Below are 72089 nucleotides of genomic sequence, written 5' to 3' on the forward strand. Positions count from 1 at the left end.
TGTACCGGAACTACAAGGCTAATATATCTAATACATCAGAGAAGCTTATAGCTACCAGTTTACCATCGTGCAAACTGCATGCCTAAAATGTCACACGCATGCTTGAAAGGCCATTGTTTGTTTCAGCAATAACATTTACATATAAACAAAAAAGGCTGTAGAAATCCATTTGTTACTCAAGCTATGTATCATCAAGCTATGTTCCGATGAAGAAAGTGATTCTAGCCTCAAGATTGCTGCTACTTCTTTTTTGCTATGCAACATGATTTCTCTCATTTTGACAGAAAACATTTTACAGTAAACCATATAAGCATTATAGCATCATGCAAACTGCATATCTAAAATAACAAGTAATGAAAAATCCCTTAATTGCTAACATCATTAGCCACAAAGCTTCAGTACAAAGCCAAAGACACAAGCTTTGGTCTCTGTTTATGGTAGGCTGATTAAAAATATTGTCACCCTTGGTAAATATGATCAAAGAAGGCTGTAAAAAAGTGTCTTTAGGAACAGGCAATTGCTCAACAATGACTTCCTGTTTCACAGGGGTATAAATATTAGGTAACACATAGGCCAACTTCCCTTAGTCATTCAAAACAATGGGTAAGACCAAGGAATACAGCTGTGATGTGCTGCAAAAGGTTTTTGTGCTTCAAAATGGGAAGTGTCTATAAGAAAATAGCAAAAGCATTGAAAATGTCCATTTCCACCATCAGGGCAATAATTAAGAAGTTCCAGTCAACTGGAAAGTTATGAATCAACCTGGAATTGGACGTGTGTCTATATTGTCTCGATGCACTGTGAAGAGGATTGTTCGAGTGGCCAAAAAGTCTCCAAGGATCACAGCTGGAGTATTGCAGAAGTTAGTTGCATCTTGGGGTCAGAAAGTCTCCAGAACTACGATCTGAAATCACCTACATCATCACAAGTTGTTTGGAAGGGTTTCAAGAAAAAAGCCTCTACTCTAATCTAAAAACAAACTCAAGTGTCTTCAGTTTGCTAGACAATACTGGAACTTCAAGTGGGATGATCAGATGAAACCAAAATAGAGTTTGTTTTTTTTTTGCAATAAACACCAGAGGTGGTTTTTGGAGCCATATGGAAAAGTACCTCATGCCCACGGTTAAATATGGTGGTGGGTCTTTAATGTTTTGGGGCTGTTTTTCTGCCTGAGGACCTGGACATTTTGTTAGGATAGAAGGCATCATGGACGCTATCAAATATCAACAGATATTAACTAACCTGACTGCCTCTGACAGAAAGCTTCAAATGGGCCGTGGTTGGATCTTCCAGCAGGACAATGATCCAAAACATACAGCAAAATCAACACATAAATGATTTACTGGCCACAAATTCAAGGTCCTGCCATGGCCATCCCAGTCCACTGACTTGAAACCCATAGAAAACCTGTAGGGAGAACTGAAGACCAGTTCCCCCCAGTGTGGACCTCGAAATTTTAAGGATCTGGAGAGATTCTTTATGGAGGAATGGTCTCACAAAGTATTGACCAAAAGGGTGCCAATAATTGTTGCACACCTATATTTAACAAAGATTTATTTTGATAAACCAGTGTTTTGTTTGTAATTGTTTGATATCCTTGAGAGCAGAGTATTTTTGTGAATATTTCTAACAACAGATCAAAAGGTTAAACAATAAAGACATTTTTCACAGCCTTCTTTGCTCATATTTAACAAGGGTGCTAATATTAGTGGAAGGTACTGTACATTAAACTACAATAAAATGCCAAGCAGGAACTACATAAATCTTATGAATTCAAGGAAGTATCTATGCACTGTCCAGGTATGTAGAAGTTCTGATAACTTTCTCAACTTACATTTAAACTGATCCCATTTTTATCTAAATAACTAAATCCACTTTATTCTCATGTCAGTTTGACCCTGCCATCACCTCTCTTTTAATAAAAACATCTGCTATTAATTACTTGATTAATTTGTCTGTTGCTGCATGTCTCTAATACATTTATACTTAGCAAAGCTAAATTGATACCCTTAACAGACAATAACATACTCATCTAACTCATCTAAATTCACTAATTTAGCATGGAAGACCAAAGCCACTTATCCATCTCCAATTTTAAACATTAATTCAGACCCTTTTCAAACACGGCAGCGTCTTTAGTTTTGAGCTTATAAATCTGCATGCATTAACATCATTCATTCATTTATTCATACTTCATCCTCAGTAACTGCTTTATCCTGGTCAGGGTCGATCTGAAGCCTATCCTGGAAACATTGGACAGGAATACATTACCATTATTTACAAATTATTTCTAGTCAATCAAAATAGGTAGAAATAAAGCTGCATGTGCCGAGAAAAGGGTGTAATCTCTATGTTATGGACTGTGGTGATGAGGAATTAAGAAGTTATGACCTGATCCTTTTCATTTGGATCAGTGATGAAACATGATTCATGGGATGGATATTTTCATTCTGTTAAGCAGATGTTTTCATGAATATTTTAGTTCCCCCTTTGATTATAGCACTGCCTAGTGATGGAATGATACAACAGTTACTGGTGATGTTTAGGGAGTGGTTTTATTAACAGCACATGACATGCAGAAACATGTTTAAGAACTACAGACAAAAGCCAGGAGAGTCACAGATAAGCAAGGCATAAAACCGGTGGCTGTTCCATCCTGCTTATAGCCTCTGAAATAAAATCTCCTAATTACTGTCTGAAATTATATATCCTATCTAGAATTCTTGACATCTAGCAGAGATAGCTGTATTCTGTCTTGCTTTGTATACAATATTGTCAGTGTCTTACTTTGTATACAGTATATTTCTGCCTGTATTACCTGTATTATTCGACAATTAAAACACATGCTTACAGCTCAACTGCTGACTCTTAATGTGGAATTTCATTTTAGGATAATACACATGTTGCAATAATTAAACCCAAAGGATAACCTGGCGGACGACAGAAATATACTTATTCCTACAGTGACCTGATATTATTATATGGTTTATTAGCAATGCTGTTTCCTCTGTCAGATGTTCTGACAGCAATATACATAATAATTCTTATTTACATTAGAAACACCAGTACTCTACACAGACCTGTGTTAAGCAGAGTATAACCATATTTTCCCTATAAACAGTAAGCCTTGCTTTTTCTAAACAGATGCACTGGGTTGATGTTTACCTCTCCTCTCAGTTCAAATGACACTAATGCCATCAGCATGTTTCAGACAACAAGAGCAGCATGAAACATTCATTAAAATGTGCTAAAAGATTTGCATAATGTACTTAGTAGCGATAATCCATTAGAGAGTTTAAAATAAATTACAACAATTTTTTTCTCTGGGTGTTCTAGCTTCAGAAAAAGCACTCTCTTTTGTAATCTTTGGAGAAAAGCACTGAAATGTTTAGAGCAGCTTTTACACACTTTTTCAGTATAATTTATTAGGAAAAAAAAAACTGAAACCAGACCTTGTTGTATTTATAATCACTGAAAACAACAGTTAATGTTGTGACAGAGAATCAGCTTAAATCCACTGTGCATGGTTTTATTGTCAGCAATGTAAATTTGGCATAAGATTTATACAGTTTTGCAAACACAGATTAAGACTAGGATTTATACACATACTCCATATTGCAGTTGTTGTGGTTTTCTAAAATTCACCTGTTGGATTAACCTTTACCTGGGACCCCACAGATAAAGTAGGATATGGATTGGATCTCTGTAAAACGTAATTCAAGTATACTCCAAATGTGACCTGTGAATTAGAAAAACATTTTTTTTAAATTTCAAATTTTACAAGGACAATTAAAGTCATTGTTAGTTTTGACAGTTCTCTTCTGGTAAATATACATTATACAGAAAAGGCTTTAAAGTAAAGCAAAGTAAATACATTTTCCTTTCATAATCAAATGTATATACACAGCAGTTAACAACCGCATGACTGAAGAAATACACTTGATGGTTTTAAATTAAAAAAAGCATTTTTATATACCAGAGTGAAACTGTATTATATCACCTCTATACCATGCTACAGTGTACATTAAATTCATGTACTGGAGCTCCACCCCATTCGCTGCTCGCATAAACACTCCCACTCCCTTAACAAATTGTACTGACCTTTCCACTCCGCCAATCAGACAGAGATCTGAGAGGTTCCTGGAATTTAGTGCCAGAGGTCTGATCTATTCCAATCATCTGGCAACGACTACACTTGCCTGCCATCTTCAACAAACCAGTGAGAAATGATTAATGGGGTATATTCAAATGTATAGTTGATGCAAGGTACTTTTTATCACAGCTTCCACTGCACTCTTTCAAAACTGGCCTAAATGCACTCATAAGACATCTGGTTATTTTAAACGTATTGCGAACCTGAAAGTGTGTGCCTTCTATTTTTACACCTGTCCAGTCCTCTTCTTCAAAAGGCTCTGAGCCTGAGATAACGAGGTTCGCCCGAAAACGATTGATGAGTTGCAGCATGTCGAAAGAGGTGCAATTATTTGAGCTGTCCTGCCTGTGACAAGCCAAATTGTAAGAGAACTAACATAAGATCCAGGCTTTAACCAACTCACTATAAAATCAGAACAAATCATGGAATGGAAAAATCGACATATAAATTAATGCCCAAATCATACTGCATCACTTACTCATTATGAGTGTATTTATGCTGACGTAACAGCTAGCAATCATTACCTATTGATGATGCGACTGAGCAGAAACGCCACACTAGCTCTATTAATTAGCAAAAACTGAGCCTCATTCACCAGAGAGAGGGCAGGAGGGCAGGAACCTGCAGAACACACATCATACATATAGGCATACAGTCAGTCAGATTTACACTGTGTTCACATCACTGCTTAAATACACACAAGTGAACAGGTTAAAAATATACATGAAAACATTTAGACTAATAGTCCATAACACAAACAAATTGAGACATGTATCAATTCGATACTGAAATAAATACTTTTAGTGACATTGAGCTTTAAGCGCACTCATCAGGCTGACATTATAGACCGACAGAAAATTATTAGTACTTTACTTACGTAATATTATGACTTTAGTGTTATATGGTATATTTTCACATTTGTTCATTTTGGTCATTAGTTTTCTATGTGACTACTGGAAGAACCAATGTGCCCTTTATGTACTGTCTTAATGTTAACAGAAACTGATTCCACACATGACCTGCATGACATTTCTACTAAAGACACACAGAATATCTGCAACTGTCATAATGTAATGGTTAATAGGGTGTGGTATACAGAGTGCTGTACCTTTTCCTTTGCCCATTTTCATATCCCGGGCAAAACTGGGACTCTGTCTAATGAGACAGCAAGGTTTTCCCAGGAACTCAGACAACCAAACTGACACTTCCTCCCCACAGTCAACAGTCTGTACCCTGAAACAAAGGAAATAAGTATTAGTTAGAGTCCACTCTGAAACTATTGGAACGGCAAGACCAGTCATTTGTATGTGCTAAACACCAAAACCATTTGGGTTTGAGATCACAAGATGGATATGAGATGAGAGTCTAGGATTTCAGCTTTTATTTCAGGTTTTATTTGCACATTTAGCTGGGTTAAACAACATAAAACATAGGACCTTTTCTATCAAACCACCACATTTTTAGGTGAGCTAAAGTACAGGCACAGATGAAGTAAATTAAAGTAAATAACACTTAATATTTGGTTGCATATCCCTTGCTTGCAATAACTGCATCAAACCTGAGACTCATTGACATCACCAAATCATTGGTTTCTTCTTTTGGGATGCTATTCCTTTTCCTTAAATGGACAGTATGCTCAACTGGGTTAATGTCTGGTGATTGACTTGGCCAGTGTAAAACCTTCCACTTTTTCCCCCTGAGTTGTCAGTGTGTTTGGATCGTTTTTAAGCTCTCTTCTCATATTCATCTTTTGATTTCAAGCCCAAATGTCTTCAGTCTACAGCAAAAAAAAAATCAATTGGCCTTGCAGTTTTGGAGGGGACTGTATTTCATTACTGGCCTTCAGAAACAGCAAAGTTTCATTTTACACAAAAGAATTGCTGTAAAGGGTGCAAGGGCCTCCCAGGTTTGATTCAGGTTGACCAGGTTTGATGAGCTATCATAGAAAACCTCCATCATTGCAAACCACGAAGCGTGTCAGTATTGGATATGAAGCACTTAATATGTAGTAGTCTAAAATTATCATGTGATAAACATAATGGAAAAGACCATATAACAAATCAGATTAAACAAAATTAATATGTAAGCATTCTACTTACCTGTCACCACAGACTTTGCTTTGACATGTCCTTGGGCCATGCCTTTCTTTACTGATCTCCAGGGGAAGAGTAATAGGATCCATACCTATTTTTCCAATAGCAAAATGCACTCTTTATTTCCTCCCACCTCCCAAAGCATGCCTCTAGGTGAATTTTTAGGTATTATAACTGTAAGATGTGCCTGTCAAATGAGATTAACACAGCAAAATTGCTCCCACCTGAGGCTTCCACGCACAGTGTCTTGGAGGTTAGGCAGATGCGTGGATGGACGAGACACAGTTTGGGTTCTTGCTTCTGACTCAGACATACTCCATTCTCATTCACCACCATCCACATGCGGTCATACAAGAGCCCCTGAGTGCCCAAAGGCCATTCTGTCACCTGTGGAGTTCCACACAACAGCATGATGTTTCTTGAGAATTGACAAAGACAGGTATTGACTTTCATTTTAAAGTACAGAGACGTATAGACAAAATAATAAATCATAAATACTACTGCTGTCTGTAATACTATATAGAATATAGTGCACTAAATAATTATATTGCATGCTAAATGGATTCATGGATGTAATAAAAATAGCTTGCTGTTTAAAACCTCAAATGCAGCACATGACTTAATGGGATATATGAAGATATTGGTCAATGTATAAGCCTCTTCACTGTTCCTATCTTCCATTGGAATAGTATCCTGTGACGAGGTCTTGCTGACAAAAGCAGGAGAGATATTTAAACCATTCATCTCAGGCACAGGTCTCTCGGTTAGCAATGAGGTCAGCTCATTTGAATCTGAGGTCTCTGCCGTTCCTGCTGACTTTAACCTTGCCAGTCTCTTTAGGTCCAGTCTTAGCGGTTTTTCCACAAAGCAGTCAACAATAAACTTTAATAAACACTGACAGTCTTCAAAAGTTGACATATATCCGAAGGATATGCGGACAGACCCAGTTGGATGTCCATCTATCAGGTCAATGTTATCTCCACAGACATGACCAGCCTTAAAGTAAAATCAGTAGAACAAAGCTTTCAGATACAACAATGCTTCTTCATCACAATTAATAAGTCTTTATTGTTTAAACTTTTGATATTTTGTTAAAGAAAAAAATTCACAAAAATACTCTGATATCAAGGATATCAAACAATTGCAAACACAACACAGGTTTAAAATTTTTTTTGCTAAATATATGTGTGTCACAATTATTGCCACCCCTATGAATTCATATGAGATATTTTATATTTGAAGTGTTTTCCCATTGATATTTTACATTTTTTAGTACACCTGGATGACTAGGAACAGGAAATTGTTCAACCATGACTTCCTGTTTCACAGGGCTATAAATATGAGATAACACATAGACCAAATTCCCTTAGTCATTCATAACAATGGGTAAGACCAAGGAATATAGCTGTGATGTGCGGCAAAAAGTTGTTGAGCTTCACAAAATGGGAAGTGGCTATAAGAAAATAGCACAAGCATTGAAAATGCCCGTTTCCACCATCAGGGCAATAAGTAAGAAGTTCCAGTCAACTGGAAACGTTATGAATCAAACTGAAATTGGACCTGTGTCTATATTGTCTCAACGCACTGTGAAGAGGATGGTTCGAGTGGCCAAAAAATCTCCAAGGATCACAGCTGGAGAATTGCAGAAGTTAGTTGTGTCTTGGGGTCAGAAAGTCTCCAAAACTACAATCCGAAGTCACCTACATCACCACAAGTTGTTTGGAAGGGTTTTTTAAAAAAGCCTCTACTCTCATCCAAAAACAAACTCAAGCGTCTTCAGTTTGCCAGACACAGATGAAACCAAAATAGAGCTTTTTATCAATAAACACCAGAGGTGGTTTTGGCACACACAGAGAGGGAGCCATATGGAAAAGTTCCTCATGCCCATGGTTAAATATGGTGGTGGATCTTTAATGTTTTGGGGCTGTTTTTCTGCCTGAGGACCTGGACATTTTGTTAGGATACATGGCATCATGGATGATCAAATATCAACAGATATTAAATGAAAACCTGACTGCCTCTGACAGAAAGCTTCAAATGGGCCGTGGTTGGATCTTCCACTAGGACAATGATCCAAAACATACATCAAAATCAACACAAAAATGGTTTACTGACCACAATATCAAGGTCCTGCCATCTCAGTCCCCTGACATGAAACCCAAAGAAAACCTGTGGGGTGAACTGAAGAGGAGAGTCCACCAGCGTGAACCTCGAAATTTTAAGGATCTGGAGAGATTCTTCATGGAGGAATGGTCTCACAAAGTATTGACCAAAAGGGTGCCAGTAATTGTTGCACACTATGTTTGATATCCATGAGAGTATTTTGGGGATTTTTTTAAACAAAAGATAAGCTTTTTTAACATAACAAAAGCTCATATTTACCAAGGGTGCCAATATTAGTTGTATACGTAAATTGCGATTGAAGGAACATTTCATTTTTCTTACAGCATGCAAGAGAAGCATGACTCTCACTGACCTGTAAGTTACTCTTTACCACTTGGTTGCTGATGCCCAGATATGCCTGACAGGCCCCTGTATTACAGAAACAGCCTGTGCGCAAATGAATATTGAACAGACAGGCCATTTTGTCCACCTGAGGGGAAAAACAAGAGTGGCTTTTTAATCACAGGGCTGAAATAAACTGATTAATCTGCCCATTGCAAGAAAAGTCATTGTAAATTCCGAATCCTGGGAAAAATTTTTATATAAAATTCCTAGACGTTAGAGCTCTTTGAGATACTTTTGTGTTACTTTTCATAGATGTTTGACCTGGTAATATCCGATCACTTGGCCATAAAAGTCCAGCAAGTTGAAGTTGAGGATTGCACCCTGATCTGTTGCATTCTCAAACTCACTGTCACAATAGATCTGAGCCACAGGTTGTGCATTGCTATGGCACAGGCAAGACAGTATGATGTAGGTGTAACGAGCTAGGCCAAATGTGTGAAGCTGTATGTTCATCATGCTTCCTGGGGACAATAAAAACACCAATAATGTTGTTTGTTTTAATTTAAATAACATTGTTGTTTTAAAAGAATTAAGAAGTAACATTCATACCAGTCAGTCTGTGCAGAGCATCAAACCCATGGTGGAGGGAAATAATATCAAGGAATGAAATGGTTCCATCTTCAAATCTAAACACACCCAAACACAAATAAAGGAATATTGAGCTACCAATTACTAACAAGTCAATTCAATGTTTTCTGGAATAGAAAAGTGAGCTTTGTAGAGCAGAGTACCGGCTAACTATGTCAGACTTTGGTACAAAGTAGTCCTCTCCCACCAGATAAGCTGCTGCTGTCCCTCCACCAAAATACTTCTTTTTCAACAGCTCAGCTACTTCATTCCTCACCAGCAGGGCTCCAAGTCCAGTGGGGAATCCAAACATTTTATAGAAAGAGATGGGCACAAAGTCAGCTGGGTGTTGCTTCAGGTCCAGTGGTGAGCAGCCAACGAAACCAGAAGCATCCAGCAGAACAAACCATCGACCTTTGTGCTCACACGCTGGGTAGAGCTGCTGACATTGAATCCCTCTCACATAGCTCAGTGGATATTTCCGCCCAGAAAAATTGCTCTGGGCAGGAAAACAGAAAAGATGTGCCACCAAGCATTCATCCTGTGTATTCACTGTGACTTGGCTAGTTTTGGCTCTTTCTTCTATTTCCTGAGGAAAGACAGGCACTGTTCCCACTCCTTGAGGTCCAGTTACCCCCCGAATGCCCACTACTGATGTGTGATTGTCAGTGAGGTAGCAGAATTGACTTCCTGAATGTTCATCAGAAGCAGACATCCAAGGAAAAGAGTCAGCCACTAATTTAAGAGCTGCTGTGCAGCCAGGAGTGAAAATGACGGAGTATTCCTCAGGGCTTGTGTTAAAGTGCTCCAGTATCCTAAAGGGAACAAATGAACACAATACGCATTAATGTCTTAGAAGTAATCACTTAACAGAACAGATCAGGCTGTTATTAATAGATGCACAAAAACGGAAAAAAACTACAATGCAGTGATGTGGGTTACCATGTTTGAAGCCTTCTCATTTTTCATTGTACATATTTATTTATACATACAGTTGAATTCAAAATTAATTTTGATTCCAACTGTACATATGGCTTACATACTTGCATTATGAGGCCCACCAACCCATCCAAATATATATATATATATATATATATATATATATATATATATGTATGTATGTGTGTGTGTGTGTGTGTGTGTGTGTTCTGAAATGAAACTAGCTGAAGAAGATGAGAGATTTTTGGAGGAGCATTCCCCAGGGGCTTGAGCAAAAAAGCAGCTGTTGTTGTTGTTAAGATATACATACTAGAAAAAATTTAATGCACAATTTATTATTAATTACTCTACATAACATATTTTTTTTTTACTAAGAATAGAATGTTCATTTTTGCAAAGGTTTGTTAAAATAATTGATTTTCATATAAATAGTGTATAAGATACAAAACAACAACAAAAATCTCAATCTTATACTATAATTAGATAAAACAGACTATCAGTCACATTATCCATTACATGACTACTTACTCGACTCAACTGTTAATCTTACATGCTGTTTTAATCAATCAGGTTTAGACTTGCCTAATCTAGTCTGTCATGTTGAATGCCTGAACCATTGCCTGAAGCATGATTTTGAGTCATATTTGCCCTTTGTATTTGTCTACTTTGCTGTTTCTTTATAAAAACCCTGCACTTGCATCCAAAACCTTGTCCATGCCTGACAAACTGGCATGTAAAAAGGAAGCGGAAAAATCCTCTGGCAGGTGGGAAAAAGAGTACCTGTATCTGACCCTCTCCACTGTGTCATGTGTCATCTTACTGCTGGGATTGAGACTGTGAGGGTTACCTGAGATAAATACTTAGCTTTAGTAACATACTCATATTTAGGCCCATCATATTTAATAATGTTGAACAACAGTTACTATTGCATGTATATTAAATCTAAAGATTTAGGAAGATATCTGAATGTCCAGGCCTGTTGATTTAATAGAGTATTGCTTATGAAATTACTAACCGTACACATTCCTGGATATATCCTCATAAAACGTCTTGACCTGGGATTCAGCAAAGAGTGTTGTCCCCGCATGATCAAGGTAGGTAATATCTGTGTGAGGAATAGCTAATTAATAGTAGTAGTAATAGCCCTAATTATTATATGAAATTACTATATAAAATAATTATATTTTACTCCGGGAACCGGAGTACCCGGAGGAAACCCCCGCAGCACAGGGAAAACGTGCAAACTCCGCACACACAGGGCCGTATCGGAAATCGAAGCCCCAACCCTGGAGGCTTGAAGCGAATGTGCTAACCACTAAGCCACCGTGCACCATTAAAATGGTTTAAAAGGTTATTAAAAATATGTTGAGCTTAATCTGACAGTGAAATATAAGAAAATCTAACCTTTAAGTGAATTCATGTTAAGAATTAAAAAAAAAAAAAAACATCAAAAAATATATTATTGTTATCATATCCACGTCACATTTATTGGCACCCCTGCCTTTAGTGCAACCTCCCTTTGCCAAAATGAAAGCACAGAGTCTTCCTCCTGTAATGCTTGATGAGATTGGAGAATACAGAGCAAGGAATGACTGTGTATTCATGGCTAATCTGAAGGGACTGGTGAATGCACGTACAATCTCAAATAAAATAATATTTTAAAGTTGATGGATGTAAGATTTTGGGTTTTTTTTTTTGAACAATAATGCTACTGTAGCTGCGGAAGAACATTTTGTCACGTGGGTTGTGCTGCGTCCTTGTCCGCTGCGCGATAAACATTCAGAGAGTGTGTAGTGTGCTTAAATGGTGTCGTGACACTGTTTAGTACAATAGTATAAAGTTTTGGGCTGCGGCACAGTTATTTGCGAATCTGTGGATACCATTACCTGCTCTTTCATCAGTGTTACCGAAGCATAATGAGGTTTTATTTTAAATCGTTCATGCCTAGAGCAGGGTGTGATGGGCTGTGTGTTTGACATGAGTACAAATTTCCGACCCAACACCCTGACAGAGCTGACTGTGAATTACTATTACAGGATTATCAGGGCGACTCACGGCATCTCAGGACCAGATTTTTGTCCCTAAGTTGTTTTTATTTATTTCTTTTTCAAAACAAAAACTTTTAGCGTTTAAGATATAACGAGATTTCCGGTTTGTATCTCTTACATGCTGAGCAGCAGAGGGCGCGTGGCACCACACAAACAGACCATAAACAACACAGAAAGTATCTTAGTTATGAAATGCAGCTCAAACTTAACAATAGCGTGCGTTTGCTGTATTTTCACTTTTCGTATTGTCAATTCACTTCCGTCAATAAAGAAGAAGCGTTTAGAATGAAGGGAAACTTGTGTGCCTGCGGGTGAAGCCATGAATGTTAACGTTACCTTTAAGCCTGGAAAATTGACGGCGGATGAGCTCCTGCTGCTCAGAACCAAAACTGAAATACGGCCAGATTTCCTTAAAGCTCTCAAACGTGCACAAACGGCTAAATTCACTCGAAGGCGCCTCCATGGTGTCAAACCGTTTCTGACAGCCAGTCTGTCGCTGACATTTTGTCCGAGGTAAATGAACTTTTCTGACAGACTACAGCCGAGTCCTAAGTCCACATTTGAGCTGAAAGAATAAAGGCGAAGACACGACACTGCTGTTGATGTAACTCTGCTCCAGTGGGACTGGCTGACTTCAGATTTTAATTGCAAGGATTGTTATAAAATAATTAAATGGAAACGCTGCTGCAGTGTGTGATACAGTGCTCTGAATCTGGGGTTCTCAAGTCTTTTGCAGCCAGGGACCCCTTTAACTTCAAAATAAAGTCCACAGACCCCCTCAGTAAAGATTTATGAACATAATGATCCAAGAATGTGTAGAATAAAAATTCTGATATTAGAACTACAGTGCTTTCTTTTTCTGAACTTTCCAGTGACAGAACACATTAGTTCCACGTTGACATTATTTATAGGCATTTGAGTTGTTGAGGTTTGGATTAAACCCATTCAAGTCAAGGAACCAGTCAAACAGGCTAATAACTATAAGAACTCAATAAATATAATAACTTTAATAATAGTGGATTGTGATCCACCATTGTTACAAAAAACAACAACAACCCAAAACACAGATTGAGAAATACTGCTCAATATACCCCATTAAAACAGTAACAAAACAACAGCAAAGAAAGAGTGAAATATGTAGGCTATTTGTAGTCTTCTTCTTTAAAAAATGAAAGTAAAAATGTGATGGCAGAACAGAGAATTATGATACAGTGGATATAAAAAGTCTACACACCCCTGTTAAAATGTCATATTTTTGTGATGAAAATAAATAAACCAATAACCCAAATACATCATGTAAGAACTTTCCCCACTTTTTTATACAGCTGTCATCAATTCATTTTTTCTGATTAACCCCAAATAAAGATCATCTGTTTCTGTTTATTTTCTTGACATCTTCTTGATTTCATCTGACTGCTGAAGCCACGGTCCGCAAAGAGCTTACAAAGTCTGTACAGTGTTTCGCTGTCAAAAGGAATCAGTCAGGAGAGGGGTAAAAAAAAAAATCCTGCACATTAGGCCTAGATGTACCATGGAACACCATGAAGGCCATCATCAACAAGAGGAGAAAACCGAGCACCACAGTGACATTACCAAGAACAGGATGTCCCTCCAAAATTTACAAAAGGACATGACAAAACTTACCAGGGAGGCTGCCAAGAGACCAACAGCAACATTAAAGGAGTTGTAGGAATATCTTACTAGTACTAATTACTCTCTGCATGTGACAACACTCTCTTATTCTTCATGTCTGGGCTATGGGGTAGGGTGGTGAGATGGAAGCCCTTTCTCATTAAAAAAAAATCCAAGTTGAACTAAATCACCCCAAATTATTTTTCAAAATATGTTATAGTCTGATGAGACCAATTCCAAAAGGTATTATAATTCCAAATGGTATGGTTGGCAGGAAAAAAAAGCACATCAACAAAAGAACACCATACACACGGTGCAGCATGGTGGTGGCAGTATCATGCTTTAGGGCTGTTTTTCTTCAGCCAGAACTGCAGGATTTATCAAGGAGGAGGGAAATATAAATAACTACAAATATCAGCTGATTTTAGTGCAAAACATTCAGTTGTCTGCTAGTAAGATGAAAATGAAAAGGAATTTCACCTTTCAGTACACCAGTGACCCAAGGCATATGTCCAAACCAATAAATTAATGACAACTAAAAGCATATCAATGTTTTTGAATGACCTAGCCAGAGCCCAGACCTGAATCCAACTATGAATCTGTGGAATGACCTGAAGCACAGGATGTGCACAGGATATGTTCTCACAATTTGGCGGATCTAGAATGTTTTTGCAAGAAAGCTTGAGAAAATAATGCCAAGTCAAGATGTGGCAACCTGATAGACTCTTACCAAAAAAGACTGAGTGGTGTAATAAACTTAAGAGGTGCTTCAACAAAGTATTAGTTTAGGGGTATGCACACTTATGCAACTAGGATATTGTAAGTTTTTTCTTTTTTCTTTTTTTCCCAGTAAAAGTTTCTGATTGTTTTTCACTTTATTTGTATATTTCGAAATGGCACATTAAAGGTGATAAAAGATCTGACATGCTTTATCTTAGTGTCATTCATTTACTTCACAAAAACCTGCCATTTTAACATGGGTGTGCACAATTTCTTATATCCATTGTATAATTATATCCAATAAGCACAGTGCCCCGTACTCAATGATACTGAGGTGTAAATAGGCCGAACACAAGTTGGATACAGAGTAAAAGTGTATTGATAGATTTGTCCATGGAGTTTTTATGTCTCATATCCTGCAACACCGAGCAAAGAAGAAAGTCTTAAACCTTGGCACAGACCAATCAAGGGACAACCATTACACACTTCTACAATTCTAACACTCTATTACTGTTATGGGTAAATGTCTGGAGTGAGGAACAGGAGGTTTTTCCCAGAAATACTTTATGAGCTGTAAATTTTTAACACATGTAATTTCGTGCAATGGATTTGAAGTTTAAAGAACGATGAATCTAGGAAATGGCTATGTACCATTATTACTTTTCATCCTAAACAGGGGGCAATGATTAAATGTCACTTCTGCTCCACTGAGTCCCTCACTTCATAATTTGGCCATCAAACCAAATGCGTCTCTTTTTGTTGAAGGACCACATTGTTTTCATGGAGCTGGTCTCATTAGCAGAAGAAGATGGCTGGGTTGGGGGAAGGGATGACAGACTCTTCTCTGTGTCTCTCCATCCATAATGATGTGACACAATCAGTTTAGAGATGGTTTTGTTGAAAAAATTTTTTTTGTTATAATTATTTTGCCGAATATCTTGTTAACCTGTCCAGAACAGATTTCATATGATTTCGTATGCCTAAATGTACTAGTCATGTGTTTCTGTCAGTTTTGTTTACAAGTTAGATTGTTGATAGGTTTCAGGAGCATTCAAGTGTAGCTGAATGCACTTTCATATAAAGTCAATGTATAATTTCTAACTTTACTGCTTTCACTACTCCCTGTATTAAGTGAGGAACTCCAAGCTGGCCTACCCTGCTGTATGGGCTTATCTGAGACTAATACAGTGGGGGGAAACAGTAAAGCTAGTCTCAGTCAGGCAGAGCTACGGGCACATGGCCATCTGTCTATTCTCTGAATACAGCTGACAACAAAGGAGGGCAATTCTTCATTACTGGACCATACAGCTACTGGACACTCACACACTCACTAACATTGTTGGGGGAACAAGGCAAACAAGAGAGGAAAAGCAACTGACTGACACCAACCTACTGCTTCAACCTCAATCAGCCCAGCAGGTTAGTTTGCTAACTTGCTGCTTGTCACATTTACAGAGTGCCAAAAAGGCTTATTCATGTATTTAACCTACCAGGATTGTGCGCTTACGGGTAGCTTCTAGACAGAAAGTAATTGGTTTGAAGATAAATTGTTTCATGATCTAAAAAAAAAGCCTTTCTATTAGCATACTGCTGGAGTTGATTTATGTATGAACTGTTAAGTGTTTTGGCTATGCATATTACACCGTTTTTATAGATGTCACACACTTTGTCTATTGCCATGTGCTTAAATATCCAGTGATTACATGTACTGACCAAATCTATTGTCCTATTTATAACAAACTTATTAATAATCTATATTTAAAGTAATGTAAAGTCAATACATGTAGCCAGTGACTTTTTTAAATGAATTCATAGATAATTAAATGGAAAAGTAATTAAAAGTAGAAGACTTATTTAAAAATTCTTTGAAATGTGTTAAATGTCACTTAACAAACACTACAGTGTAAATTCTGATTTGTTAATAGGGTTTGCTTGCCTGGTATTTAAGTTAACAGCGAAGTTTAAAAAATGACTAAGTAGAGTTTACTTTAAAGTTGTTGAACAAAAATGTATGCTAATATCACTGTTCCTTAGAGTTTGCTGAGAGCCACATGATTTGTGAGAAATATAAACAATGCATATATGAACAGTGCATGTGGCCTTGTTATTGCTGTGTGTAATAGAGTGGTTTCTGTGGTCTGGGGGACTGCTGACAAGCTTCAGGAGACAGAAATGGGTCAAAAGGGATTTAGCATTAGCCAAATAAATCCTGGCCTATAGGATTAAGCAAGGCTGTTGCTGCTTGTTTGATGTGTTTACCTGATGGACCAGCAGTGGACTGAAGCCTAGTAAAAATTCCACCCTTTTGTCTTTCGATCCAAGCCTCTCATTATCAATTAACTTTATAGTTCTTCAAGTTATAATTAAGAAATACTTGTCTTTCTGCTTTGTCATTTTACTAAATCTGTAAACTTTCTTTCCAGTTCATCAAGAGTAAAATGGCAACAGAGAGAGAGAGGTCTACTTAACTCATATCTCATGTACGTATCTGAAAAGTAAAGGACAGGTGGTGGAGTATTACTATTCTGCACCACCTAAAATTCAAATGAAACACGTTCTGTGACCTGCATGGACTTATGAGGCAAATGGCATGTGTTGTATCACTTTCAGTGCAAAATTGCACAATAAATATTGCTACATAAGATATTCACAAAAGACCTTCAAAGGCCTTTCAGACATGTCTGGAAATACAAGTCCTTTTTCATTGCACCTGTATGTAAGGCATGACCTCTCAGATATTTAAAAAATGATCAATATTTCCTGAACATACACAGAGGAATGTAGGAACAAATCAGGACTTCCGACTATAATAATATACTATAATAAAAATAAATTAATGACACCCTGTTTAGACATCATTAACATCACTAGATCTAAAGGCTCAACAGTAAACAAAGAGCCCCTGTTGAAGCTTATAAAACACGCCACAACAGTTTTATTAAAATGGAGCCAGTAGAATGATCCTACGTGTAAATATCACTGAAACTGCTGCATTTAAGTCTCACACTATATGTTCCCAACAGTGAAGACAAGTCTGGAATTGAATATTGTTTTGAGTGGTATTGAGGATTCTTTTTTTTTTTTTTTTGTAGCTGAAGGGTTTATGAAATAATAAAATATGTAGAGATTGGAATTGGGTGTTGCTGAGACTGCTTATTGAACTGCAGAAGTTTCACTGTCTGCTAGACTGACTGAATTGCTAACATTCTTATCTGTTTGTCTGCACAGAGCCTGTCTGTCTGAAAGTGTGAAGTGTCCAGATCATCAAGAAGAATGAATATGAATGAGAAAGAGGTTGCTTTGTGGTCTGAGGGAGGGCTAAATGTCACTCTCACCATCCGCCTACTAATGCATGGAAAAGTGAGACTTGCAAACTCTTGCATTCTAAATGTTTATGAGCTATTTTAGCTCATAATAAATTCTCTGCTGAAGGTAGAAATCACCCTGGATTACATTATAATAATTCATTACCAGCCTGGGTGTCATGTGGAAATCTTCAGTATCATTACCATATACCAGTTCTATTGTTGATCTATGCATGATATGCTTCAATATTTCAATACTACACATACTCTAGTAAGACCTAGTAAATAAACTAACATGTACCACTTGTATCATTCATGTTAGTCTCATTGTACTTTATATGCATATGATATGGTGTCAAATGCACTTGTTGTACAGTATAAAAATGTACTTGAATACATTAATAATATAGTAGATCAGCAATGAAAAGACACTCTACATCTCAAGCTACTGTGATGTACCCTATCAATAATATTCATTCATTTTGGATAGTTATATTTATATATTATTTGTGGAATTATTTTGCAGGAAGTGGGCAGTATCATTGGGAAGGTATAGATATTTTAATTCATCAACTTAATCAACTATAAATTTGATTACAATTGTATTGTACTTATTTGCATTTTGAGCATGTTTTACTTATTTTCAATTAACCTCAATTAAATTCAATTAACTCCACCTTCTCTTTCTCAGAAAGGGGAAACTGTCAAGAAAATGAGAGAAGAGGTAAGTACTACAATTAACTTAAATAAAACTAAAATAAAAACATTGTACATTGCAGAATTACAAAATACATGACCAAGACATGTTAAAATGAATATGAGTATGCTCGTGTATGCTTTTTTTTTCAATAGAGTGGAGCACGCATTAATATCTCTGATGGCTCCAGCACAGAACGAATCGTCACCATCACTGGTGCCTCTGAGGTCATCTTCAAAGCTTTTGCCATGATTGCGGAGAAGTTTGATGAGGTGTGGCATATCATATTGAACAAAAAAAAATCATTATATGCAATTAATATCATTCTGCTGTAATGCACTGGCAATCATTACACAAAGGATTCGAACTTTATTTGAAAGTAACACTTATTAAGACTTTAATAAAGAAATGGTGTGGTGTATTTGGAGACTGTTGATATAGTATGAAATACATGCCATGTTGGGCTAAATGGGTTTAGGCTGTAATTAAAATGTCTTTTATCTTTTACTTCATGTAGCTCCCCAGACATTATAGAATTGTACAGTTTTAATTAGCTGCTGTCTGTAGCGCATAGAAGCCATCACATTCTGCAAGGTTGAAGGAATGACTTTTAATGAAGCAGATGTGACATTATTGGGTTTCAGGATATACTGGCCTGCATGGTGAACAGTACAGTGTCAAGCAGACCTCCTGTCACGCTACGCCTTGTGTTCCCTGCCAGTCAGTGTGGCTCTCTCATCGGCAAAGGAGGCTCCAAAATCAAAGAGATCAGAGAGGTAGATACCATCTTTAATCTGATACTAAACAAATGAAAGAGTATTAAAGTTATGAAGGAGTCCCAAATGTTCATGGCATGGTCATTTTACTGAACACTTAATATTCTTTGTTCGCATGCCCAGCAGGAATGCTTTGGCTCAATGTGATTAATTGTTCTAATCAAAACGGAGCTTTTGTTTTTGTGAGCTAAGGGCTACTCCATTAAGTTTACAGACATACACAGTGTCCTTTTTGGCTTCAATTTCAAACACCATATATATCTTTGGGTTTTTTTTTTCAATTATCAGTTCACTTTTTGACTAGGAAGAAAGCAATTCAGAAGTGATGCTAACCCCTGAAACAGCATTACTTTTCTTTATGTATTAGCCTTTGACAGGAGAACAGTGCACTTTATTGCAAGAATTGTGCTTCTGTGTGTGGATTTCACAGGACAAATTTAGCTGTCCTCTCTATTCAGGGCTGAGGCGGGTGAACTGGTTGGTTGAATTCCCAGTAGCTTTGAATGTCTAGGACATGATGAGACCCCGAAGCAAAAATAGATTCATATTTATATGAAGTATCTAAATAGGTTGGCCTAAATAACAACACACTTCGTAACAATGCCCAATCAAGTCTTGTACTGAGCTGCTGTTTGGAATGTACCTATGTGGTGTGCTCACAAAGCAAAGCAGATAAAGAATATAATCCCATGATATACCATGGTATGAGTTGTAATTGTTGTTAGTAACAAAAATTTGATTTTTATTAGCCATATCACAGCTTTAGCTCCTGTTTGACACATTTGCATTAGCAGTTGTGTGTGTTAGACCACAGGTGCACAGGTGCAGGTAGCTGGAGACTTATTACCGGAGTCTACTGAGAGAGCAGTGACCATCTCTGGCACTCCCAATGCCATCACACAATGTGTGAGACACATCTGCATGATCATGCTGGAGGTGCGTGTGTGTGTGTGTGTGTGTGTGTGTGTGTATGTGTGTGTGTGTATATATGTGTGTGAATGTTTTAACATTGTGGTGGGGAACATATTTTCCCACAAAGACTGGAATATCTGACAGCTTTGACCTTGTGGGGACATTTCCATGTTATGTCCATAGAAGGTCCCCACATGGATAGTAAGACAAATGTGTTTGTGTGTGTGTGTGTGTGTGTGTGTGTGTGTGTGTGTGTGTGTGTGTGTGTAAAATTTTATTACTACTGTTTAGAGATGGATGATTTCCCTCATGCTTCCGCATTATCAAACTAAAGAAAATATCTAACATAATATTCACCTACATGCTTCATTTTAATTTGATTTCATTATGTTCAGTGCATGTTTTGCATGTTTCTGTCCTGCCTTATTTGTCTACTGGCACCCTGCAGAGGAAAGCATACTGTGCACGAAGAAAATGTTTTCTCCTTGAATTTGTTGAATGAACTTTCTTTTCTTCTATGTGTAGTCACCGCCTAAAGGAGCAACAATTCCTTATCGGCCCAAGCCATCCTCTGGTGGCAATCCCACAGTTTTATCCCAACCACATACAGCTCCTGTGAGTACTTGAATCCATTTCACAGATACTCTGAGCAGCAGCTATTAGTTTATGAACTCAGCATCGTTATGGATTCAGTGGCTTCAGTTAAACATTAATGGATGAATAGCTGCATTCTTAGTGAGGAGCTGTGAGCGTGGATATTTAGGTTAATGATTTCTCTGAGATCAGTGTGGCCGAATAAATCTTTCCCTCAGTTTTCATCAGTAATATAGTCAGCACAGTGTTTAGTAGTCTGCTTCGGTGCTCTAAGACATGTAGATTAGGCTTGCTTTGGGTGGCTTCACTGAATTGCTGATCCAGGACTGTCTGTTTTGATCAATGCAATAGGAGCAGGCCTTTTTTCATCATAGTTTCTAAGCCAATATGCAGCATTCTATTCTATTGTACTCCAGTCTATGCAGAAAATGCGAATAGTGGTCAGTATGTGTACATCATACGTATATGATGCATATAGGGCTGTGTGTTGTTTAAGAGGCTGCATGAAATGTATGGCAATCGTGACCCTAATTATGGGAGGTGTTAAAGATTAACATGGCAAGCTGATTGAGCATGTTAGGACCCTGTAGACTTTGTAGACTTTTAGTCATTTTTAGATCTGCAACACATTCCTCCTGAAGCATTAAAATGCGGAAGGCATCAGAATTTCATAAACATTGAATGAGCCAGCCCAGGTGGTTGTTGGACATATTCATACAGTGACCCCTTGTGGTTAATACTCTGAGAAGATTGTTATTCACAATTCTCTTGCATTCACCTGTGTCAGAGACAAAGAACTGTACTTATGTAGAATGTGGTTGTTCATTAATCCCAACCAGCCTGACGTTGTTTTCTTTTGTGCAGACTTTTGCTGTTCCAGCACAGTACACTATTCCTCCCCAAGACGTGAGTGCCAATACTGCTGTCTTATCAGAGATGTTGATCAGAGATCTCTTCCTTACAGTCATCACTACACTTTCCCCAACCACCTTCTGCCCTTTCTACCACTACACCTTACCAGTGTATTCCTTAAACATCTCAATGCCTTTCTCCTTAAAATACTGACAGATGGACCTGTACTAATATAGAAGCTTTTCTGAATGCAAAAAAGTGTTAAAACTCTAGTTTCTCATGCAGGACCATGCGTTCATATGACTAATGCCTGGTGTTACTAACACCTTTTCCTCCATTGTTTTTTGTTCATACCCTTGAGTGTTGTCACAAAAATGTGTTAATAGAATCAGATGTGATTACAGTCATGATGCCAGGTTATTTTGGGCTATGTTCTAACAAGCCCTAGTAACAGTTCTAATTATGAGCATGAATATTGTCTGTGTATTGTCTGTAGATGTTTTCCTCTGAAATAATTCCATTTGATTGGCTAGTTCTAACCTCCCTTCCTGCCCTGCAGTTGACCAAGCTTCACCAGTTGGCTATGCAGCATATCCCCTTTACCTCCCTTGGGCAGAGCAACCCTACTTTCCCTGGTATGTACCCAAAGATCCCTGGGGACGTTTTTCTCTCCCTTTGTCTCCATTTTTCTACATGTTTGTCTTGGTTGGTTTTTCTGTATTTTCTTTTTTTATTTCTGTTTCCCCACCCTGTTCTTTCTTGCCCCCCCTCTCTCTGTGTTGCGTTATAATATTATTTCCACTCTGAGGAAAGGGAAAGCAAATTCATGTCATCTTAAGGCCATCAATGTCATAAGACTGGATGTGTTTCATATGTATCTTTCACTAGCTGAAAGCATTTCTCATGACTCAGGTGACTTTTTGCTCATTGGCATGTCATGAGCTCTTATAGCATTGTGGAGGCTTTGTGATGTGTCTGTGTGATCTGGCCTTCTCCTGTGCAACTCTATGTGTACCTCCACAACACCCCTGGCCCGATCAGTCCACCAGAGTGCCTGTCATCTCGATCCATTTCACACCACCTCACATATTCTACAGCAGCCACACACACTGCAACAGGCCAACCATTATTACTGCTAGAATAAAAAGGCACTACTCTACAAGAGATTGCCTCTGGGTAGATGTTTAATTGAAAAGTTAGTTAGTTCAGTGCTGTCCAAATATAATTAGAATTTTTTTCATGCCTGGTACTGTGTTTTTGAAAAGCCCTACTGCATTTTACATGATGTAAATTAGTGTTATTGATTTAAATAGCTTGACTTGATTTTTTGTATTGCTTTATTTTTACATAGCTTTCTTAGTCTTACGAGTGTAGTAGTGATGTAGACCATATTGTACTGTATATTTATCCATTTGATATGGCCTCGTTGAATATTTTGTGAGTTTTTGCTGTCTATTTCCTAAATAGGTCTGGATATGTCGGTTTCTCCAAGTTCTTATGAGCTGAGCATACCTAATGAGGTAAGTCTTTCTGATAGCACAATTATATAGTGCATGAAATTCATGCATTAGCCTTTAAACCTTTAAAAAGGCATAATGTGACTGATTGTCAGCATTCATGGCAGGTCACATTTCAGTAATGATCTCAGTGACACATAGGCCCCTGCTCTGAGACCAGTAGAGGTACAGAAGATGTTTAAGCTTCTGCCTTTGTACCTTTTCACTGCTGCTGTCACCAGTGTGTCTTTAATCTTTCACTTTGGCACAGTGGCATTAGTGGGACCATAACAATGGGTCAGTGATTAATAAAGCATTAGTACTTAATTAAACTGACCAAGATGGCTAATACTTCTCACTTTTTCCAATACCTATATCTTAACAACAATTACAAGGAAATAGTTCTGTGTGATTATTGTGTGTTAATTCAATCCTTTGCTGTGAAAGATTAGTAAAACTACTATTATTACTTATTAAGAGGTTCCCAAAAACTCATGCCATGTGCCACTTACCCTTATCTCCTCTCAGCTCATAGGCTGCATTATTGGCAGACAAGGCACTAAGATCAATGAAATTCGCCAGATGTCTGGAGCCCAAATCAAGATAGCCAGTGCCACAGATGGCTCAGCAGTACGTCATGTCACCATTACTGGCTCCCCAGCAAGCATCTGCCTGGCCCAATACCTCATCAGTGCCAGGTAAGAGGACCCCTGACAGCCAAAACACAAGCACTCTGACTTTTACAGATGTAACTAGTATTACAGCATTTTCAGCTTAAAAGAATTTGGCACTTTTAGTATATCACTATAATTAAATATTTCATGCTCCATTCCTTTGTTTAATCCCACCTATGTTGGCACCCCTCAGCTTTATTAATACTTATCAAGGCATGTGAAATCCTAGATATTGTTTCTCTTTGTAACACATAACATTCCCATTATTGATCTTTTATTTTTAATCTCCCATTTCTCTTGCTTTCCTGTTTAACGTCCACCCTCTTTTGTTCCTACTCTAACTAATTAACATTGTCCTGCTTCCCTCCTTCCCTCCCTACCCCGTGGTGGTGGAATGTGTGTGGGTACGTGTTTGTGTTTGCAGTTTAGAGGTGGCTAAACTCAGCATCCAGGCTGCCTCCTCTTCCTCCAGTACTACTGTTGACCTCGGCCTGAGTTTCTCCCAGTCTGCCTCTCCTGCCTCTGCCTCTGCGGCCATGCTGGCTGCTCCCTCGGCCATTAACGTCCACTCACCCCCGGCCATGCACTCGATCCCTACTACCCACTATGCTCTTCCAGTCTCCAGCCTGCTTGGCATGAAAACTGTGCCTCTGCTGACTGTGCACACCGCTGCCTCGCCGGGCCTCGCTCCCTACACCACAAAAATCCCTGCCTCAGCCTCCATAAAAAAATCAGAGCATCAGAGGTTCACCCCCTACTGAGCAACACTGGCAATCTTTCATTTACTTACTATGTTTTCTGGTTTTGGGGCATCTTTGACAACTTTGAAGATGTTGTCCTTTTTTGTATATTTCTGTACAATATTATGCAAATGAAATGAAATGCATCTCATGTCATCCTGCATTTCCTTTGGCATTTCATTTAGAAATGTTTCAGATAGTGATATCAAGCCATATTTTTCTGACACTCCATTCACCCCTTTTTTATAACCATAACTACTGTGATTGCACTTACAGAATGTTGATTTTGAAACCTTGCTCAAACTTATTAAGGTAGTCAATTACATGCAATTATTGTACATGCATATACATGATCTTGAAAATATCTTTTTTTTTATTAAGTACAAATCCTTTGTTTTTACTTAGTCTCAAATAGTCACATTGAGTCTCTGTTACTGAATATATCACCTGTGCTAGCTGCTTAAAAGCAGGAAATTGACATGTTATTTAATTTAGGACAAAAATACAAATATTAATCCCATATAGCATACAACTATGCAAAATATTTAAGGTTATAGTGACATGAGGAAATGAGCTACATGTATGTAAATGACAATGTATTATGGTTATTTGTGATTTTATTGTTTATTTTATTGATGTTTCTATTGTTTCCGGTTAACTGTAACCATGTACAAGTTTAATTTTTCACTAAGCTTGAAATGGAGCAGAGGTGGTATGCATCCCTGGCAGAAAATGGGTTATATTTGTGTCATAGGTATTATGAACCGTAGTAATTGCTATAGTCCTTTGGCCCTGATGGTGTACTCCTTTCCAAGGCTTTATGTAGTCGAAGCTGGCCTGGGGTCTCTTTAGTCATGCTGACATGCTGCAGTCTCTCATTTTCCCCCTGGATTATTGCCATATGGTATTCTTGAGTTCTCGGTATTATTCATTAGTCACAGGTTTGATTATATGCAAATTGACAACATGTAATGTTTACTAAAGAAAAAATATAAACTTTACTAAACTTTACTGGAAAAAGAACTATGACTAATCTATTTATTTGTTTATGTATTTTCATATTCACTCTTTGATGGTTATATATGTGTACTATTCTCATAAATGTAGAACTTAATACTTTTCAATTTACACTTAACATTTAAGTGAAAAGTGTTAACACAAATTACCAGTGATGTACCTTAGGGGTCCATGCTGGGCCCTATGTTGTTTTCTTTGTACATGCTTCCCCTTGGGTGCATTTTTCATAAATACATTTCCTACCATATTTATGCACAATTGTATCTCTAATTGAAATCTCTCATTGAAAATGAAAGATACTGGCTATCTAAAACCTTTCTCCAGTTAAATAATGACAAGACAAAAGTCATTATATTTGGTCAACCAGACTCTACAAGAACAGTAGCTGACAAATTGGGGCCCTGGTCAAGTAATATACAAAGCTATGCAAAAATACTTGGTAATCTTCGACTATAAGCTAAAATTTGACAAGCAGGTAAAGTCATTTGTGAGAGGAAGAGTTTTTCAGTTGAGAACTATTGCCAAATTTAAATGTAGCTTGTCATTTAATGATCTGGAAACTGTTATTCATGCTTTTATTTCTCCTCAAATTGATTATTGCTATTCCTTCTACATGGGGCTCATGTAGTCAGTCAACCCCGTCTCCAACTGGTCCACAATTGCACCTGCTCATCTCCTGAGCGGCACCAAGAAGAGGGAACACATCTCTCCTGTCTTTTCCTCATTTCTCTGGTTGCCAGTCAAGTACAGAACATGTTTCAAGGTTTTGGTATTTGTTTTTAAATCGCTGCATGGCTAGGCGCTAAGTTACAGTCCCCTCCAAAAGTATTGGAACAGCAAGGCCAATTTTATTGTTTTTCCTATACACTGAAGACATTTGGATTTGAGCTCAAACAATGAATATGAAATGATAGCTCACAATTTCAGTTTTCATGTCCTGATATTTACATCATATGTTAAACAACTTAGAACATGGCACCTTTGCTGGCAGACCACGCAATATTTAGGTGAGCAAAAGTATAGAAACAGATAGTCTTATAGTAAATAACACTTAATATTTGGTTGCATATCCCCTGCTTGCAATAATTGTATCAAGCTGGCGACCCACTGACATTACCAAACTGTTTAATTCTTCTTTTTATCCTTTTAAAGGCTTGTACCACAGCTTCTTTCAGTTGTTGTTTGTTTTGGGGGTTTTCTTCAGTCACCTCTTCAGGATGTGAAATGCATGCTCAATTGGGTTAAGGTCTAGTGATTGTCTTGGCCAGTTTAAAACTGTGAGGATTTGTCAATAAAGGGTTGCAATGTTAGGAAAAGAGAAAAAGTACACAGAAAGACGGCGCCCTCGCCCCGCTACACACTTTTTTTGCCAAGTTTGCCAAATGAGACACAGATACAAAGTTCAAATGGCAAGATCTCTTTTTTATTCAAAGAAAGGCAGAGTATATATCATGCTTGACACACAACAGAGACAATAGGTTAACTATTGATTGGCTAGACAGAAGGGCATATTTGCATAAAACAGGAAGCATATCAATGTAAGACAGGAACAACTCCATACATAGTTTTCAGGAATTCATAGGAATACGAGCAAATGTTATTTGGGAAGGTATGTAAATGCAGGCAAATGGTATTCTGGGAGACAAAGGAATGCACAAGGTGAGGGACTTTATCTGTACCTGGTTGGGAAGAGTTAAAGGTGTTAACACAGGGACAAAGAAAGTGTTAACAAAAGAACAAAGAGGAAAAGTGTTAACAAGGGAACAGAGAGGTTAGAGTGTTCACAGTAAACTTATCAATGCCCTCTTAGGCCCCAAAAAGACCTGCATACACTCTTCCCATAAGTGTCGAGGAACACCCAGGGATCCATGAGCCTATGACAGCTCCCACCACTCACATGCTTCTTCCAGACAGAGCATGAGTTGTTGTTTATTACTTGTGTGTGTTCTCAAGGCTAATACAAGAAAATCTATATGTGTATGTGCTAAGGTGAGATGAGAAGAGGCCCCCTAATGGCTTCTTGATTGTGAATTTTCTCCTTTCTCGGGTGAGCTGGTTCTGTTCAGGCACCATTTCCGTCTACTGACGTGAATCCACTGGAGTTGATATTCAGCGAGTACGGCTGTGTGAGTGACGGCTATCACCTTTGTGGGAGTTCCAAAGTCGGCTTCTCCAGCCTTCTTGGAGTTGAGGCTTTTCTAGTACTGTATCACCTAGGGAAAAGGGGAGCAGGTTTATCTGTCAGTAAAGGGAGAGAAGCAAAGACATTATTGTGCACATTGTTCAATTTTTTCAATTAACGCTTGAGTGTTGCCGACAATCAGGTCCAGGTCTCCAGTAAAAGAAACACCAGGGTTAGTTTTAGTCCACGGGGTTGGAATGGGCCTGCCCATTATGATTTCAAAAGGAGATAATTGAGACTTTAGATTTGGTGTCATGGATGTGAGGAGAGGGTGAGCCCTCTTTGGCAGCCCACTTAGCCATCTCTTCCACCAAACAATTACCAACCTGCAAAAAAGGTACGGCAACATTTAACTCAGCATAAGCATCAGAATTACGAGAGTTAGAGGGCCTGATGGTTGTGGAGTCAGCTGTACTTCCTGAATAATTGTCTGTTTGAGTGCTTTCACTGATTTAGAGTGACCTCTTCCACCCATGTCTAATGATTTACATACAGAACAAATAACACACAACAAAGACAGCAGGAAGGTGCAGTGTGGTGGTAAAGTATTTTCAAACAGCAAGAAGAACAGAGAAAAATAAAGCAATAGTGCGCGCAACTGAGACGGGCTCAGCTTATCCTCCTATTTCAAAATTCTTTGAAAATAGGTTTATACTATTAATATTTACAATAATGCAGAAAGAAACATTACTCAGTGGCCTGAGCCAAATCCTCCTATTTCAAAATTCTTTGAAAATAGTGTTATACTGCAGTGACTTACAATAAGGCCAGGAGAAAGCACTACCACAGCGGCCGGAGCCTAAGCACAATAAAGATTCAACTAACAGTTACTTCCAATTGCTTCCATAGAACACCACAGAATATTTATACATTTACATTATACATTTTTTCATTTAGCAGCTTTTTATCCAAAGCGACTTACAAATGAGGAAATTTATGCAACGCATTTATGCAATGCATGTAGTACAATTGGGATACATGAGATATCCACTTCAAGGCAGAGCAAACAAATTAAAACTATTCTTACCTCTCAGTAGATATCCCAGAAGAGCCCCCAGAAAACTGTTAGGATTTGTGAATAGAGAACCTTCGGGTTATGATTCTTAAGAAGTGAGAAAGCGAAAATACACAAAAAGACGGCGCCCTCGCCCCGCTACATGCTTCCCACACCAAGGCCTTGGGAGAGTTTTCCAAATGACACACAGATATACAAAGTTCAAATGGCAAGGTCTCTCATTTATTCCAAGAAAGGCAGAGTATATATCATGCTTGACACACAACAGAGACAATAGGTTAACTATTGATTGGCTAGGCAGAAGGGCATATTTGCATAAAACAGGAAGCATATCAATGTAAGACAGGAACAACTCCATATATGGTTTTCAGGAAGTCATAGGAATATGAGCAAATGTTATTTGGGAAGGTACATAAATGCGGGCAAATGGTATTCTGGGAGACAAAGGAATGCGCAAGGTGAGGGCCTTTATCTGTCTTTACCTGGTTGGGAAGAGTTAAAAGTGTTAACACAGGAACAAAGTAAGTGTTAACAAAAGAACAAAGAGGAAAAGTGTTAAGGGAACAGAGAGGTTAGAGTGTTCACAGTAAACTTATAAAAAGCCTTTCGTGTTTTTACTCTAACGAAGTCCTTTGTTGTGTTGGCAGTGTTTTTTGGGTCATTGTCTTGTTCTGGATGAAGTTGCTCCCAATTAGATTGGATGCATTTCTCTGTAAATTGGCAGACAAAATGTTCCTGGAGACTTCTGAATTCATTCCTCTGTTACCATCATGAGTTACATCATCATTAATTAGTGAGCCTGTTGCCGTACAAGCCCAAGCCATGACACTACCTCCAACATGCTTGACAGATGAGCTTGTATGTTTTGGATCATGAGCAGATCCTTTCTTTCTCCACAATTAGGCCTTTCCATCACTTTGGTCGAGGTTAATCTTGGTTTCTGACCTTTTATGGCTCATCTATGTATTTCTTTTTGCAAATTCCAATCTGGCTTTCTGATTCTTACTGCCCATGAGTGTTTGCGTCTTGTGGTATTGCCTCTATATTTCTGCTCTTGAAGTCTTCTTCAAATGGTGGATTATGACCCCTGCCCTGTGGAGGTTGTTGGTGATGTCACTGACTGTTGTTTTGGGGTTTTCTACATAGCTCTCACAATGTTTCTGTCATCAACTGCTGTTGATTTCCTTGGCCGACCTCTCTGATGTCTGGTTTTTAAGTACACCAGTGGTTTCCTACTTTTTCAGGACCTTCCAAATGGTTGTATTGGCTATGCCCAATAATTGTGCAATGACTCTAATTGATTATCCCTATTTTATAAACATGTTAATTTTCCCAGACAAGTAAAGATCTTTAAGATCTGTAGTATCAGGTCTTCTGTTTTGTCTCGTATATTGTCTGTGGTTTTGTCTTTTAATGTTTTTATTTCTCCTTTGCTTTACTGCTTTAGTTTAGTTTTATTCTTTTGATTCTTTTATTTGAAATATTCTATTGTCCTAATCATTCTATTTCACTTTCACTGGTTAGACTTAATCGAGATGATGTACAGCACTTTGCGTGACATTTATTTTCTATTAAATGTGCTATATAAATAAAGGTGACTTGACTTTTCAAATTAAATTGTTGCATTTTTAATAGAATACAGAATTCTATTGACATTCATAATTCTATTGATGCCTGCAAAAGATAGGGTCTGCTGATAATGCAATTTTTATTTCTAAATTAGTGTAGCTGTTTTCAATAACATATGGATTGCTTAAATATGAGGTATTTTGGTTGAAGGAAGCTTGCACTTCTATATAATCCTCAAGGAGAATTTGTTTTTGGATGCACAGTGTCATTGCATTTCTTGTGATTTAATTTATTTGAATAGACCTAATTTTTGATTTAATGAAGAGAGCACTGACTTTTTTATGATATGCTGCAGGAAATTCATCTGCTTCCGCTCCACAAGGCAATTCACCCAAAGGATGCACAGGATTCAGAGTCTCAACATTTATTCATTTGATGCATCCAAATTGCTGATCCTTGTACAAACCAGAATAACAAAACAGTCTTTCAGCATGCACCATTCCAGGTATTGTGTATATAACAATGACTGTAGAGCTACTTCTGTGTTATTCTATTATAGTGCAATGCAAGTCATGTTTTATAAATGGCTCTATCTTAATGGCTTTTTAACAAATGTCTCTGTGTTGTCAGGGAAGAACTTTATTTTACCTCCTCCCCTAACTGAGCATGAAAAAACCTTTTCACAGGTACTGCATTAACAGATTTTACTCACAGGTTCTCATATATGTGCATCTGCTGTGAGAAAACCATTACCACATTTAGGCGCCCTGTCCTCTTTTCAGCCAGCAGTGACCCAGCATTGATGTAACAACTTTACCTCCTGAGCGACACACACACATGAACTATTCACAGCCAAGTTACAGAACACTATGTGTTACCTATTTTGGAATCAAGTCTGCATGCTAAGACCTGAATATTATTGGACTGGATCGATTGTTCTAGCGTTAGAAGAATCTCTTCTTTGTGAGGAGGTGAAGCCAGAGCAAACAGCCTCAGTAAAACTGAAATGCTTCTCTGCCTACATTTTTGTTTAATGCTGAATTAATGATTTTCCCATCTCACCCCATCAGAGCAGCCTTGTGGAAATGATTGTGACAGACTGAAAAATCAATCACATTAATGCTGCTATGTGCTGGATAGGAAGAGAGTTTTTTAAAGGACATAATCACCTCACCCAAGGCACAATAGTTCTATTGTATGCAAGATCAGATGACATCCTCTGTAGCCATACCCCTCATTCACAGTGTTAGAAAATACCCAGTACAAAAGAAATTAAAAAACAAAAATAAATAAATAACAATTCACCCCTCCTAGATTAAAGGGTTGGTGAATATCATCTGGACACCTTCTTGCTTGCATGTGCATACATGCTGAGACCAAAGTCACAAAGTGACTTTCCACATCTGCTCCCCGCAGACTCTCCACTGGTGTCCCATAAGGCTCAGTACTTGGTCCTCTTCTGTACTCCCTCTATACTCAATCTCTTGGTGAAGTTATATCCTCACAAGGGTTTTCATACCACTGCTATGCGGAGGACTCTCAACTCATCCTCTCCTTTGATCCCTCAGACACTCATGTTTACGCTCAGATCTCAGCATGTCTGGCAGACATCTCATCATGACTGGCAGCTCATCAGCTGAAAATGAATCCCAGCAAAACTGAACTGCCGTTTTTCCAAGGTGATTCATCACCTTGTCAGGATCATGCAATCTCCCTGGACAACTCTCTGATCTCACCTTCTGTCACTGCATGCAACTTTAGGGTAACCACGGATAATCAACTGTCCTTTTCCTCTCACATTGCTAATCTGACATGCTCATGTCGATATATCCTTTACAACATCAGAAAGAATCGTCCATTTCTGAACTGCTTGTTTAGTCTGTCCCTTGTCATTTCGAGACTGGACTACTGCAACTTGCTCCTGGCAGGTCTGACACTGAAAACCATTCAACATCTGCATCCAACTGATCCAGAATGCTTGACTTCTTATCAACCTTCCTAAGTTCTCCCACACCACCCCACTGCTACACTCCCTCAAGTGGCTTCCTGTAGCTGCCTGCATCAGATTTAAAACACTGACATTTGCCTACAAAGCCAAAAACAGACCAGCACCCACTTACCTCAAAACACTTGTCACACCCCGCACTGCACCATGCTCCATCCGATCCTCTAGCACTGCTCAACTGGTCCCACCATCTCTCAGGGTACAAGGAAGGCATGCATCAAGACTCTTCTCTGTTCTGGCATCAAGGTGGGGGAATGAACTTCCACATGAACTTCCCCATGAACTTCCCCTAGATGTCCGAACAGCTGAGTCACTGGCAGTCTTCAAATGACCTCTAAAGACCTATCTCTTCCTAAAGAACTTAAATTAACACTTTAAATTAAAAATAAAATTGTGTTGTCTGAGTGCCTTTTTTTTTTTACTATATTACCTCTCCCAAAAGAGTTTTTTAGACTGATGTTATTCTTTGCCAGCGACCTAATGAACCAGTATCAGTATCTATTTATTGATAGAGACTCCAAAGCACTTCTGTAAGTTTCTCTGGATAAGGGTGTCTGCCAAATGCCATAAATCTAAACGTAAATGTGATGTATGACATAATATTTACAGTAAATACCATTGCCCTATAGCCATCATTCCCTCTCTTGTTCTCACCTCATACACATGTCAAATCTCATGCACATGTTATAAAATTATCTGCTTAACAGCTTGTGACTACTTGTGAGATATAGTATACTATGAAGCTATTGATAGACTCCTGTTATCTACCTACTATTATCTCTTCATCTGTAGTGAGTGTAATTTTAATTTGAGTCCATTTGAAACGCTGTCTTTTAGCTTGAATTGCATTGTTAACTATCAATCACCCTGTTGTCCATGTCCATGGAGTTAGCTATGAAATGTTCTCATTATGACACTCACTCTCTTGGAGTGGGGTCTCACTCTGTGCTTTTAACATCACCCGCCATCTAGTGACCTACAGAAGCTAGCTGGACTCAATAATATGCATACAAGAGCTAGAGTGGATTTCCCCTCGTATCTCCAGTGAGTCTCCCTCTGTGCTTTGGCTCAGCACCACAGCCCCCACAGTCTCTCAACTAGTGAACCTATGGCTAACTTACACACAGACTAACCCAGTTGGGGCTGGGTGGAGTTTCCCTCTGTGTGCTCTCATTCATCCCACCAGTCAAATTCTTCCTTGGCATCTTGTCATTGGTGTACAGTATGTCCTGCTGTCTAGTGGCTAGTGTTATTGAAGCATTGTTCATAGTTAGCCCAATATGTTAGCCACTTGCTAACAACACCAGGGGTATAGTTCGTTTCCCTCTTTTCTCCACGCCCATCAGGTAACATAGCATTTTTTTTTTACCTATAATCTCCCACATCCCCAAATTTCACATGTGAGGGAGCTGATTGAGGTCTTGCTCCTAACAGTGCAGTACCTGGGCCAGGACATATGGCAGCTCTCTGCTCTAGTTTATGCACAACACCAGGGTGTGGTCGGCTACCAATGATTCATACCATGCATCCACAAAACTACTTCATGTCAGTTTATCTGTGTGATGCATATTTCCATATTTCTATTGTGCCAGAACATTTTGGATTTTGAAGTATGCCTTTCAAGGACAGACAGAGTCTGATAGCCAGAGGTGTCAGGATACTGCTATAATTGGATGACTGGCTCCTATGTTTTTTGACCCCACTTTACAGTACTTAGTCTCATGGTGAACTCAAAAACAAAGTGGTGTCCCATATCTGGGAAAGGTTTGGCAAGTTACAGGACATTTTCATTTATGCCAAATCAACTCATGTCGACTGAGACAAGAAGAATTGGCCCTTCATTGGTCTTACTGTAGTTCCCATTGCAATTCCCCATCTATGCTAATGTTGTACATAGTGACCAATGCAGTGTGCCACTGCACCAAGGATTGGCACTGGGGGTTCATGAAAGGAGCAAGGTGCCTCTGCCTGAACACATTCCTTACACCTTTCCAGTCAGTTCTAAGATGTGTCAGTTTTGGTTGACACTGACTACTTTTACATGGACAGCAATAATCTAATTATTGACCTTATTCTGAATAACACAATATTGTGATTAAGGTGTTTACATGAGTTGCTTTTAGGATATTGCTTTCATGTTCACGTTTTACATGTTATATAACAGAGATCGATTAACAAAACACGTCATTATGTATTATTAACATCACACGTCGTTATTATTATCCCACGCTGCGCCGTCCGACGTTCCCTCCAGAATTTCATGCATCAACATACAGTTCGTCTTCGTTATGGTACTGTATACAGTTTTGGGTGTTTCATTTTTAATTTTACGAAAGCTTCAAGTGCAGTTAATTATTTGTCTTGCTATACATGCAAATAGACGACTGCTTGAAACCATGGGGTGCGTCCGAAACCACATACTTACCATGTGTAGATGTATTTCGCCTACTAGGTTAGTATGCGGTTTCAGACTAAGGTTTTATCTGAGTTCAGAGTGAATGGCAGATAGACTCTTATGAAACTAAAGTCACAATATGTTAGCCAGGTGATATTCACCACCCATAGCATTTAGGAGGGGTGAAATTCTAATTATGTATGTGATTCTACACATGCATAAAGCTATCTAGGTGATATAAACTGCCCCTGGCATTTATCAAGTGTTCATAGAACCATAGTTTCATGGTCGCTACATGCAAAACTCTGCATCACCTCTCTTTATAAGTATATTTATAGGTTAAGTCAAACACTGTCATAAAGGAACAAAAATTCCCTCAAGTTTTCTATTCAGTTATTGAAGTTGGGGATTGTGGTACTTGGCAGTTGGACTTTATGCAAACATGTACCCATTCATATACACATTGCCTGGGGCATAAGGCTTTTACCAGCTCCACATTTAGCATTTCACTTGATACAACATCAGGAGAGGCCATTTCTATCCACGATGGCCACCCAGGTGGTCGTTCAATCCCTTTGTCATCTTGAGACCGGACTAGTGCAATTCACTTCTGGCAGACTTCTGCGAGATGAGAACACACCTGTGATGGGACTCCAGTCTATTACAGGGCACCATCCACACAGAAGCGCGCGCACATGCACACACACACACACACCTAAGGGCAATTCAGAGTGGTATTTTTTCATTAGATAGGAGGAAACCAGAGAACTCGGAGAAAACCCAAGTGGAAAACTGCATGTTAAAATACTTAAGATTATACAGATATGATTTGATAGACAGTCTGCTAAATGCTGTAAATGTAAACATGCTTCACCACAGGAAAAAATACTGTAGCCACCCAGGTCTGCTTTGCTGACACGAGGCTACGTCCAAAAATGTATAATATGCTAATGTGTTCGACACCATAAGTAACCTAACATTTGATTAATACGCTAACATGAGTTTTGAAATGTAGCCTTCGTTTCATCATTGGCCCTATCCCTCTCAGCCTTAACTTATTGCTCAAGGCAGCCATTCAGTCCCCAAACCCTGACGGCTAGAGTGTTGCCAGATTATGATGTTACCCTCACCACGTGTCTATTTTTAAATAGCATTTGCAGGGGAATAAAACGATGTTAGCCGATATTATTTCAGATTCTTTTTGTTTATCGTTCGTAATTATTTATATTGGTTTTTTTTATATAACAGTGATTTGAAGTTTAGGGCAGTTTTAGCAAAAAAGCAGGTTTCTCAAGGCGCCATTTCGGAACAACCTGGCAACCCTGAATGCTGGGAACGTTGGCCAGCGTTTGGGAGCGCAGTTAGGAGATGCATGCATGCACAGTGTGTGGTGGAGGAGTCACTGTGGAGATGTTCACAAACCTGAATTGGAAGAGCGCGGATTAAATCTTCGTCTGTTTCGAACCAAGCCGCTTAAAAAAAGGGGGAGAGAAAAAGCTTTCTTCAAAGGCATACAGGTACTGGCATTAAATCCAAAATAGCATGGTGTTTGTGTTTATGTTTGAGCATTAAGGTAGGTATTCCTTAAAAGGCACAGTTAAGTTAAATGTGTGGGAGATGGACTTGGTCAAGCCACACTGTGAAAGTGATTTGTGTTCCGCTGTTCAGCCTGCCAGAATAAATAAATAAATAAAGCAGCTCCTTTAGGGAATATAGTCACCGCAAAAAGAAAAAGAAGAAAAAAAGAGATAATTAAATTAATTTGGACCAGTAGTTTTTATTTTGGTACCAGCACCTGCATGGAGATTTAAAAGAGAGATAAAAAATGCGCATTGAGAAGAATCAGCACTGCTAGAGATTTTACAGGCTTCTGTATTGAAGAGTCTTTTTCTACTAAATACCCTTTTAAAGTCTGTGGGCGAGCCGCAAAGTGGTCAGGATAGCGCAATGTTAATGTGGAATGACAGAATAAATTGTTACACTGCAGTTAAGTCAGTGAGATGAGTTCTGCTAACGCACTGGGCTTTGGTATGGTGAGGCTTTTAGGCAAGGCTCTGAAGCGTCTATGCACCTGTGTATGGCATCAACAGGCTCTTTATCTGTTACCCTGCTTCTGTATTACTGCAGGTTTTAGGTTTCCCTAAACCTAATCTGATGAAGGGTTGTTAATGAGCTTAGAAATGGAGTCCGAAGGTAGAGAACACTGAAATGTGCAGAACGAGGGGACCATGACTGTTAAACGCTTGTGTTAAACTAACATCTTGGGTTGAACTGATTGATCACATTTCTTCAGATGGTGATATCCCATCCATTCTGCCTAGTAGATCACATTTTCTTTTTGTCACCTCTGCCTGAGTGAGATTCAGGTCCAGTTCCCAATTAACCTCTCTGCTCACCCAACTGGCTTGAATTTCTTGGATTGACTGTGGATGGCAGAGAGTAAAGAATTGGTGAGAAGGGTTGAGAAGCTGATGATCCAGCCCCTCCGATCTTTGAAGCAATTTGCTTTTGTGTCTGTCACCGATGTGTAGAGGTGCGACTGGAAGATTGCTTTCAACCTGTGTGATTACACTCGATTCTGTCAGATTTAACACATTTCCATCTCCTTCGTGTTCTGTGTACAGAAGCAACTTTCACAGGAATTTCAAGCAGCATAATTTCAAGCAGCATAATCGCAACCAATAAGTGGACAGTAAAACTGATAAAAGGTGGCTTGAATGAGGGCACTATATTACTTCTGGATTGCTGTGGGAAGTATATTAATACTTTAGTTTTAATCATTTACTGTGTTATTGATTTTGGCTAACTGTTTTGCTGTTCTTGCTGAATATGCCCAAAGCAGACCTTGGGGAGTTTTGTTAACTTGGGCAACATTCGTAGTGCTGCTGTCCTTCATGATTCATTGTGACTGTTTTAAAAAGGTGAGTAGTTTCATTTTTTTCCCTATTTTGTTGCAGATGAGTCTGATCCTGTTTGCCATGTGAGGACTGATATGTAAGCCCAGGTGTCATCCCACCTTGCGGGTGGTGGGGAGAAGAAATGCTGTGCTCCATTGCCATGACAACAAGACTTATTGTTCTAACCTGGCTCGTACAGACGAGTGCATGGGGCACTCCCATTGTGCCAGTGCCCGAGGCAGGGGAGAGGGAGCGACTGGAGCGGGCACTAAACCATTCCAAGCAGGGTGTGGTGAATTCCAGTGGCCAGCAGCGCCTGGAGGAGATTGATAATCTAGGACTGGAAGGGGTTAGTGGAGGCAACAGAACAAGCAGTAGCAAAATGAAGCCCACCTGGAGCTCCTTAAAGCGAGGATCCAAACTTCAGGGAAAGACACAGAAGGCCTGGGCTGAGCAGAACTCTGTGAAGAAAACTGATGAAGAGCCAACAGGAGAGGCCAATGAATTAGTGGACACCACTGATGAGTACGCTTACCCTGATTATAGAGGCAAGGGCTGCATGGACGAGACAGGGTTTATGTTTGCCATTGGTGAGAAGTTCACTCCTGGACCCTCCACATGCCCTTGCCTGTGCACAGACGAGGGACCCTTGTGTGACCAGCCAGAGTGTCCAAAAGTCCACCCTCGTTGTCTGCGTGTGGACACCAGCCAGTGCTGTCCTCAGTGTAAAGAACGGAAGAATTACTGTGAATTCAGAGGAAAGACCTACACATCACTGGAGGAGTTCAAGGTTAGACCAAATTTGCTGCAATAATGGCTTATTATTATTCCACTGCTTCATAAACAGTGAAATCTTTTTTTCTTCAGCGTAACTAATATGTAAACAGTCATTTGTTTTTATTCCACCACCCGTATGATTGCACTTAATATTTCCAGTAATTGCTTTATGCACTGGATATTATTAATAAACAATTAATGATATAGTTCGAGTGATAGCTACAGTATATTTTGTGGCAGAAAAAATGACAGTCAGCTCAAGTGCCACTCACATTATGCCATTGGTTCCCTGGATATCTGTTCATCACATAGGTGAATTGAATTTTTGTGCTCTAGTGGACTCAAGTTGAAGTAATCTAATATGTGCACATCATACCTTGATTCACTATTGATTGCAACAGAACAAAAATGTGCTGCGTTCTTGTTCTTACTTTTTCTTTGTCTCACTCAAAGGATTCATCAAAGGATTTTTTTCTAATCTTATCCGTGTCCACTCGGAATAACCCCATAGGAGATGATGTTATTGTTTTCCCTGGTGTTCTATGATCTAAATGGCGTCTGTAATCCCAGGGCTGCTATTTAGATGCAAATCATGATGCTAAAAAAGAAGGACACATTTTGGTCGTTATCCATATGACAGTGCTTACAGATTAGTCACAAGCCTTCCTCCGACGCAGCATTTGTGTCATCAGGTAAGAAGCCGTATCAGGTCTATAAATTATTCTTTTTGTACTGTGAGTGACTCAACAGAGAGAGATTTGTAGCTGCTTGTTGTTTTTACCTGTTGTTATGTTTCTGCTCATTTTCATGCCTTCATGTTTTTCATATTCTGCTCTTCCTTTGCCTTATCATTGGAGACCTCTGCAACACCACACACTCACAAATTAAGTCGATTTACAAAGAGTGCCAATATCTAGGGGCCGGATTTGTTATTCCTAATACATATGCAAAAGGAAACCTTAACAATTAGAGTCTTGGCAGAGGTTACTAACTCAGAATAATATCTGTTAAGACCCTGCAGGGCTGTCCTCTTATGGAAGCAAGGTGTGATCTCATCTGTTCTACATTTATCAGCGTTTTCAGTTTTCAGTGTAGATGTTGCAAGTTCATGCTCAACAAGTTGCCAAAAATAAATCCTTTTTTTCTGGCAGAAATTGAGTAGCATGCTGTCCATTGTTCTCTCAGCTCGAGATACTCTTCATGTGTTTTGCGCCTGGAAAATAAAGAGCAGTGAGCAATACCTATTAGTAAGCATACTTGCTGTTTTCTGGGGCATTAGGATGTGGATCTGTGAACACCAATACATTAGCAAACCACTGTATAAGCCTCTGGATTTACCATGCACCAGATACTAGGCTTTCTCCTGTGGTGATGTTCTGCCATGTCTTTCTTCAGTTGCTGCTTGTTCTTAGAGTGGAAACCTTCAGCAAATAAAATGCCTTCTCAGTTGAATTCAGGGCCACTGCAGAACATTCCACTTCGTTGCCTTAAAAAGTCTTGGGTTGCGTTCGAAGTATGCTTCGGGGCATTGTCCACCTGCACTGTGAAGTACCGCCCGATGAGTTTTGAAGCAGTTGGCGGAATTTAAGCAGATAATATAGTCCTATACACTTCACATCATCGATAAATACAAGGGAATCAGTTCCACTGGCAGCCACACATGCCCATGCCATAAGATTTGTGGTATTCGTCAGATCATGAGCAGTTCTTTCCCTTCTCCATACTCTTCTTTTCCATCATTCTGATACAAGTTGATCTTTGTCTCATCACTCTTAGAACTGCGTAGGCATTTTTAGATGTGTTTTTTTTTTCACAAACTTTAATCTGGCCTTCCTGTTTTGAGGCTTACCACTGGTTTACATCTTGTGGAAAACCCTCTGTATTTACTCTGGTGAAGTCCCATCATGATTGTTGACACAGATTTGAGCTCATATTTATTATTTAATTTCAACTCCATTATACTGTGATACACAGTATATGATAGACAGCTAAAATAACAATAACTTTGTCAATCTTCAAATATTTATGGACCTTAATGTGTGTATTGTATATAATGTATATGCTAAATACACTAAATTATGCTAATATACATTTTGCTAAATATACATATGCTAAATACATTTTGGTCTTTTGGCCATTTTGGCCAAAAGACCAAAATGAAAGCACACAATTGTCTAGAATGTCATTGTCTGCTGTAGCATTACAACTTCCCTTCGCTGGAACTAAGGGGCCCAAACTGTTCCGGCATGGTAATGCCCCTGTGAACAAACTGAGCTACATAAAGACATGGTTTGCCAAGGAGTGGAAGAACTCAAGTGGCCTGAGCCCTGACCCCAACCCCACTGAACACCATAAGGATGAATTGGAATGCTGACTATGTGCCAGACCTCCTCACCCAGCATCAGTGCCTGACATCACTAATGAATAATCCAAAATCTAGTGGAAAGCCTTCTCAGAAAAGTGGAGGTTATTATAACCTCAACGAAGGGACCAACTCCATGTTAATACACATGGTTTTGGAATGGGCACATATGGGTGTGATAGTCAGGTGTCCATATACTTTTGGACATGTAGTGTGTATATACACACACACTTCATAAATATATGCTCTTTTGGATTAATGTATAGTGTGTTTGGTATCTCTGTGTAACCATTGCTGTGTGTACATATGTAATGTTTATGTGGGTTCATGTATCTAGGTGTCTAGGTGTGAGAAATGCCGATGTGAACCCAGTGGGGAGGTTTTGTGTTCTGTGTCAGCTTGCCCGCAGACAGAGTGTGTGGATCCTGTATATGAGCCTGACCAGTGCTGCCCAGTGTGCAAGAGTGGTGAGTCTCCTATCTCTGGCGCTCTCCCTTTCCTTTTTCCTTTTCTTTTACACTCTTTGCCTTAATCTAGCTTAGTCTATCTCTCTCCCTGTCTTTGTTTCTGCTTTTTTCCCCTCATCCCCCTCTGAGTCTCCCTGTCTCCTATAAGCAAAGTGAAAATCACTTCTCAGAAGTGACTGCAGTGACTTGCCTGCAGTACGTTCAATTACCCCTTTCCCAGTTCACCAGAAAGACAGCATGATAGAAGTGTATCGCTGTACCATGAGTGGACTTTGCATGTGTTTCCATCTCATTCATCCATTGACAACCTGAACTTTTACATTTAGATGACCTAAGAGGTTTAGATTTTTCAATAAAATTAAATATTTTTGTGAACTGTCATGATGTCACATTATGTAAGTTAAATGTATTTGCTTTTAACTTACATAACATACATAGAGTTCTGTCTTTCCTTTTACAAAATGCAGTTGAGCAAGTAAATAATTAACTGGGTACCTTTATAAAAGCACCATAAAGATTTCATTTAAATAAATAACCAAAGCCATTTGACTTTTTCCTCATCACCTGTAACTTTGCAGTACTCAAAATTATGGTGGAAAAGCACTAGGTGTTTTATAAACTATCATTTCACTACATGACAATGAATAATCTGAATAGGACCAATATCTGCAGACGCATTAAGTTTTAAAAATGGCTTGATACTGTTTTCCATTAGCAACGTTAACGGAATGGAGACGTTCTTTCACCAGTACTTGCACTAATGAACCATCAGAGTTCCTCTGCCTGATTTATGAAGGTGAGATGAGGTGATTAACTCTAGCAGGTGTTTCAGGCCACTAATGATTAAACATTTGCACAAAAAAAAAATGTTATCATTTTATTTGGCTGGAAAAAACTGTAGAGTGGGCTGCAGAAAAGCACACAATCAGGAAGCTGCCGAGAATAGAAAAAAAACTCCATTTACTGCAGTGCTGAGATGCCGTCTGATCAGTGCAAATGAAAAATCCGTCTTTGCACTTTTACTTTTCTGGGCTGTGCCCGTTGGCACTATTTGGCTAATGAAATGAGCTAAAAAGCCTTAACATTGCATAAAAATGAGTTTTTGTGTGGGTTGCTGCATCAGAACACATTATAGTGTTGTGGGGAAAGTTTGCAGAATCAGATTAAATGGAGCCGTGGCAATCTGAGATCATTTCAAACAGCACACCCTATACTGTGTCTCCCTGTGCTTCCTCTCTGATCCTAATGTAGTATGGCACCATGCTTTCTTCAGCAAAACAGATGGCAACTCGGGATATGGATCTTGGACTTGGCAGCTAAAGTTCTGTGCTTAGTTGTCAATAAACGAGGCAAGGCCATTATTTTAAAAAGGCATCTAAAAATGAATTACAGAGGATTTTTTTAAAAGCATGTTTAGGATGCGCAGAATATCTGAGTACATAGACATGGAGCCCATGAAACAGAAAAGCAAATGCCAACAGGAACAGGGGTGGTATTAAGACTGAAGCACCAAACGCAGCAGAACAAATGCCAGCGTGTGCACTCAAGCGGTCAGGATTTATGCTTTTAAGATGAGCTGGAACTCTTTCCTCTCTGCAGAGAATTACAGTTGCTGGTATTTTAAAATATTTCACAAGACCACCTAATTTCAGAGTGTGCTTAACAGGTGGTGCGAAATGAAAATGTAAATGCATTTTTCTTCTGCAGCGTGGCGTATTTCCGTGTGAAACTGTTCTTTTAGGGGGGTAGGCCGGGGGTTTTGACTTTATTCATCAAAATTTGATTGCCATGTGAAAAGTGCTCAGGCCAAAACCAACACGGAGTCAGCTCTAGATGCTAACCTGCAGTCAATTGTGAAGGACAACTCGCGTGCAACACCACTGGCACACTCATTAGAGAAGGCAGAGATGGAGGAAAGGGCCAGGATCAGGCCATACTTATTTAAGGATGTACGTGCAGCCGAGAACAGCAAAAAGCAGAGGCCAAAGTTTGTGGTCCCTCCTGCGAGCATCTTGATGTGTTATAAATGGTAAAACATTGGTTATTAATATGGGGTGTGCTGAAAGTCTCCATACATAGGGGAAATTAACATTAATTTAGCAATATGTAACTTTATTTACAAAACATCCTCTACATGATTGCTGTTTCTTTGTAAACACACACAGTCATCTCTCCTACTCTTGATGAACTGCTGTTAATGCATGTTATTGCATGTCCATTGCAACCTTGCGACAGCTTTACAATCCGGCCATGAGAATGATTTACTTAATACGAATATGTTCTTCTTTTGTCAAAGTCATTCTTAAAGACTGTCTGAAAAATATATATATATATGATGTAAAAAAAGTATGAAAATGTTTGGAAAACATTTTGCTAAAGAGTGTTAATTTCCCCTATGTATAGAGACTTTTGGGACACCCTGTATTTTATTTTTAGTCCAGCCCATGATTCTGCAATAACATTAGTAAAACTTTAGTAAAAGATTACAAACAAAAAAATTGCTTTTAAGTAATATGCCCAGATGTATCTAACCAAGGCCATGAGCTAGCAAAATGTAAAAAGTCAGTCTTGATATCAGGTTGTCTTTAAGTTTGATTGCGTTCATAACATATTGATTGCATTCAGGATTCTGTAATTTTCCAATTCCATGTGAACAGATTTTGCTATAAAACATTGGCACTTCTTTTTATTTCCTGATGTTTGGAGAGTCTAGTAAGTGCGGTATCACTTTTGTGGCTCTCGTTGCAGGGGTACAAAGTGTCTGGAACAGATGTGGTATGATAGGTAGGCAGATGCTCAGACCTCCTGAGATTTACACGCATCAGAACTAAGACTTCAAAGCCTTGCTCTGTGACACTACAGGATGGCTGCCTTGTAAGGCAGCTCGAAGCTAGTCTGCACTCCTAATAAGGTTCAGCTGTGTGCCACCCCAACGTCATTGTCTTACATTCAGTCTTACTTTCTCCACATCTTTTGTTTGGCATAGTTCTTAATCAAAACAGAATCCATGTGAGTGTTTAATTGGAACCATTAAGAAGCCATTATCATCTGGCTGACACTAATTTGGTCTGGTTACAAGAAAGAGAGCCTTGAGTCTGGAGTTTTTTAGAAAAATGGAATGTCTTCTGAATGAAATGATAATAGCTGGTGAAGAAAAGAAGAAATTGGAGGTGTCATCTTCATTTTGGATCGTGGACTTGACGCAAAATGGGAAGGCGCTATGGAGAATCAGTAAATAAACCGGATGCTGGCAGTTCTCCTAGAATCATAATCATGTACCCAGTCAATGCTGAGCACACTTTGCCCAGTGGGGCTGCATTCTGGCCAGCTTATATCAGGTCTCACAGAAAGCCGGCAACTCAAAGGGGATATATATCTATCATTTTCCACAGTTATTAGGCTATTATATCATTTCTTCTATTTCTTCTGTGGCCAGTGCAGGCTAATATTAAGAAGTGCAGCTAAGCCAAGGACAGTTTAAGCCTCGTGAAAGCCTTCATCGTGACATTGCATCATATTCACCTAAATGTCATTAATTTTATGTAGCTGTTTGGACATGAAAAGCACAGAGATTTTTGAAAGCAGTTCAGGAGCTTGATGTCTCCATTTGTTACTTATGAAGAGGCGAGGTTTAGGTCTTTTTAGGACTGCTGAATGAAGCATTATGTGCAGTCCCTGGGATGTGTTGCTGGGGCGGTATGCTGGGAGACACTTGAGGAAGTGCCATGGGGTTGAGATGAAAGTGAGTGCTATTGGTAACATCCACCACAGGCAGTTGTTCATGAATATCAAAGAACATCTGCGAGCGGCAGCATCGTTGGGAATCGAATTGAAGGCGCAAACACACTCACACAATCGTGTCTAGCATGCAAGCTGTGCTTTTAGTCACTCACGGGCTGTCATTAAATACAAGACTTGACATTAAACATTTTCCTTCATTTATGCAACAGCAGAGCAGCGCCAGAAATGTCACTCCGTCTTGGAAAGAGGGAAAAAAATAAAATTTTTTGAATTACTGGGTGTCTCAGGTCAAACATACAACAAGTCGCACAACCTCAAACAAGTTTCTTTCAGATCGGATGCCGCCATGTTTTTCAACTCGGTGACCATGCAGGCAGAACATGTCTTCCTCTTGTACAATAACAGGAGCTCACAGCATGGTGCTGTAGAAGGTTTTTAAGAGCACAGACTTGCTGCCTATTTCCCTGACGTGCGCTCCATTTTGGCAACCCTGCATCTTGCAAGCCATTGCCTTGGCAACACACGGAAAAACAGGCGCTCCTCTTGAAGAGCTTAGACACTGGGGTCGCTGCAAAGCCAAGCAGGTTGCAGTAAACAGGCCGAGTGAGAGCTGAAAGCCCTTCACACTGTGGAATGGCAGGCAGAGAGGCCACAATGCTGGAGGATTAGGTGCTCTCATGTTTTCAAATGAGATCTACTGTATAGATGATTGGGGAAAATATTCATGTCAGAATATGAGGGGCTTCTCAGCGTTCATTATGGGTGCTGTAGGCAAACACACACACACACACCTGGACAGTATTTTGTAATAAGAGTTTATTGCATCCAGTTCTCATTAAAACGAAGAGTAATAATGATCATAAGCGTAATATTTCAAGCAATGTATCCAACAATATTCTAAATTTATTCTCATTGCATTTTGTTATAAGGGAAAACCAGGAGGTTTTCTCGCATCCTTGAATGCTAATTGGTTTTAACTGATAACAAAAATCCAGAGCAACATGTGACTTTTAATGATAATAGCTTAATTAATTAATGTTTGAGCAAAAACATGGCTCTCTTCCCGTAGCCCCACACCACCAAAACTTCATTTTCCTCCAGCACTACAAAGCAAGGTCATTTAGCTGCATTTATAATGCATATGTGCTGAAAGACTGCATTAGAGGGAGATCTTTTAGCTTTGATTCTGAGTGCAGTGTTCATTTGCTATGCTTTGGGCTTTCTTCAAGAACATGAGATGTAATGAGGTATAAAAGATCATACCGTTTTCTGGGTTCAAGCTTTTCTCCACCTTTACTCTTTTTATCTCAATTACTGCTGAAGCATAGGGAAATGAAGCTTATCCCTGAATGCGCCAAAGAGTGTCTAATGGCATCCCCCTTTGAGTTTAGCCTCTACTCCGCTGCTTTGGTACTCAGAATAAGGGTTAGGACCATGTATCTTTTTCACTGGTGTGAAAAATGTAGTGCTGTTGTTTGCGACGTGTTTATTCGACTCATCATTCTTATATTTCTTCCCTCTTCCTCTCTTTCCACCTGTTCATCACTAAGTTTGATGTGTACATAAAAAAAAAATCCTCTTTTGTGTATCAGTTAAATATACACAACAGTCATATTAACTAATATTCAGAGTCAGAGATTAATGTGGAATGCAAATGTTCTTGATGGAACAGCAATGACAGTGTCATTTCCATAAACAGACTTGGTATTCATGAGGGACTCTGAAACTCAGATTGAAATTATTATAAATACAACTGCACTGACGTTTTGACAGCATCAACTAAATATTCATGCAGATTGATGCACCTATATCCCCTAGAGTGCAGCACTTCTGTCTATGATAATGCTTTTGTAGAGGCCGCAAAGCCTAATATCTAGGCTTTGTGCATATCAGTCTGCTGTGGGGAAAAAAAGGAAAAGAGCCCATGTTGCTCAGACCCAGTGTCAGAGGCAATTAAAATGGCATTTTGTGAATGTTTTTTACTTAAAAGGTCAACATAGCACACATCATAAAATGGCAGCACATGTGCTAGTTCCCTTGACTCATTTCAACTTCTTGATCAGCCGTACAGAAAATTAGAGCAAATCTGTATTAGAGATTGGGGTTTTAGAGCCAATCAGTTTTACAATGGTAGCCAGGCAAGGAAGTAGAAATCCCTATTTTTTGTTTCAGCAGTAGCTGAATGTGTTCATGCACTGTCTAAATTTAGACGTTTGTCATTGTTGTGGCTTTCAGAAAGACATTAGTACAGTTCTTTGTGATAAACATCTGCAAAAAAAAAAAAGTATAAGTTAAATTCTAAGAAATATAATTCTAAGAAAAAAATGATAGATTTCTCTTATGGTTTTGCATTAGATATATATTGATTAGTGTGTTTATTACAATGCCATTATACTTCTTACTTCTTAAGCAGATCCTGTCATAAGACAGATGGGGTCTTTATATTGCACATCCATAAATTCTTTACACCTTAATTTCCCTACCTAGTAATTATCTTTAGTCTGACATTGTAATGTGATCATGTTTTATGTAAACCCTGAGGCTGAGGTCTCCAGTGTCTGAGCAGTATGTTTTGTCATGTAATGGTTTTCCGTTGTGATCCCCAAGAGGACTATTTCCATGCTGATTGCTATCTGTGTGAGGTTATGCTGAAGTGGAACACAAAAGGACTGCAGGCAAATTAGATCATTCAGGCTGCATTTATGTACATCAGCAGACGAAGGGGGGAAAATGAACATTGTATATTATAACTATTTAAATGTTTGACTATTTAGGTATTCCAGACTGTACTGCTATTAAGGAGGATGCTAACCAAAACCCCATTAACAGCTACATAAAGCAACACCATGTTATACTGTAGGCTAAGGATTCACGTTCATCAATCTCTAAAGACCTGCATTGTAGGTAATGATTTGCATTTAAACTCCATTATATTGCATTCAGTTTTGTTGTGCTTTAAATGGGGCAGGGCTAAACGCTGAGCACATCACTGCATTTCGCTAAATCTCTACAGAAAATAGGGCTGGGCTGAGAAACAATTTGTTGACATCGCTTGGGCTGCAATCAGTGGAGCACAGATTGTGTGCTGTTTCAACATTTGATGATGTGCCTTTGGACTCTTCAAGGCCATGATGTGCTTCTCACAACGAATTTACAAACCAGTTTTTCCTGACCATTTCTCTTTCTGTTTTTCAAAGAAAATGATCTGGGGGAAAAAAATATAATCCTTTCAATTGAATGTTACATAGACAGGTGAACTCAAACGTTGAACACACCTGGTATTCATTACAGATTCATCTTGAGTCATCTTGGAACACCTGTTGCATTTTACTGTTACTGCTTAGTCCTCATTTGGAGAAAAATAATGCGCTTAGTTTTTAGCTCTGGTATTTTTAAAGCTCCATGTTACTTTTTTATTTTTATTTTATTGTAGCACTTTTTCTGCATCTCACACCTGTATGATATTTCTTCTTTTTTGTAATGACTGCATTTCAGTGTAACCTGAATTCCTCTCTACAGTAAGCAAACAAATTTGTACACAGGATATGTTCTCCATGTGTTTTAACACTATTTATTTTTTATCTCTCTCTCTCTGTCTCCGTGCATTTAGGACCCAACTGTTACGCGGACACTGCAGTGATCCCGGCAGGCCGCGAGGTTAAGATTGACGATTGCACCATCTGCTACTGCACTTATGAGGAAGGCACCTGGCGCATTGAACGGCAGGCCACCTGCAGCAGGAACGAGTGCCAAGGAAGCTAGGGCTACCTAGTGCTCACACCACATCCAGCCTTCACTTAGACAGCTGTCAGTCAGGAGGACACAGCCCATCTGGGCTCTGTAACGGCCCAACAGCAGCACTGAGTCTCACGCACACTGCTGCGATTACATCTGTCATGACTGTTTGTGACAGCTCGTCACGATCTGACCTCAGCCTGTCAGTAGCATTGTCGGTTAGCCTCGGAAAAAGGCCAGTGGCCAGGCCACATTGTTCTACATTCCTCATGCCGTTGCAGAGCCTGAAATATGACAAAGTGTCATGTAAAGTGCTGTGTTCCTGATACTGTTATATATTCGCAAGCTGGAGCAAGGGGCATGGAGGGATCAATTCAGTTATATTACTACATAAACTTTGTATTGAGATTTCTAACTAGTGTAATAAAAGCTATTTATTTACATATGTACTGATAAAATTACAGACATGATGATATTTGATTTACAGTTAAATTATATTTTTTTATAGTTACTGTATTTTGATATGTTGTCATACATGTAACAGGGTCAGACTTTAGTGCTACTTATTAGAATGTATGCAGAATAAACAGCTGTCACTGCGGATGAAGACAAAACGTTGTCAGACGTCTGGAAGACAAACTGTAGCCAGCAATCAAACGATAAACACACTTCTCAGCATGTTCCACAGCACAATGGATGTGATAACAATTTCAGCAAATTAAAGGAGGGAAAAAATAGGAGCTGTTTATGATGTTTATATTTTAGGTTTTTCTTGTGTTCTGGACTGAAGTGCATTTTAACAAGAAAATGTTGCTGTATTTGTGTTTACATGTTTCAAATAAATCAAGTTACACTGTGCACTAATATGTAAGCCTTAAACATTTCTGGTTATGCAGGTTAACTGGGGACACTGTCCCAGTATGGTGGCACTTTTATTTATTTATTTATTATATATTTTTTAGAAGAGGCATTCTCAAAGTGTGGATTTGAAAAAAATTCAATTTTATCTAACTTCTGAGTTGTCCAAAGGTCTGAATGAAACCCAGCTGTTACTTATGAGGGATCGTGGCCTCCTTGCAATCCTTTGGAACTAAATTAAGGTTTGGATGATTGCACCAGCAGCTGGATGATGGGGTGCATTCCCCACTCACCTGTGAAAGTCAAAGTAGCTCAGCAGAGTCAAAGCCCCTAATAATGACATGTTGTAAAACAATCAGTATTTTGAGATGGATGCCTGAGAAACAGGGTGTTGAAATACTGACAACTCACTTCACAGAAGACTTCAAAGGTATTTAACATTGGGCTTCACAGACTATAAATGAGTGTGACAACATGCCTCAACACCAGGTGTTGTAATATTAAAGGATTATGAGCCACATGCCGCAATAAAGAAATTAAATTACCTCCATAATCCCAAATGGCATCTTTTAGCTGCATCTAAACCTGACACTGCAAAACCGCAATCTCAAACTTGGAAAGAACACATTACATACATAGCTAAGAAGGTGCTTTTATTTTGCACTCATACTGTACTTTTTAAAGAATTCTGTATGTATAATAATACGTTCCTTATGTATGGTGTTATTAATAGCACTGATGTTATATTACTTCTATATATCCTTCTGACAGTAACAAACTCAAAGAGCACAAATTACTTAAATTATCGAATCATAATACTTGTGATGACTTGTGATGGATCTATTCCCACCTCATGCTCAATGTTCCTATAGTCTCCAGATCTGATGTAACCCTGATGGAGGATAAAGTAGTTACTGAAGATGAATAAAAGAATAATGAAATTACATTTGGTAGCATATAAAACCTTATCATGACTCATGGCTTTATCACTTTACACAGATTTCAAATGTAATTGTCAAAATATATTTTTAAAATGCATCATGTTTTATTTCACCTATCATGCATACCCAATCCTGTGGTTTCTGTCACTGATTCTGACACACTGATTCAGCATATTCCTCCAGTGAAACGTGCTGTGAGCCGACCTGGGGATGGTAGGAAATAAAGTCAGATGTATGCACATGCATTATAGTTTGAACTCTGCCATGCTAACAAACACTGTTACCCATCTGTCTGCAGAAGGGCCCTAGTCTTTCTGTCTTATCTATCTAATGCTGCCTAGAAGCAGGTTTCAGTGAGTCAACATGGAACATACATGCATTGATTTTCTCCAAAGCGACTTACAATTGAGCTGAGCAGATAAAGGTTAAGAGCCTTGCTCAAGGGTTCAGCAGTGGCAGCTTGGTCAGCTGAACTCACAACCTTCTGTTTTGGAGCCTGAAGCTGAGCCATCACAGTCTTAAATAATAGACAACATCCAACCCCTAGCACAGAGACGAACAAAATCAGACAATTTTATGCCTTGGTCATTTCAGCAATATAACTGGAAAGTACTGAAAAAATGATATTAAACAAAAAGAGAATTTATAATAAAAAAAATCTATAAATAAACAGCTTACAAGCATCTGTTAATGATTCTATCCTCTGATCTGCTTTCCATAAAGTATGATTTATCACTTGAAAAAATATTTAGACTGGGAATTTCAACAGTTTTAGTGGTAGTGCGTGCTTGGTTTCCTACCCAGTGTGAGTCCAATTAAGAACACTAACTCTAATGACTACATATCTGGGAGGATGCCCTAAATTAGCCTTCCTCTTTGAAATGGAATTCCCCAAAGTGTATTAATATCCAGCTAGCCTCTGCCTCTTCAAACAGAGTTCCTAATGATGTGTTGCAGAAGAGCAAAACGATTACCCTCCTCCCCTCTCATACAAACGATATACTTTTCTCCTAACAAGCAGTAACACTGCAGTTTTGGCCTGTAGCCAGCACAGCAAAATCCCCAGTGCTGAATTAACACTTGCAGTATTTACATAAGTCCAGGTGGACACAAATGAACCCTGGAAGTTTAAGTGAAGACTCTAGGTGTTAATTCAACACTGGGGAGTTTGTTGTGAAATTAGTTATTTCGAAATTGATGTCCAATTGCATCTAACAGTGAATCATTTCCTCTGAACCAGAGTTTACTCAATGGACTGTCTACAATCTCACTGGTTTTAACGATCCAAAGAAGTCTTTTTTTATAGATTTTGAAAGTAAAGATAACTTCCTCAAATGACTCCATCAGTGATTTCCTACATAATTGTGGTGATACTGAGAGTATGGATTGAAGAATGAACTGCACGCTGCTGAATGCGTTCCAGGCTTAGTACATCACTTATAACTTGACGAGAGGAGAAAAAAGGCTCTCAGTGAAAATATCATTAATGACCCTGCTTCATTCTCTCTACACTACTGCAAGTGACAAAATGATAGCAGAGGCTCAAAATTAGCAAAGCTCATAAGAATGCACAGACCTAATTTATCGGTGACATTGTTCATTATACTGTAGAGACCAAACTAGAGAAGGGCAATGGATATGAATGTATTATAATGGAATGGATATAATTTCCAGAAAAATGCATTATACCTAATGGTGTAACGTCTTAAGATGAAGAGATAGTTGTGCAGTGCTTAATTTTTCTATTTATTTTTTTTAAACAATGTAATAGACATTTTGAATAAAATTACCCGTGTGAATGAAACTAGAATGATATAGCTTACAGATTATTGGGGGATGGTTTTGCATAATTTTTCTTTAAGTTAAAGTATTAATATACTGATAACCACTTACAGCATGTAGCTAGAAAACATGCATTATGTAGTTTTATGTAGTACAAAAATAATACATACTATTGTGGTATATCACTGCAATTGTCCTACTGAATAATAGTCTAATTTATTTATTTACTGTGTTATCAGTATATTTACAATATCATATACAGTATACTATATTATGGTTGGGGGCATGCTTTCAGTAACTTTTTGCTCTTGTTGTGCTCTTGTTGTGCATTCATGACTTGTTCTTCTGACTAACACATTCTTCTGGTCCAAAAAAGTCAGATATAAAGCTCTTTACCCACCCAAGTATGTGCACAAGCCTGGAGGCATGAGTTTCAGTAAAGTTTGCTTATTTTCTTGCCCAAACTCAATTGATTCAGTGTTTCACATGTGTGATGAAGCAGTGAAATCATTGAATCATGTTGGACGATAGTACCTAACAACTAGCAAACAAAGTGATTAAAAGAGAGAAAACATGGGCACAGAGTTTGTTTTGGACAGAAACAGAGGTAGCGGGTAGCTATTGACAATCTGCTTTTGTAAGCCATGGTGGCATGTTGTATCTCCCTGTGTGTGCGTTATTGATTGGTGTGTGGCTCTGTCAGGGAGTGATTGGGCAGGAAGGATAATCCTGCACATCCTGCTCCATGCCGGAGTTAGTGTGTGCTCAGGGAGAAACCGCCTTTGCTCTCCGCTCTGCTGTGACCTGAATACACAATGTGCTGTGGTGAAGTTCAGCTCAGGATAGAACATTGCTTCAGTCCAGGTGTCTGCATAACTAGATGTCAAGCTGTCTGAACACGAGGCCATGTTAACAAAAACCTGTTCTTTTCTCATTTTTCAGTGTTATATAAAAGTTACACGCTGGCTATTTATCTTACGCTGTAAAAAATGACATCTTAGTGAGAGAAAAATATCTTAAATATAGTCACTTTTAATAGTCAATTTTTCACTTCACACATTTTCTCACTTTGAGCTTGAAATAGTCTTCTATTGGCAGATACTGTTGCTAATGTTAAGTATTATTTCTACAAAGATGCAAAATAGCCAAAAGCTTAAAATTAGTCAAATAAAAATGTCCTGAATTAGGTTTAATATTCTTATATTTGGTTTATTGTAATGTTATAATAGGAAGTACTAAACAAATTTGACTATATTCAAGATATTTTCACTTGCTTAGATGTCATTTTTTTGCAGTGTAATCTGTGTACACTGATTTTGCCACTCTTCCCTTCATGATCCTTTATTCCATTCTATGTCTTTCGCTGTTTCATTGAAGGAAATCACAACAAGTTTTTAACATTCTTGTTTCCTTAGTAATGTTGCATGACATATTGGCCCTATAAGATAGTTAAGAACTACATTTGGTTGTAATAGATATATATTTACACCTAATAAATAAATATATATAAGCCACAAAGGAGAACGTGCACAAAAGCCACAAACGGGCAGGTATGTCAGAAGGAAAGGAGAGGTGTATTTGGCATGTTTTAAATGAGGTACAGCTAAAACACTCAGTTAGCTGACAGCAATTAAGGAGCTAAGAGAATGGCATCCATTCTGGCATCTCTGGTCCAGGTAATTTCAGTCCACAGGCCAAGAAAATAAAAACAGCTTGACTGTGCAATTGCATAGTAGTTTAATAATGGAAACACAGGAATCTCAAGAGACAAGCCTATTTCTCCAAGCAACAGAGCAAGTCCATTACCCTACATGTTGCCTAACTTATATTGCCTCTTACTCCTTAATTGAAACTGTTGGCTGTGCTATAAGACAGAGATCGTCAGAAGGCATGGGTAGGGGGAATTGAGTGGTTGGTTGGTTGGGGTGTGTGTGTGTGTGTTTGGTGGGGCAGTTAGGAAGCAGGCAGCCCAGTTTAGAGGCAGTCTTTTTCACCTCTGGTAATGGCATCTCTAAAAATATATATGAGCAAGCAGCAATGAGTGTGATGTTTCCAGTGTGGGCGCATTACACCAAAATTCACTTTCATGCAGTATTCCAGCCTGAAATAATTAGTAGCTAAAGCTGTGTAATTTGATGCTTAGGCAGAATTTGTCAGTTAATAGAGGGGCTTATAAAATAATATCAGTCTAACCATATGTTGCTAGTCTTATAACAATATAAGTTCATTTAATTGCATAGTACATATTTAACCATCCCACCAGCTGCAACACTGTGGGGGGAAAAGGAGCACAAGCATGAGAGAGATTTATTTAGATAAAATATATCTTACTACCTTAACTTGATTCAGCTTTATAAACTGAGCAAAAAAAAGAAATGTCCCTTTTTCAGGAGACTGTATTTTAAAGGTAATTTTGTCAAATCCAAATAAGCTTTACAGATCTTTATTAAAAAGGGTTTAAACAATGTTTTTCATGCTTGTTCAATGAACCATAAACAATTATTGCACATGCACCTGTGGAACAGACACTAACAGTTTACAGGCAGTAGGCGGTCATAGTCACAATAACTTAGGACACTAAAGAGACCTTTCTACTGACTGAAAAACACCAGAAGAAGGTTGTCTAGGGTTCCTGCTCACATGTGTGAACATGCCATAGACCTGCTGCAGGGAGGCATGAGGACTGCAGATGTGGCCAGAGCAATAAACTGCAATGTCTGTAATGTAAGACGCCTAAGACAGTGCTACAGAGAGACAGGAAGGACAGCTGATCTCCTTGTAGTGGAAAATTACATGTAACCATGTGTCCCCGCAGACGTGATCGAGAACTTGCAAATGCCTGGGAGGAAGAGCGGAGTAACATCTCACAGCAAGAACTGACAAATCTGGTGCGGTCCATGAGGATGAGATACACTGTAGTACTTAAAGCAGCTGGAGGACACACCACATACGGACTGTTACTTTTAATATTGACCCTGACTTTGTTCAGGGACTCATTATTCTATTTCTGTTCATCAAATGTCTGTGAAACTTGTTCAGTTTATGTCTCAGTTGTTGAATCTTTTTATGTTAATGCAAATATTTACACATTAAGAAATTTGCTTGAAAAAAAGGCAGTTGAATGTGAGAGGACTTTTTTTTTGTTTGTTTGTTTTTTTTTGTATATAATCACAATTCACTGATATGTAAAAGAGCAAAGTTGATTTTTTTTCCAAGTATGAAAATACAAGCCAAGAGTAAATCTAGCAATATTCTAATATTATAGTAATTATTACAACGAGCAGCTACAGATTTAATTTCTTCAGATGGTGTAAAATGTTTTATAAATAATGTTGATGTTTGATACATTTTACAGCAGATTAGAGGACAAGTGAATCTCTAAATGCAATGGTTACACAGCAGATGGGTCTCAGTACCACACTGCACACTGTTATTCTGTAAAAAAAAAAAAACCTGATTTCATGAAATATTTGTATGAGCAGCAGGGCAGTTTGGTTACATGTTGTTTGATTTGATAAAAATTAAGCTGTTAGAAATGGTGCCACCACTCACCTTAACCTTAACGTTTGTACCTTTTCATACAAACTGAGTTGAACTGTTACAAATACAGGCACAATGGCTCCAGTATATGTTTCAGTGGCTGCTTTTAACATAATGCTTTTACACTGTTATAAGCTGACAGCTCGCTAATATTAAACATAAACCCTTCAGTGTTCCTGTCCTGGGCATTCAGAAAGCTGACACTGGCTCTGACTGTTAAAGAAGCTTTAGGCTAAGGTGTGTTTTGCAGTAGTAAACCCTCTGATTTCAAATGAACATGACAGTGCCACAGTCATGTATGGCAGGGCAAAACAGAACGGATATAGTACTATTTAAATAATTTGAGATGCTGCAAATTATTTAAAAGGTGGGGACAACTGACTAAAAATAGCCTCAAATTTTAGCCAGAGACTCTATTTCACTCTTTCCTTGGAGGACATTATCTCTCACACCAAAAATACCAAGACAAAAATATTAGACTTGTAATTCATTAAGAGTAGTCCCCCACCTTTGAATGAGCCTGCAGCAGAGAGAGAAAGAGAGAAAGAGAGAGAGAGAGTAAATGAATTCCAGACTTAATTAAATGAAATGAGAAATAGTACAGCACAAATTACCACCATGCAGAACCTATACATGAGCAGATGCTATGCATATTTCATGCAACAGAGGAAAAAGCATTGCTGTATATCTTGCTGTGGCATTCGCATTGTCTTGCATTTTATTAAGCTACATGTTTCAAACCAAAGTAATCAAGGTGATGCTAAAATATTGCATTGAGACATGAACGGCAAGTTTATTGTATTCCTACATGGTTGAACTTCAGAATTAGGTAATCCCTTAACACAAGTCACCACACTAGAAAAAAGGGAATATGTGGTTGGTCAGATTTTAAATAAAGTCACACAATGACACAAGTAAACAAAAAACAATGGAGCAAACAAGACCACAAGAGAGGAAGAGCAGAGGACAAGGACGATAAAAAAACAACTTTCTAACAAGCTCAGTGCTGTCCTTGTTGATAGTGTTATCAGTCATGGCATGAGGGAAGCTGGGCAGAGAGTCCAGCCACATCTGAGCCGTTACACCATGGCTGGAATCATTACAAACTTTTAGAAGTGCCTCTGATCAGATGCCACTTGAATGAGTGTACTGTCTTGCAGCAAGACATGGAGCATCTGAAAACATCAGTCAAGTCATATCCATGAAGGATCCGGAATTCTAGACACCGGTTTGGAAAGGGAAGAGATCGGCCTGTGACATGGATGAAAAAAATTCTCTGTTGATTTAAGCTTTCGACAGTAGGGTATATAGTGCTGTGATAAAGTATTTGCTGCCATTCTGATTTTTTCTGTTTTTGTGTATATCTCATATTAAATATTTTTAAATTTTTAACGAAATACAACATAAAACAAAGGCAACCTGACTAAAAACACAATACAGTTTTTATTGATTCCTTTTTTTATTGAAGCAAAAAAATACACCTATCACCAATGTGCAAAACTAATTGGTAAAAACCACACTCTCAAGGGTATATTCTACAACTTTATTATGGAAGTAGGCTATAAACAAGATGAACGCATTTCTGCGTTAAGCCATGCTCGACAAGAGTGCGGTTTTTGTTCATTTCTACTAAGTTTACTTGACTCGCACCCAAAGAATTGATAAATATTGGAGTTGAGCACATTTGTTCCCTCAATTAAAAACTAATTGCCCCCTTAAGCTTAAAATCTGGTTGTGCCAGACTGTGGTGGAATTTTGGCCCACTCTTCTTTGCAGAACTGCTTTAGTTCAGGCACACTGGAGGGTTTTCAAGCGTGAACTGCCCATTTAAGGTCCTGCCACAGGATCTCAATTGGTTCAAGTCAGGACTTTGACTAGGTCACTCCAAAACTTAAATGTAGCTTTTTCTGAGCCATTTAGAGGTGGTCTTTCTCCTGTGTTTTGGATCATTGTCTTGCTGCATAATCCAGTTGCGCTTGAGTTTCAACTTACAGACGGAAGACCGGACATTCTCCTTTAAGATTTTCTGGTAGAGAGCAGAATTCATGTGCCCCTCAATTATTGCAAGTTGCCCATACCCTGAAGCAGCAAAGCATCCCCACACCATCACACTTCCACCACCATGCTTGACTGTAGGTATGATGTTCTTTTTATGGAATTTGGTGTTTGGTGTACGACAGCTGTAACGGGACCCCTGTCTTCCAAAGAGTTCCACTTTCGACTCATCAATCCACAGAACATTCTCCTAAAAGGTTTGAGGATCATCAAGGAATGTAAAACACAGACTAGCCAGGGTCTAGTGAGGTGGGGTGAGGTCGGGGGTGGGGTGGGGAGTATCACGGGGTATTATTCTTCTGGGTTAGCAGTGGCTTTCACCTCACCACTCTTTGCCATTTTTGCCCAGTGTCTTTCTGATAGTGGAGTCATGAACCTTTATTGATGCAAGAGAGGCCTGTAGGTCCTTTGATGTTGTCCTTAGCTCTTTTGTGACTTGCCGGATGAGTTGTTGCTGTGCTCTTGGAGGAATTTTGGAAGGTCGGCCACTTCTGAGAAGGTTCACTACCGTGCCAAGTTTTTCCATTTGGAGATAATGGCTCTCACTGTGGTCTTTTGGAGTCCCAGAGCCTTTGAAATAGCTTTGTAACCCTTCCCAGACCTTCCCATCACCTTCTTCCTCATCATTTCTGGAATTTCTTCCAATTTTGGCATAGTGCGTTACTGGGTAAGACCCTTTAACCAACTTCATGCTGTTGAAAAAGTTCTATATAAGTATTGATCTGATTGAACAGGGTTTGCAGTAATCAGGCCTGCTTGTGTCTAGTCCAGCTGAACCCCATTATGAATGCAGTTTCATAGATTTGGGGAATTAGTAACTATGGGGGCAAAAACATTTTCACACAGGCCTAGTTGGTATTGGATAACTTTTTTGCTTCAATAAATAACATTATCATTTAAAAACTGTATTTTGTGTTTATTCAGGTTGCCTTTGTTTTATCTTAGATTTTGTTTTAATTTCTGAAATTATACATATACACAAAAACAGAAATCAGCAAATACTTTTTCACAACACTGTAAGCACTTAAGCAATTATGTAAATGCACCTGATTATTCTCATTCCGTTTATGAGTCACTAGACCTAGCATTTGCTTCGTACAGTGATAAACACAGGGTCAGTTTGAACCGCTGTATCCAGCTTTGTGCATAGTGCAGGAGCTGTATGAAGCTGTAGAAGAATCGATTACTCAGTTAAAAGCCTGAATGCGAGTTCCTCTGAAAAGCACAGAAAGCACTCTGCTGAAATGAACCTGTAACATAATTTTCAACACAATTAATTGAGGGGGCGTTACATGCCCCATTCTCTTACCAAATAACATTAATTAGGTTCTGTAGATATTTGCTAAATATTTATGTTAAATATGTTTTAACATTTTATAGTTAATTTATGAAAATAAATACTTAATATAAATTATAATATAATATAATTATATTTAATATCTTGCATTATATTTAAAAAATATATTTAACATAAATACTAAACGTTCATCTTTATGTTCAAAGATATTTTAAATGGTTCACTCTGCTTGAATGTTTTATTCTGATAATACAGATGGTACAGTATAACACAATGCTTTTACATAACTTGTATTTTTAAAACCACAAGTTATGTAAAAGCCTAAATTTACACAGGTAACTGAACTGTTACATAACGTGACCAGTGACAGGTTTTGACTAGTCCTGACAAAATACAGTGAACCATAATAATAATGATTTTGTTCATCACTGCTGTAAGACAAGGTGGCTAGTTAGTTAGCTTAGCGTGCTGCCATCTAAATATTTGGGGGTACCTCTTCATCCTCTAAATAATTTCTGTATTAAACTGTTACTTTATAAGCTCACAGACTGAGCGGTTATGTAACTGCCTTTTTTTTTTTTAGCATTGTGTTATACTGTACCATCTGTATTATCAGAATAAAACATTCAAGCAGAGTGAACCATTTAAAAATCTTTGAATGTAAAGATGAACATTTAGTATTTATGTTAAATATTTTTTTATATAATAAATGATATTAAATATTTACATTTACATTTATTCAATTAGCAGACGCTTTTTTCCAAAGCGACTTACAAATGAGGAAATACAAGCAAAGCGATATATCAAGCAGAGAACAATACAATTAGTGCTACCATGCAAGATTTATAATTGTGTTCTAGAAAAGAAAAGTAGTAGAGGTGTAAGAGCCAGAGTAAGTTTATTTATTTATTGATTTATTTTTTAAAGGATAATGTGGGGTTGGCATTTTAGGGGTTGGTTAGGTGTTCATGGAAAAGGTGGGTCTTTAGCTGTTTTTTGAAGATAGTGAGATTCTGCTGTCTGGATTGAGGTTGGACGTTCATTCCACCACTGAGAGACAGTTAGTTTAAAGGTTCTGGAAAGGGACCTGGAGCCACGCTGAGTAGGTACTACTAAGCGTTGGTCATTAATTGGTCGCAGATTGCATGAGGGAACGTAAGCCTCAAGGAGAGTGTTGAGGTAGGGGGGTGCTGTTCCAGACAAGGTCTTGTACGTGAGCATCAAGGCCTTGAATTTGATACGGGCGGCTACAGGAAGCCAGTGGAGGGAGATGAAGAGGGGTGTGACATGGGTCCTTTTGGACTGGTTGAAGACGATATTAAATATTTAATTTGATAAATTATACAGTGGGGAAAATGGATGCGTCAACATTTTTTTAAGTAAATATATTTCCAATGAGGATATTCACATGAAATTTTCACCAGACATCAGTATTAACTGATTAAGAAATCCATACATATAAAGAATTCACAACATTAAAGTCCATAAAAAAGCTGTGTGTAATAAAGTGGAATGACACAGAAAAAACATATTGAGCACACTAAGAAAAAGCAGTTCTCCAAGGCAAGTTAGAACAAGGAACCTGCTGAAATCCGTAAGTAGTTAGAAAGTAATTATACCTCCTATCTGTGCATATATATATATATATATATATATATATATATATATATATATATATATATATTCAAGTAAAATAGAAGCATTCTCAAATAACTAGGCTATCTGAGTATGAATAATCAATATCTAGTAAAAACAGGCCTATTTTAACTGTTAACAAGGATCAGATTTTCATTTCAGAACAAGCATGCTGGTGGTAATGATGATGAGTCAAATCATTTAAGGTCATATGATATAAACTCATGTATTAACATACTGTATGTATTGCATACAGTATACAACAGAAGTGAGTACACACGTAGACAATATCACTTAAATGACAAATGATTCAAAATTGTACCACCTCTCAATAACTGCATTATTTCTAAGTTGACAAATAAAGTTTTTTCCTCTTGAACAATCAAAAACAAATACTTTAGAAAGTCTATATTAGTTTATGCAACAAAAGTGAATACACCTGTGTTTACTGACACACAAGTTAGAAATCCTGTGTTAACCGAACAAAGCCTAATTGCATGAACATGATTATAAAATGACCTGTGAATACCAGAACTTTCTCAATTTTGGACCTGTGGGCTGTGTCTATCTGCGTGTCTGCATTATGACTCAACATGGAAAAGAATTGCCAGAGGAACTGAACAATTGTGAGACTTCACAAAGATGGAAAAGGATACAGGAAAGAAAGAAAGAAGTGAAAACTATGACCCGGCCAAGTATGTTGCCTGACTTGAATCCAGTAGAACACCTTAAAAAAAAGGTAGAGTAACACAACCCCTCCAACAAAGAGCAGCTGAAAAAATTGTCTCTGAAGAATGGCAGAACATCTCTCCAGAAATTTGTGCAACACTGGTGTCCTGCATGCCGAGGGGGATCGAGTCTGTCATCAAAAATAAACGTGGACATAGGAAGTATTGAAAAAAAAAAAAGATTTGAAAGATCTCAGTAATGAATGGTGTATTGACTTTGTTGCATTGAGTAATATAGTAATATAGTAAATTTAAACTGTTAGTTTTTAATTTTACATAAGAGCAAATACCCTACTGTTTAAACTAGAAGTAATGCAATTACTGTAAGGTGATACAATTTTGAATCATTTAATATTTAAGTGATATTGTACTCACTACTGTTGTATACTATAAAAGGCAGCTTTTACATTTTGTCTGTAAAAGAATGTTAACATTACACATTGCATTCTCCACTTTTTAAATAGGAGGCACGTCTAATGGTAGCAGCCAACATTTTCATCATATTCCTCATGATCGAGATGTTCAGATAAGCTAAAATATCCATGTTTATTCATGTAAATAAACATATGTATGCTTAGAGTACAAAACTAGACAGTATATTAAATAGCTACTGTTTTTGATCGTTTGAAAGGGAAACAGTGTTTTAGTATACGGCCAGGGACGCCTCTCATCCACTGACTCACTCCATAAAACTTACCATTGTTGATAATCTTTTAGGCCATGACCTTACTGTGAACTTGCCAAGATGATGATGTGAATAAATTAAAGAATTTCTAGTAAAGAAATGATCAGACAGGGACAGATACAAGAATGTGTCTTGTAAATCTGGACTTATGTAGATTTATTTTTCCTACACTGGAGCAAAAAGTAATTCTGCTAACATCCCCCAAGTGTATGTGCTATCGGGATATCAGTCTGACTACCAAAGATATAGAAAATCCAGACGCTGCTGTTGCTAACTACTTTCATGTGTCAGCATCACCACATTAGTAAGCCAATTCAGCTCTAAGGGGAGGCGCAGCTCTACCCTGATAAAATCAGTTCTACATTCAACTGATTTTCAGACATTTTCTTTGTTACAATTGTCCTATGTTTCTGCATATTGCGGGTGATGTGAATATAAATATATCTGCACTGATGATAATTGCACTGAGTCTAACTGCTAGAAACAGTGGGTGTTGTCTAGTGTAAATGTACAATGGGACAGAAATAATCAGAAGGACAGACCTGCCTGTCTTGAGCAAGTATTTTACTGCTATTCATAGTTTTTAATCTACTAACACTTCACATAACACAGCTACAGGGTTACCGATTCGATCCTAAGTTTCAAGTTCTTCCAGTGACTGTGTGGGTTTCCTCTGGGTTCCCTGGTTTCCTTCCACCTCCCAAAAACATGCCAGTACAGTAGGTGGCTTGGCTAAATTACCAATTGCTAAATTGCCCCAATAGCTGTCAATGAGTGTGTGAAAGTGTGTGTGTGTTCAGGGTGTATTCAGACCTAGCACCCAGTGTTCCCAGGATAGACTCCAGATCCACCATGTCCAGAATCAAGCGGATAACTGACTGAATGAATACAATCCATGGCAAGCTATGCTATTACAAAGGGGAAATACGACTGATTGACATCACCAAATTCCAGTCATCTTTTTACCATTTTTAGGTTGGATAAATATGTTTCCTAAAGTCATGCAGTTATAGCGTTTATTTATACCAGCTAAATAGGCGAGTAGTTCAACAGATTTATTTTCACACATAAAAATAAAGATATATTTAACTTATTTAAGTACTCACATTCATGATTGAGATATACTTTTGGCTGCTAATCATTTGAATTTGAATTTGCATATGCATATATATTTACTTGGGAGACTACACCAATCTTTTAGGAAACTTGGCGCTAGTTAAGGCTTGAGTGTGTGAGCACAACCCTCTGTAGAGTCTTCCGTACAGGTTTGTCCTTAGCACACGATCGCCACCTAGTGGACACATTCTGCATTTGTAGTTTTTTTTCTGTTTATTTGTTAGTTTTTGTTTTACCTCGAACATAATTATCTCCTGTTGTTCAAAAGCCCTGTCATCAACTTTTAAAGAAGCAGTCCGTTGAATTTAAGTCCATTTCAAACACTTCTGTCACTAGTCACATCACCAATCAAGTCAAACAAATGACGGGTTATGTCCCAAACTGCACAAGCCTACTACCGTAGTCTACTAAATGATATGACATAGTTAAAGTTAGTTTACGTTAGTAGTAGGCCTGTGGTCAAATCCGCAACATGAATAAGATGGTCCACGCACATAATGCCGAGACAGAGGGTTCTTCAGTATTCCTTACCCACTCACAGTAGTCTACATTCCTGATAGCGGTGTAATCACTTCTCCAGTAACTCATATCATTGCTTGGCAGACTACACCTGGAGGCATGTAGGCCTAGCTATGTGATTTCGGACGCGACCGCAGTCTCTAGGCAACAAATGACGCTGACGCGGTGTCGTATCCGTTTCGTTAGAATAGTACACCTCTGTCAAAACACATAAAAAGACACATCGGTTATTTTGACCCGCGCTGATGAAGAAGAGCTGCGCTTCCGGTTTCCCCAGAATGAGCCTCCTGGGGCGGTCCTGCTGCCAGAGCCGCGCCGGGACGAGCAGGTGCTTACACAGACTTATGAATGTAGCGTGGGGAAGGGGGCGCTACAACACTGAGAGCCTGACGGAAAGAGACAGAAATGCTTTCATTAAGTTCCAGCCTCAGGCCTCGCCCCCGAGCTCCTCTGGCCCCGCTGAGGGATGATGTGTCTCTCACTGAGCCTCACTCCGGCCTCCTGAGCCCCAGCGACACGTTCCCACACACAGTGTGTAGTGCTGCTCCGTGGGATCCAAGAGCAGCAAGACATCCAGCTCACACTCCTGCATTCGGCCCTGCAGCCGGGACGCGTCACACATCCGCGAGCAAGCCCCGGGACTCCAGGCTCGAGTTAACGGACCGGAAATGTAATATAGGCTTACTACTTTGTTTTTGATTACATTCTCAAATAGTTCCGGCTGCAAGGCTAATCACAGTTTATATTAATACGCTCACTCTAATACCTTATTCTTTCTATAGTACCAGATCATGCTGTACACACCAACTTGTATAATCCCTGCTGAAAAAACAATACAAACCTTCATAGAATTTGAAATAATTTTAATGGTTATAATGGGAATTGTATTGGTTTTAATGGAAACTGTAATGGTCCCTGTGGGTCTCTACTGGTAATTTGGTACCTTCTATTGGTGGCATGTTGTGTCTAGTGGATACAATTAAGGACCGGTAATGGTAATGGTTTTAATGGTTAGCTGATGGTTTATAATGGTATTTGTAGTGGAAACCATTAGAATGTCTGTGAAGGTTTTTATTGGGGGGTTTTCAGCAGGGATGGACGAGCTACATAATGTAGGCTTAATAAGAAACCAATTAAAATAATGTATTGTTATTTAACAAATAAAAAATAATCGTAGAAGTTTTCAGATGTTTATTTAATGTTTTTAAATTATTTATGGAAGGAGTCTCCAGTGGTTGCACTTTGTAATGGAGAGTCTTCTGGAATTTTGTACCTTCTGTGTGTGTGTGTGTGTGTGTGTGTGTGTGCGTGTGTGTGTGATTTGAAATGAACTTAATTAAAGTGGGAGAAATAAGGACATACTGGTGAAGAAATTAGTATTTCCTATAAGAGTATGTCCCAAAGTATTTTATTCCTTACTATTTACCCTCCATAAGAGATTTAACTATTATAAATAACTGTGTAATTGTCAGAGTCATTCATTTTTATTCTGCATGTTTTGTCTTACAAGACCACAGCAGCAGGGAGAGACCTGATCCAGGTTCCACCAGTCTTCTGGGATGTGAAGATCTGAAGAGGGTAGGGGTGAAGGTGGGGTTGTTAGAGGGGGGCAATAGTAATTACGTGGTACTGTTCTGATGCAGGATGGATTTTCCGGAAGTATACAGAAGCTCACCCCCAGTATCCTTAGATTAGATTAGTGTCTTCAGTGACCGTCCTATTTTGTTCTCTCCCAGCTCATGACAAACCTGGAACAAGCTATCAAGGACACATTAGATGCCTGGCTCAGGTGTGTTGGGAGGTCGGAGAGAGCGCTGTTCACTTAGCAGTCCCTATTTGTTATACAAGCAGCTCTTCATGCTGTAATATTTAGTTTGAACTATTGTGTGAATGCTTGGTAGGTAGGTTGGAACTACACCTAATTACATAGATGACATTTATCTATTGCATTATCCAGTGTATTCATAGTTCCTGTATTGGGCATCATATTGTGCACCTTCCATCTTTTTTTACACATCTAGGATACATGTACCTCTGTTCCGCCTAAATTGATGGACAAGGCTTTGCGTTACATCTACACATCAGAAGCTCAAAGGTTAAGTATCTCTGATGTTGCCTGTCAGAGCAAGCATTGCTCTGCACTTTTCCATCTGTCATTTCTTGCACATTCCTCAATAGTCAATTCAGTACTTAATTACTTGTTAGTAAATAAGTTGTAAAAGAAATAAACTTGTATATATTTACATACCAGAGCAGACAGACATTCAGCTTTGTGCCATTGGACAGCTTTAATAATTTTATAAGGCACTTTTTAATCTATGCATAATATCAGCGATACTCTGGTGATTATAGAGGTTATGAGAATATAGACCAGGACTCTAAACTCAAACCACCACTGTGTATTCTGGAGAAAATGGCAGACCCTGTAAGCCAGCGCTTCACTTTGAAGAGATACCATAGCAGGCCTGAACTATGGCAGGTTAGTTTTCCATTCAGTAAGCACATGTGTATCCAATATCATGTATATATGTATGCCTTTTTTCCTGCTCAATTTACTTCCTTGAATTTTCTTCAAGACAATTGGACCTCATTGGAATAGGCATCAAATCCGTGCCTCATATAATGTGAAGAAGCCCTTCAGTTTGTAAGTGATTTGTGTAATATTTAAATTTTCTTATTAATTGATGTTATTTGTCTTGTATAATGAGCCTGCATAGAAAAATGAACCATTAATTGTCCATCAGTAACTGCTGTAAAAATGTGTTATAACAGAATTTTACACTGAACTCTTTTAGCAACATAACTGAAATAACAAATTCTCTCACTTATTCACTTCTTGCCCGCAGGCTGTATTTGATAGAACTGAAAGAGTTCTCTCTAATACAGCCTACATCAAAATACAGAGTACATTTCTTTTGTAGTATCTTCAGGGGCATTACCTAGACTGTTAATCATGTGAAGTAGGTTAGCTGTTCTTATGCTCTGCACATATCATGTTGATGTAACTTGGAACTCATATAGACATTTACACACCTTGTTTTTCTGCTCAGCATGAGAGAATGTTTATGTTTCAGTTTCAACCCCTTTACAGTTAAAAAAAAAAAAAGCATGTATCCATTTTTCCCTCACACGAACTGGCTGTGAGCTAGTCTGTGGCAGGATTGAGAACTGTCAGCCAATATTTCCACGTAGTTTCTTGTAAACTCTGTCTGATTGGTCTCGCCTCCATTCACTGAAAATAAAAAATTACAACACCGGCATCTTCTTTTACCATCGTTCAGTTATGTAGTGACAAACCGCTCCAAGTGGAGAATTATTAGATGCTAAAGAAAAAATCTTCGGGGCTACAGTCCCGAATGCCCAGGCCAGGTTACTCCCCTGGTCCTCTTGAAGGTACAAGTCACCTTAAAATCTCATTTAAAATTTCCATAACACATTTCCATTAGCAATCCTTTGGTAAGATATTATTCCTTAGTGCTGTGACACTGAACTTTTAACACAGACAAATATGCAATCACAAGTTTCTTTTTTTTTTTAATGAAATAATTTATTTTTAAACAGCACCAGCCCATGTCCAAAATCAGGACAAATTCCTTTATATTGGTAAGTGGTTACAAAATGTTTGCCCATATAATTTGACAGAAAAATTAGGAAAATGCCTATACAGAGTGTCCCAAAAGTCTCCGTACATAGGGGAAATGAACACCTTTTAACCAAAATGTAACTTTATTTACAAAGCATCCTCTACATGATTGCCATGTCTTTGTAAACACACACTGAGTCATCTCTCCCACTCATGAACTTGTGTTAACATATCTGATGTTATGCATGTAATTGCATGTCCATTGCAGTCTTGCGACAGTTTAATGATCCCACCATGAGAGTGATTTCAATACGTTCTTCTTTTGTCAAAGGCATTCTTAAAGGCTACCTGAAAAATATAGAATATAAACTATAAAAATTTTGGAAGACATTTTGTAAAAAGTTTTCATTTCCCCTATGTATTGAGACTTTAGGGACACCCTGTCTTTATATGATCTAAGGGTTGCTATTATGTGTTACTGTCCTGCACAGTGGTGTGATTGGCTCTGAGAACATGGACAATATTGAAATCCCAGAGAAAGACTTCATCCCACTGACAGTGAGGCGTACCGTCTTACCTCCTGACACTCCCACAGCCCAGTATGTGAGCAGTGGATATTTGTACAGTACATGGATGTAATGGAATATAACATAATCTATAACTACAAAGCTGTTTTAACTAACATGGCTCCAACACAGCATAATAATAACAATAAATAAAAATTCCTTATATATATTTATATAGTGTTTTTATAGGCACTCAATGTGCTTTACAATGTGTGTGTGTGTGTGTTGGGGGTGGGGGGGGGGGCTGGGTTGGGAGGTTGGATCTCCTCATTCTGTGCAACTTCAGTTGGTTGAGTTTATGTATGTGTTATATGTGATTTGTCTTATTAAAGCCGTCCCACTATTCCTGGTTACACTGGGAAAGCTCTACACGACAGACCACACACCGTAGCCACCAGCCAGCCTTCTTCAATGCTCACTCATCAGACTACAGGGTAAGGCACATACATAGTATACCACACATTCAACATACACAAATGGTATATCTGGAAAATATCACATTGCACGTGAGTACTGTCTAAAAGCATAGAAATGCTATTATGCTACAAATATAATCAGGAAAACTGTACTGGAATCTAAAGCTATACATTATAACATACAATTCATTAAAAAAAGTCTACATTTTGACAAAAAAAAAAAAAACATGTTTTTGGATGTTTTAAACTATACTTTTGCAGATTTTAGGCTAAAGTTATTGTCATAATCCATTCACTATTTCACTCTGAAATATGCATTATGATACCAGACCTAATCTATATATATTTCACATAGGAAGCCTCTCTTTGGCTGTATAAACCCATTTAGAAGGTCATTGAAATGGAAATAATTACATACAGTATATTTGAAACAAGTAAAATTCCTAATCATATATATTGTTGGAAGAAGCACGATTACTATTTTTTCTATTTTTTTATATACTATTTTTTTATATACTATTTTTTTCTCTGAATGCAATCACTTAAAGGTAATTTCATAAAAAGGCACAAATAGAATAACTCCAAGATTATTTGTCAAAAAATAAATAAATAAAATAATAATGGAATCAAATTACTACTGTATATACAGTATAAGATGAATACAGTAAATTATTTTACTTGGTTTATAAGGAGCATAAATATCTATTCATTGTTTCAAACACCTGTTTCAAAACAATCTGTATCAAACATGACTGTATACATTATAATAGCATTCAAATAAGATATAGTTACTCAGTACATTATGTACCATTATACTATGTTTTGTAGGCTTTACAGGATATGGCATCTTTAAGGTTTTTTTTTTCTGCATTGTTTTAGCATATCATTCTGCTATTTAATATGAAACATCAAACAGATAACCAAAGTTAGTTCATTTTCATTTTATTTTGTTGAGCAAAAATGAGGCGGGGTAAGTTTTCATTGCACACTTCCCAGTGTGTGTACACAGTGTTAGCTCAGCAGGTGGCAGCAATGCAGTATATTCATACTGCTTTCCTGAGAGACCTGACACAGTCAGTGCTTTTCAAGTTATGTTGCACCTGCCTCAGATGAGACACAGTTATTATTTAAAAAAAAAAAAAAAAAAAAAAAAAACCTGTATGCAAAGTAATGCAGGAGATCATTATTTGATAATAATAGTTGTAATCAAATAAATATTAAATAGCGGATAATTTTTCAGTTACCATTTCCTCTCTGTCTCTTTCTTGTTCTCTATTTCCTCTCTCTTATGTAGGTCTCTTCTCTCTCTCTGTCTTTGTCAGAAAAACTTACAAACATAGCTGGATGCCGGGGTCTTTTAGGAAATTCTGTGCCCTTTGCAAACATAGGGCTCTATCAGGCCCATTCTTTAGTACTGTTCACTTCAGGGTCTCTTTAATCTAGCGCTATGGTTCTCAAAGTGGGGACTGTGAAACATAGCCGGGGGGTCCACAAATTATTATTTTTTCTTGCAGTGGTGGAAATCACAACCCATAATATACTTATTAGCCTGTTTGACTGATCACATGCACTGAATGGGTTTAATTTAAACTTCAAAAACAAAGAAAGTCCAGGAATAAAAAGCTCTATGGCTCCAGCAAATAGCCACATTTTAATAATGAGCCTAAAATTTGAAAAGTTGGATTATGTTTAAAAAATACATCTGTACTGAGGGGGGTCTGTGAAATATTTTCACAGTTAAAAAGATCCCTGGCTGAAAAAAGACCCCCTGAAGAGCCCCTGGTTTAGAGGCCCTAGGTAGTCAGTTTCACTATTCGCTCCACTGTGACGTCTACGGCTTTGTATAACACCCTCTCATGTTCCTTATTGTTTGAAAGACAAATTCTGTGGCTGGCTTAAATTTACAACTCTTGGACTACCTTCTTTATTGGAGAGTTCTGAGATGCCACATAGTAGGTTTAAGACACCAAAAGATGATTTAAGTGCAAGGGTTGACAAAGTCATCACTCCACAAAGCATGCTGAAATGTGTGGAATTAGGAGATGAAGACAGATGGAAAAGGAACTTGTAAATCATTCAAATGAGGAACTGCAAAAAGTACCACTACGAGCATTAGTGTTAAAGAGTGCCCCATACTTGGGGTAGTTCAGGTCAACGGTCTCCCTCCCTTTCAGTGTCAGCATCAACGGTAAAACGTCCTCAACTTTCAGAATGAGTAGGATTGAGCCATGTGCAGCTTGAGTACAGAGGAAGAAGGAGGAGGCAATGTGTAAAAGAGGCACTAGAGGAAAACCAAACTCCTCACCCAGGGACTGTTTTTTTGTGAAAACGTGTTTCCTAACTGGGTCTCAGAAGAGCTGGTTTACCGGCTTTTGGAGAAGGCTTCCACAGATGGCCATATCCAGAGCTGAGCTGAGCTGCTGGTGGTAATCGTGGTTTTCAGTCGACCCAGATCCATTTTCCTGGAGCGACTCGCCTCTGAAATCTGTTTCCTCTGCTGATAAAGCAGCCCTCCCAGCTTTCCCTTATAGCAGAAAAAGAGGACCAGTTAGCACCTTAAGAGCTTCCTCTTAACTTTGCTTGTAACAAGCATTTTTGTTTTGGTTCCTCTAGGCTTTGTAAATGACTTTTTAAAATGCAACTGATCTTCTGTTTGGATTCTAAATAATGTATAACATTTAGAGAAGGTACATGGCTTCATGTATTTTTTATTAGATTGTTATTTCCTGAGACTAAAAGGTATAATGTGTATAATGTGTCAGCATCAATATTCTGCTGTTTTGACTGTAACTAAATTTGGGTGATCTGTGTAATTTTTAGGAGCAGTTCAACACCATCATCCTATGGTCGGCAGGCCCCTCTGTCCAGAATGCTCATCACTGTCAAACCGGGCAATCCTTTCCTTCAGCCTAAAGCTCCTACACCTCCCATTTATTCAAAGTCTTAATACACAAAAATGGAATAGCCTCCAAATGGAGGAGTAAAAAATGTTGCTTTTCAAGAAATCTAGTCTGTATTTGTGAATAGATCTTTAATGATGTGATGGCACAGACTAGTTCAGAATAATAAGATGCTTCATTAGCATCATTTCCTTTGATTCAGATGAGACATTCTGTGAATATGGAGGAATGTTTCATTGTGTTGCACTTTTGTATGTGTGTGTGTGTGTGTGTGTGTGTGTGTGTGTGTGTGTGTGCATCACAGTGTGATGCCTGCATTTTGTTCTCTTATGTAAAAGTCCTATTTACATATTGTGACTTCCTCAGCGAATTTACTCAATAATTTGCGATAACAAAATGTTGCAACAATTTCACTCAACTTTGCTGCTGTTTCATTCTGTCTCAGGGTGTCTATACGGCAATAGGTAAACTATGAAGAAATAGCTGCTGTTTCTTAAAAAGACTTTCTGAAATACTCTACACCCCAAGAACTGTGGTTGGAGAATAAAAGAGAAAAGGCAGTGTAGCTTCACCTGTTGACAGGAAGTAGGAACGTTCTGG

The 72089-nt window shown here is 38.4% G+C and overlaps 4 protein-coding genes and 1 long non-coding RNA gene across 15 annotated transcripts in view; 3 read left to right on the plus strand and 2 right to left on the minus strand.

Moving 5' to 3' along the window:
• Positions 1-3405: 3405 nt before the first annotated feature.
• Positions 3406-14595, minus strand: mocos (molybdenum cofactor sulfurase). Of its 6 annotated transcripts, XM_053621111.1 has the most exons (15): positions 12645-14592; positions 11276-11365; positions 11041-11107; positions 9486-10136; positions 9304-9380; positions 9016-9215; positions 8723-8839; positions 6847-7242; positions 6471-6633; positions 6253-6337; positions 5262-5386; positions 4678-4774; positions 4357-4498; positions 4102-4206; positions 3406-3739 (listed from the first exon to the last, which is right to left on the minus strand). In XM_053621111.1, exons 1-15 carry the CDS (start codon positions 12769-12771, stop codon positions 3635-3637), a joined length of 2547 nt encoding a protein of 848 aa, XP_053477086.1. In that variant the 5' UTR covers positions 12772-14592; the 3' UTR covers positions 3406-3634. The 6 variants fall into 6 exon arrangements, with proteins under 6 accessions (XP_053477086.1, XP_053477088.1, XP_053477092.1 ...); XM_053621113.1 differs by lacking the exon at positions 4102-4206 and having other exon boundaries at positions 12645-14594; XM_053621117.1 differs by lacking the exon at positions 6847-7242 and having other exon boundaries at positions 12645-14593.
• Positions 14596-17176: 2581 nt separating this feature from the next.
• zgc:110045 (uncharacterized protein LOC664755 homolog) lies at positions 17177-25717 on the plus strand. Its single transcript, XM_053621118.1, has 12 exons — positions 17177-18020; positions 18492-18515; positions 18657-18689; positions 18818-18934; positions 19307-19438; positions 20246-20374; positions 20876-20965; positions 21809-21850; positions 22356-22431; positions 23264-23316; positions 23821-23990; positions 24391-25717. Exons 1-12 carry the CDS (start codon positions 17934-17936, stop codon positions 24725-24727), a joined length of 1290 nt encoding a protein of 429 aa, XP_053477093.1. The 5' UTR covers positions 17177-17933; the 3' UTR covers positions 24728-25717.
• Positions 25718-36281: 10564 nt separating this feature from the next.
• vwc2 (von Willebrand factor C domain containing 2) lies at positions 36282-49755 on the plus strand. The gene is made up of 4 exons (XM_053621129.1): positions 36282-36406; positions 37847-38576; positions 41263-41392; positions 48744-49755. The coding sequence occupies exons 2-4, from the start codon at positions 37929-37931 to the stop codon at positions 48893-48895; spliced, it is 930 nt and encodes a 309-aa protein (XP_053477104.1). The 5' UTR covers positions 36282-36406; positions 37847-37928; the 3' UTR covers positions 48896-49755.
• Positions 49756-49824: 69 nt separating this feature from the next.
• LOC128605558 (uncharacterized) lies at positions 49825-64165 on the minus strand. 2 transcript variants are annotated; one of them, XR_008385571.1, is made up of 4 exons: positions 64037-64165; positions 51071-51210; positions 50794-50871; positions 49825-50618 (listed from the first exon to the last, which is right to left on the minus strand). It is a non-coding gene; the product is annotated as an uncharacterized LOC128605558 (long non-coding RNA). The 2 variants fall into 2 exon arrangements; XR_008385570.1 differs by having other exon boundaries at positions 49825-50871.
• The window catches only part of LOC128605555 (spermatogenesis-associated protein 48), a 12702-nt gene continuing 4575 nt past the window's right edge, over positions 63963-72089 (plus strand). The window contains exons 1-9 of one of the 5 annotated variants that reach the window (XM_053621123.1): positions 63963-64694; positions 65535-65602; positions 66046-66119; positions 66377-66503; positions 66601-66668; positions 67586-67627; positions 68099-68242; positions 68506-68607; positions 71410-72089. The exon at positions 71410-72089 is cut by the window's right edge and continues 769 nt beyond it. In XM_053621123.1, the coding sequence (XP_053477098.1) occupies positions 64430-64694; positions 65535-65602; positions 66046-66119; positions 66377-66503; positions 66601-66668; positions 67586-67627; positions 68099-68242; positions 68506-68607; positions 71410-71536 (1017 nt within the window). In that variant the 5' untranslated portion in view covers positions 63963-64429 and the 3' untranslated portion in view covers positions 71537-72089. The remainder of the gene's footprint in view (positions 64695-65534; positions 65603-66045; positions 66120-66376; positions 66504-66600; positions 66669-67585; positions 67628-68098; positions 68243-68505; positions 68608-71409) is intronic. The other 4 variants (XM_053621124.1, XM_053621125.1, XM_053621127.1 and 1 more) reach the window with 4 other exon arrangements.

The sequence above is a fragment of the Ictalurus furcatus genome, chromosome 3, assembly GCF_023375685.1.
Source record: "Ictalurus furcatus strain D&B chromosome 3, Billie_1.0, whole genome shotgun sequence".
In the NCBI taxonomy this organism is placed as follows: domain Eukaryota; kingdom Metazoa; phylum Chordata; class Actinopteri; order Siluriformes; family Ictaluridae; genus Ictalurus; species Ictalurus furcatus.

Coding starts and splice junctions, on each gene's coding strand:
- vwc2 (XM_053621129.1), top strand. CDS start 37,929: ATGCTGTGCTCCATTGCCATGACAACAAGACTTATTGTTCTAACCTGG. Junction 38,577..41,262: donor CATCACTGGAGGAGTTCAAG/GTTAGACCAAAT, acceptor TCATGTATCTAG/GTGTCTAGGTGTGAGAAATG. Junction 41,393..48,743: donor CTGCCCAGTGTGCAAGAGTG/GTGAGTCTCCTA, acceptor CCGTGCATTTAG/GACCCAACTGTTACGCGGAC.
- mocos (XM_053621111.1), bottom strand. CDS start 12,771: ATGGAGGCGCCTTCGAGTGAATTTAGCCGTTTGTGCACGTTTGAGAGC. Junction 8,840..9,015: donor AAGTGATCGGATATTACCAG/GTCAAACATCTA, acceptor TTTTCCCCTCAG/GTGGACAAAATGGCCTGTCT. Junction 6,634..6,846: donor AGTCATGTGCTGCATTTGAG/GTTTTAAACAGC, acceptor GGAACTCCACAG/GTGACAGAATGGCCTTTGGG.
- zgc:110045 (XM_053621118.1), top strand. CDS start 17,934: ATGAATATGAATGAGAAAGAGGTTGCTTTGTGGTCTGAGGGAGGGCTA. Junction 18,021..18,491: donor GCCTACTAATGCATGGAAAA/GTGAGACTTGCA, acceptor ATTATTTTGCAG/GAAGTGGGCAGTATCATTGG. Junction 18,935..19,306: donor TTGCGGAGAAGTTTGATGAG/GTGTGGCATATC, acceptor ATTGGGTTTCAG/GATATACTGGCCTGCATGGT.